The sequence below is a fragment of the Bidens hawaiensis genome, unplaced genomic scaffold (genome assembly GCF_021521415.1).
Source record: "Bidens hawaiensis isolate Kalapana, Puna unplaced genomic scaffold, B.hawaiensis_p1.1 tig00010577_1, whole genome shotgun sequence".
Lineage (NCBI taxonomy): Eukaryota > Viridiplantae > Streptophyta > Magnoliopsida > Asterales > Asteraceae > Bidens > Bidens hawaiensis.
This window is the reverse complement of record NW_027491810.1, coordinates 459512-531600: the sequence shown is the minus strand read 5'-3', so window position 1 is coordinate 531600 and position 72089 is coordinate 459512. Positions and strand designations below refer to the sequence as shown.

Sequence of the window (72089 nt, the reverse complement as noted above, 5' to 3'; positions counted from 1 at the left end):
CCCAAACCAAAAGAAAAGAAGCCAAAGGTTTGCGCGGAGGATCCATGTTTTGGATGTGAGGAGATAGGGCATTGGATGAGAAATTGTCCGACCTATCTAAAAGAGTTGAAAGCTAAGAGGGATGTGGGGCAAACCTCAGGTACAACTTTAATGATTCATGTTGATCTTAATATTATTTCCTCTAACACATGGGTATTGGATACCGGATGTGGAACTCATATTTACAATTTGTTGCAGGGGTTCAAAGGAAATGAAGGATTCAAGAAGGGAGATATTAGTCTCTTCATGGGCAACGGAGCAAAGGTTGTTGTCGAAGCCCGAGGGGACTACATTTTGAAGCTTCCAAATGGTTTGGAAGTTATTTTAAATAATGTTTTGTATGCTCCTAGTTTGACTAGGAATATTATCTCCGTTTCCTTGTTAAGACAATATGGTTATGATTTTAAGTTTATGGATGATTTTATTTATGTTTTCATGAATGATGTATTTTATTTTAAAGCAATGCCATCTAATGGCATTTATGAATTAGTTCATGATAACACATCTTATGATAACATGTTGTACCAATCAAGCACCAAAAGACTCAAATGGATTTGAGTAAGACTTATCTTTGGCATTGTCGTCTTGGTCACATAAACAAAGATCGCATACATACACTTCAAAAGGATGGTCTTTTGGAATCAAGTGATGATTCATTCGATAAATGCGAGTCTTGTATGTTAGGAAAGATGACCGAGGACCCCTTTAGTGGAACAAACCAAAGGGCAAAAGACTTATTAGGTATCATACATTCGGATGTATGTGGTCCTTTTAAGGCAATGACAAGGAATGGTGAAAGATACTTCATTACCTTTATTGACGACTATAGTCGTTATGGGTATGTGTACTTGTTAAGACACAAAGATGAAGCTTTTGAAATGTTCAAAATCTTCCAAAATGAAGTACAAAATCAACTCGATAAAACCATCAAAGTACTTCGTTCGGATAGAGGAGGTGAATACCTAAGTGATGCATTCCAAGATCATCTTAGAAGTTGTGGGATCATCTCACAACTTACTCCACCCAGAACACCACAACACAATGGTGTGTCCGAGAGGAGAAATCGAACTCTATTAGATATGGTTCGATCTATGATGGCTAGAAGCACATTGCCTCTATCATTTTGGGGTTTCGCTTTGCTCTCCGCGGCCCGTATTCTAAATATGGCCCCAACCAAGAAAGTGGACAAGACATCTTTTGAAATATGGAATGGAAGGGCTCCATCATTAACATATTTAAAGGTATGGGGTTGTGAGGCTTATGTCAAGAACAACACCCAAAACAAACTTGAAAGTCGGTCCACTAAGTGTATCTTTGTAGGATATCCCAAGGACTCCATGGGATATTATTTCTACAACCCAACCGAGCAAAAAGTGTTCGTTGCTCGAAAGGCCGAGTTCTTGGAAACTAAGTTCCTTGTGGAAGGTACTAGTAGAACAGTGGAACTCTTGGATGATCGAGAACCACAAGCCGATACACGTTTGGTTGACACTAGCAATCAACAAGAGGTTGTTGAGAATGATGAAATGGTTGATCAAAACACACTAAACGTTCGCAAATCCGGTAGAATTAGACATCCACCCGAAAGATATGGATTTTTCATGGATGGATGCTATGTGGTAGATTGGGATGAACCCACCACATACCGTGATGCAATGTCACAATCCGATTGTGACAAATTGCTTGAAGCCATGAACGTAGAGATGCAATCCATGCATGACAACCAAGTATGGGATTTGGTTGTACCACCTCTTAATTCCAAACCGGTTGGAAGTAAGTGGGTTTTCAAGAAAAAAACCGATATGCATGGAAACTTGGATACTTATAAAGCAAGACTTGTAGCAAAAGGTTTCACTCAAACTCAAGGGGTTGACTATGATGAAACTTTTTCTCTCGTAGCAATACTAAAGTCTATTAGGATATTGTTTGCCACAGCCGCACATTATGACTATGAGATATGGCAAATGGATGTCAAAACCGCTTTTCTAAATGGGCATCTTGAGGAAGATGTCTATATGGTTCAACCCGAAGGTTTTGTCGATCCACAACTTCCTAACAAAGTATGCAAGTTAAAGAAATCAATCTATGGATTGAAACAAGCATCTAGAAGTTGGAATCACCGTTTTGATGAAGAAGTTAAGAAATTTGGATTGATCAAAAATGGTGATGAAGCTTGTGTGTATAAGAAAGCTAGTGAGAGTATCATTACCTTCTTAGTATTGTATGTTGATGACATACTACTATTTGGGAATGACATTCCAACCATGGAAGGTGTAAAAGCATGGCTTGGAAGTTGTTTTTCCATCAAAGATCTTGGTGAAGCCGCCTATATTTTGGGAATAAAGATCTATAGGAATAGATCATGGCGGTTGATAGGTTTAAACCAAAGTGCATACATTGACAAAATCCTGAAAAGGTTCAAGATGGAGAACTCTAAGAGAGGTTTGGTACCTATTCAAAGAGGAACCATATTGCGTGCGTCCCAATGTCCAAGCTCAAAGGAAGAGCAAGATAAAATGAATGGGATCCCATACGCATCGGCTATTGGATCCATCATGTATGCAATGGTATGCACTAGACCGGATGTGTCATGCGCTTTAAGCATGACAAGTAGATTCCAAGTAGAGAAAGGGATTGAATCAGCAGTTAGAAACCGGAACATCCAACCCAAAGCAAGAAATCATGAGTACCTAGTGTCACACCCCAACCTATAGCGGAAATGCCGGGGCGTGATCTGATTGCTCACAGCTCGAAGATACTATTAAACATAAAATGTGACAATATCTATTAATTATTTTATTGAACATAAATACACACAATATCCAAATAAAACAAACAATTTAAATAAATGATTATAAACACGGTTTAGCGATCGTCTTCATTATAACCTATGGTCTTGACTAAATATCCATACTTCAATTTATGCAACCTGCATATGCGTAGAAAATGGAGTTTGTCAACAACACGTGTTGAGTGAGATGATCAACAATTTTGACACAAGAAATAATAAAATATACATATGATAGATAATTGATAAATGGTAAGTGATAAATGCGCAAACCAACCATGTGATAGTAATCAATCAAATCATAATAAAACATGTATATAACCAAATCACAACCACAGACTTGATAGTGTGCCAATGAATCGTTGCCAAGCGAATTAGGCTCCGGTTACTAAGACGGTCGTATGATTATACTAATGAGAATCCAAGACTTGATAGAATATAAACAAACTTAAACAATTAGCAATTAGCAAATAGCATTTAATTGATACATCACACAATGATCATGTTTGCGATTGTTTGACATATATATATGATAGAAAATATGAATAAGTACACATATGTCCCCAAAACATTTGAAAACAGTATATAAAAAAGGGAATGATCAAACTCACCTGATGAGATAAGCCAAACGGGAATGTTTACGACAAGAAAATGTAAATCACACTCTTCGAGAATTATCGACAATAATCCTAATTAAATAATATAATATCATGAACAAATTATAAATGATGTAATACCTATAATGAATTTAAGATTTCGATGTGGATTGGGTTACAATTATGATTAGTACGTTATGGATTGAACGATTGATCTATACGAATTATCATTATCTAATTATAAAAATCATTGTTTGTCATAATATCGGCTTACACACAATTAGTTTAAATAAATTTGAGTTGAGATCTATTATAATAAACGTTTAAATATATAATTATCGTAAGATTTATATCTTGGAATTTTTAATGAAATTTGACGGTAAAATATAGTTAACACTTTTAATACGTTTATTCTATTTTTGTTTTAAAAATAATACATATACATATATATATATATAAGCAAATTTATAAAGACGTTTTACAACGAGAACATCAATTTAGTGTCGTTTTTAATAAAATAATAATGATTTATTATTATTATTATTATTAATATATATATATATATACACACACACGAAAACTTGTAACGAGATTATTTGACACGAAACGTTTAACTTTAGAATATCGGTTTAAAGAAAATATTGTTTAGTTAATATTTAATATTAATTATAATATATTATAAATCATTTAAAACCATTAATATGACTTAAAACAATAAAGAACAAAAATAATCCAAAAATTTCGGCCGGCAAGATTCGAACTTGCGCCAATAGCCGGCACCAGGAAGTTAACACACACACCAGCCATGGGTGCTGGTGTGTCAGTTGTTAACAGAATGAAATCAGACAAATATATACAGAAACCTTTTATAACCAAACTGATTATGAACCCTAGATTCTCAATCAAGAAATCCGTTAATTGTTTGTTAGATTAAGGTTAGGGTTATTGTTAAACATAACAAGATGAATCTAAACATACAATCGATTACCTCTATTTACGATAATTCACGGTTCAATTGAAGATCGCAGAGCCTACGAAGAATGACGATGAACAGGGGGTTACGGCTAGTATTAATGCAATTAGGGTTAGGGGTTTTGATCTTCGGGTTATAGAGGAGGTGCAGTAATGATTAATTGAATTATTATGCATCCTAGAATATATAAACGATTTTTAGGTTAAGTCGGTTCTTAATTATATCAATTCATGTCTGATTTTGATCTTGTTTCTTGATTAACCTAGTCAGTTAGGCCGAGTATGGTAAGAATAATCATAAAGTCGATTCAATTCCAAGTTTATGACGAGAATTGTGCATCAAGTAAGGTAAACGGGTCACGGGTATGGTTAAATGGGTATGGATCATGGGTATGGGTTCAGGGTCTAAATGGTTATAAAGAAAATATGCAGAAGTTTCACTTTAGTCCCTGGAAGTTTGATGTGGATACAACAACAGGTAAAAGTTAGTTTTTGGGCTAGAAATGAATATTTTCCAAAGTTATATATATATATATATATATATATATATATATATTAAATAATTATAACTTTTATAATGATTTCTCGACAAATGTGCTTACTATTCGTTGTTTAAAGTTTCCCGAACATAATACAGGTCGGGTAACAGGTATGAATTAGTACGTTGAAAACCCAAGTTGTTACACCCAGAATAATCAAAACCCACCCATTAATCAAGCCAAAAACCTAGATCAACCTCAGAACCAAGAGTATCCGATCTCACAAAATGATCCGCCATCTAACCAGAATCAGAATGTAAACCGTAACATAAATCAATTAAACCGTGGGGGTAGTAAACGAAACTGAAGGCAATAGGTCTAAACCACAGAACCGTTAGGGACCATTTCAGTTTGCGGAAGAGAAGAATGCATTTAATCATGGTAATGCGAGAGTTGAGGATTGGAACATAGGGAATTGTTTTGGTCAAAAATCGGTCTAAGGATCATGTAACCAAATTCGTATGTGAGGATTGGTGCTTGTATGAACAAAATAATCAAAGTAGTAATTGTAAAGGTTGGACAACAAGATTTATACGTGGAAAAGCCCTTGGTAACTAGTATCCCGCGGCATAAAAACCTCGGGTAGTGAAAACTATCACTACTAATTATATTGAGCTCAAAAGAATTACAAGAGGTGGAATCAAGGCTGATCGTGATTACAAGTGTTTCTGCTAAGAGTTCTAAGTGCTCAGGTGTTGTGTTTGATCAGCCATGGTTCAATGTATATATATACAAAAAATTATAACATCTACTAACTAATTTAGCTATTATCTCGGCCACGTTTTGTTTACTAATTCTTCATGGCCGTTTCAGAGAGTGGACAGAAAGGAGACCTGGTAAAATATCCCATCCGTAAAAATAGGAATTCTAGTAAGCACGTGTTTTACCTGCAAAAATAGATTAGAATATAACTGAAGTCGACTGTTGAGGATCCTTGATCTACCGACAATCCTCAGTCCTGGAAGCAGTTGCCAAAAATAGCTGATCCTCAAGGATCAAGAATCCTGGTCCCAACAGGAATGATGCGAATCTCGAGTCTGAAGATGAAGAAGAATTTGAGGAGGTTCATGGGGATCAATATTATCAGAGAGACCATCCACAGCATCACCAAAATGATCAAGTACCTTATTAGAATTGTCGATAGAATCAGTAACCACAAAGTCGACAAGCACAGCGACGTCAAGCTTTTCGAGAGCCACAGGTTCCATTTTACGAGTTTGATGACGGGTCCCGAGAGCTTTTATCCCACTACCAGTTCAAGAACCCACTATCAATTATAATTCGAATAAGATATGGGAGGACATTTTCGGTAATGCAGAGTAGTTTTACCGGGGTACCTACATTTCATGGAAAGGCCACAGAGGAACCATTCCCCCATCCAAGTGAGTTTAATTAGGTTTGTGTCACTATTTCTAGTCAGTGGTTCACTGCGGATGAGGCAAAGTTGGTGCTTTCAGTTCAGTTTGAAGGATGCAACAAAACAATGGTTTCTATCGTTACCTTTAGCTAGTATCTGCATGTGGCAAGACTTAGCTCAGCATTTTCTTGATCAATATTTTAAGCCACAGAGAACCTTAGAAGCCCGAACTGCCATCAGAAATTATCAGCGACGTACGGGTGAGAGATTTTATGAAACAGTTTTATAAAATACGTTAGCAACACATGCTGGTGAACATGTGGACTCTAAAACATTTAGGGAAACCTTTAGTTCATACGAGAAACACTCAGTGGCCCTCTAGACTGAAGTACCAATTATATCACATTAGTCCAGCTCTCACATCCTTATAGACTGGCTCAATAAGACGGGGACCTGATACCACGCGTGGTGGGGTATGCCTACCCTCTGCCCACATATGTAAGGATCTAAACACAAGTATAACTAGCCTGATTGTTAAGAGATACTAAAGTTTTGGGAATACATTATCCCATTTAAACTTTGGTTTTGGGGTAAATGACTCGATTAAATAGTTTTTATATATATGAGCGTGTTCACCTTTGTTTTGATCAGCGCTTTAACTAATTTATGTTTTGAAGTTACCTCGGAACTATAGTACGAAAGTAACCTTTATAAATATCTAGGTCAAAATATCTAGCTTCAGACCTTTAGTCTGCTTTCATAACCTTTACCTTGATAAATCATTTGTTTATGTAAAATATTTGGGCCTTTAGTCCCTTTTGTTTATTTACCATTTATTTGACATATTCTTCATAATAAAGAAACGCATATGCTAGTTTCTTCTTCAAGAAGAAACATTAGTTTAACTATACCTCTTGCATAATTAACTTTATGTTTCTAAATTATAAAGAAACAATATTTAAACTATTCCCTCAATTTATGAAAAGTTGTATTTAACTTTATGTTTGATCAACGTATGGGATATGCCCCTGACTAGGGTCTAAGCCAATATAATAAATAATTAGGCAAAACCCCTGCCTTATGCGGGCAATTATGTATAGAACACCTAAGATTAAAGCAGACAACACTTCTACTTATGCGGGCAATGCGTGACAATGGATGTAAATATGAAATTCATATCAAAATCAAAAGAAACGTTACGTGAGAGATTATTAAAATCGGAATCCATCTATAAATATGAAAATAAATAAATACGCACAATTCGAATGAAACAAAATTTGAAATCGCATTTCAATAATACTAATCTCATGAGTTTTCGCATTTCAATAATACTAATCTCGTAAATTTTCAAAATATATCAAAAATTGAAATAAAAATACGGAATTAATACAAACCTAATAGGTGTAATGAAATTGAATTCAAAACCGAGTGTTTATATACCACCATAACATTTCGAATTTTCAATTAAAACTATATTAATAAACGAATCATATAAAGAAAACGAATTGAAAATCGACAATTCATACATCACCATGACTTTTCGAATTCTCATTTTTAAAAATACACGAGAAAATGAGTATTGAAAATCGACTATTCATGTATCACCATGACTTTTTGAATTTTCAATTTTGAACCCAAACAATAAATGAATATATAAATAAGGGAAATGAATTGAAATTCGACGATTCATGTATCACCATGACCTTTCGAATTATAATAAGTAAAGGAAACGGGTTAAAACTCGACAATTCGTCTAATAGCACCACTTTTAGAAATTTCAGTGAATATATAACCACAGAAAACAAATTAAAAACTCGACTATTCACATAACCCAATAACTTTTCAAAATCGTAATATGAACAATTGAGTCTTTGGAATCACACGTTGTATGAATCATCATAATTTGTATGTTCCAAAAAAAATAAAAATGTGTAACCAAATTGAACCGAAAGTTCGGTATTCGTGTATCACCACGACTTGACAGACTTTCAGTTAAAACGTATAAATCAAAATGCATAATCAAATCGAACCAAAAGCTGGTTATTCATGTATCACCACGACTTGTCTGACTTTTAGTTAAAACACATTGTAAAGCATTGAGGGTCGGAGTCACACGTCGCATGAACCACCATGACTTGTGTGACATCCTAAATATCCTTATCGCAAAGGGGACATGGTATTTTAAGAAGATGAAATATCGGAACACCGAATTTGAAAATTGCTTTTCAGATAAACTTGTTTTAGGCCTAAGCCTTGGACTTGTGTGTGTGCATGTGTACATGAGGCGTAAACGGATCAACAATAAAGTAATAAACATGTGCATTCGAACAATCACATAGGGCCCGCATAATATCTAATCATGCAACCCTAAACAAATAAGCTATAACTAACTAGGGCACTACGTCTAGTGTCCTATCTTATAGTCACGGCTCTGATACCAATCTGTAACACCCCGGCTAAAGTGGAAACGCCCGAGTGTGACGTACAAATTGCTCAAAACACATGTGACACTATTAAATGACAATATTATCATTAATTGGTTTAATCATCATATACACAAGTTTGTAAACAAGAAATACAAGGAAATATAAATACAACTAAACATTTTTATCCATTTGTTTGAATAACCTAAGTCTAGTGTCTTCTCCAAGTATCATCCTCTAATGTTTGTACATGTAACATATATATAAAATACGGTCAACTAACTTAATAGTTGGTGAGTTCCCACAAGTTTGAATAAATACATAAAAACCTTGCAATTCCATGAAACTTGTGATAATTAAACTACTTCGCATGCAACGTCCTTTCCAGTTGGCCATAGCCAACGTACTCGGATCGGGGGTCCCTTTTCCACTCATAACAAAATGGTCCTGAGTGCAAAGGGGGGCGTATGATCATACTTATTGAAGCAACCACTTGCTGAGCACATAATCAAGTAAGCACATATAACACACAAGTCCACGATATGAATTGCAGTTTAATAGCTGAGTATAAAATCGACTTGCGTTTAATAGGATATATATGCTACCCCCAAAAGTAAAAGCATTAAAAAAGGGGTGTGAGAAACTCACCTCGAAATCGAAGATAACTTGAAATATAAATCGAAGATAACAACAACGAAACCGAAGCAACCAAAAATGTGTCAAAGAGTCCGAACGATTGAACTTCTCAAACTATAAATAGAATAAATACAAATATTTAAGGATAAACTAACGGGATTAAACGAGTTAATTATTTAGTTTTAAAGGTGGCGCGTTTATTATTTTAAGGCGTGGATTATTTTAATATTATTCTAAGCTTAACGGAAGTTTAACGGTTTTTAATATTATAAATATTAATGAGAGAGTTACGGTTTTACATTGGACGGATTTTAAATGGAAAACCTAACTTGTACGATTATAACTAAGTCTTTGAAATAAAGTTAACGAGTTAAAAAAATAAAGATTAGCGAATCAATGTTTACAATTATAAGCCAACGTAATTAAAAGTTAAATAAATGTAACGGAATTTATAAACTTCAAATTTAATGATTTTAAAGTTAATAAAGTAACGGGAAAATAATTTTCGTTTTAATGGTTTAACGAAATATGAAAGTTGGGTTTTAGTTGAAAACGATGAAATAAATTTTATATTTAATTTTATTTGCTTTATAATAAATTTATTTGGTTTTATTAGATTTAATATGATTTTTATTAATTTATCTTGATTTTTTATATAATAATTAAAAGCCTAAAAAAAGACACATCAATCGCTATGAACCGGGTTCGAACACGGGTTTGTAGTTTTTCATCTTAAAGACTTAACCACCAGACCATGGGCTATTGTTGTGATGTAATAAGAAACAAAATTCCTTATATACATAGTTTAAACTTCATCTTCTTCCCCACATGAAACCTAGATTCTAATTTCCTTAACTGGTTCCATATTCGTTAATTTTATGTTAGGGGTTTTGATTCACGGTAAACGACGATCATTATTCATGTAAATATTACCTCGTAAAGTTGCGGCTTGACAGAGAACAAGGGTTGGCCGGAATCCGATTTTTGAAGATCAAATATAAAGTACCGCGAGTATATTAGTATAAAGTGAAGTTGTGAGCGAGTTTAGATGCTAGTTAGGGTCTTATTTATACTAAAAATTGAAACGTATTGCGTTAATCGATGTTAACTGCACTGGCCTTTTTTCCGGCGGGTCTCACGGCTTAATCGATGGTTAAAGGATGTTATAACATAATTATTATGTTGACCAACATATATAATTACGGCTTAAACACATTACAGCGAAAATCATTGGTCAAAGATACGAGATTAGGGGGTGACTGGGCTCGCTGGCGCCGATTCCGGTAGCCGGAGAACTTTGACGGAAAAACGTGGGTGGGGAGGGTGGCTGGGTTGGGATGATTGATTTATTATATTATAATTTAAAATATTTACACTTTTAACCCCTGATCTTTAAATTTATATAAAAACAGAATTTAAATATGAATTACCAAATGAACCCTGGACTTTGAAGTTATTTTAAATCTGCGTTTGGAATATACTTTGCAATTTGGGTCCCGAATTTAAAATGATTTAAAAACGTAACAAGAGTTTATAAAAATCGAATATGCTCATAATATATCCATATATATTGCGAATCGATTAAATTTAATAAAACTCTAAACTTCGGAGGTTCAGTAATCGATTAAAATGGTTAAGAAAATGAACGAATAATAATTTAAATTCGCGCGAGCAATATATCAATTATGAAAATGAAACGACCAAACGGTTCGGTTAAACAAATGCGAATACAACTTATATATAAATGAAAATAACGAAAGACACATAAAATGCGTGCAACGAATCTTGAGATTAATTAACAATAAAATATAATTATGTATATAATAAAGCCGAAAATTCAAAATGGGTTTGGTTTTCAGGTTTGAAAAGTAACGAATGTTACATCTTATTCTGCTTCTCCATATAGTTCTTCATCTGTGAACACAAAACAGAAACATCATTGTTAGCCGTTACCGTTTGGGAGACAGTAGTGGATCATGTAACCAAATTCGTATGTGAGGATCGGTGCTTGTATGAACAAAATAATCAAAGTAGTAATTGTAAAGGTTGGACAACAAGATTTATACGAGGAAAAGCCCTTAGTAACTAGGGTTAGGGGTTTTGATCGCAGAGCCGGCAAAGAATGACGATGAACAGGGGGTTACGGCTAGTATTAATGCAACTAGGGTTAGGGGTTTTGATCTTCGGGTTATAGAGGAGGTGCAGTCATGATTAATTGAATTATTATGCATATTAGAATATATAAATGATTTTTTGGTTAAGTCGGTTCTTAATTATATCAATTCGTGTCCGATTTTGATCTTGTTTCTTGATTAACCTAGTCAGTTAGGCCGAGTATGGTAAGAATAATCATAAACTCGATTTAATTCCAAGTTTATGACGAGAATTGTGCATCAAGTAAGGTAAACGGGTCACGGGTATGGTTAAATGGGTATGGATCATGGGTATGGTTTCAGGGTCTAAATGGTTATAAAGAAAATATGTAGAAGTTTCACTTTAGTCCCTGGAAGTTTGATGTGGATACAATAACGGGTAAAAGTTAGTTTTTGGGCTAAAAATGAATATTTTCCAAAGTTATATATATATTAAATAATTATAACTTTTATAATAGTTTCTCGACAAACGTCCTTACTATTCGTTGTTTAAAATTTCCCGAACATAATACGGGTCGGGTAACAGGTATGAATTAGTACGTGGAAAACCCAAGTTGTTACACCCAGAATAATCAAAACCCACCCATTAATCAAGCCAAAAACCTAGATCAACCTTAGAACCAAGAGTATCCGATCTCACAAAATGATCCGCCGCCCAACCAGAATCCGAATGTAAACCGTAACATAAATCAATTAAACCATGGGGGTAGTAAACGAAACTGAAGGCAATAGGTCTGAACCACAGAACCGTTATGGACCATTTCAGTTTGCGGAAGAGAAGAATGCATTAAATCATGGTAATGTGAGAGTTGAGGATTGGAACATAGGGAATTGTTTTGGTCAAAAATCGGTCTAAGGATCTTGTAACCAAATTCGTATGTGAGGATTGGTGCTTGTATGAACAAAATAATCAAAGTAGTAATTGTAAAGGTTGGACAACAAGATTTATACGAGGAAAAGCCCTTGGTAACTAGTATCCCGCCGGCATAAAAACCTCGGAAAGTGAAAACTATCACTACTAATTATATTGAGCTCAAAAGAATTACAAGAGGTGGAATCAAGGCTGATCGTGATTACAAGTGTTTCTGCTAAGAGTTCTAAGTGCTCAGGTGTTGTGTTTGATCACCCATGGTTCAATGTATATATATACAAAAAATTATAACGTCTACTAACTAATTTAGCTATTATCTCGGCCACGTTTTGTTTACTAATTCTTCATGGCCGTTTCAGAGAGTAGACAGCAAGGAGACCTGGTAAAATATCCCATCCGTAAAAATAGGAATTCTAGTAAGCACGTGTTTTACCTGCAAAAATAGATTAGAATATAACTGAAGTCGACTGTTGAGGATCCTTGATCCACCGACAATCCTCAGTCCCGGAAGCAGTTGCCAAAAATAGCTGATCCTCAATGATCAAGAATCCTTGTCCCAACAATTGCTCCCAAACATGATAGGTGTGAATGGATAACAGCTGTCATGTTTATCCCAAGAAATCTGCATCGCAACCGTCGATTAGCATAAGATGTGACCATAGCCTTTCCAGCCCCTTCAAATCAGCAAAACCACACACAACGACCGGAGTTGGAAGAATTAGTTCTTCTTTCTCCTGAGAGACTCTATCCCAAATGGGAATTCGTTACCAACCCGCTGGATCCTCAAGGGTAGGATAGCGGATCCAGAGGATATGTGATCCTTTTATTACTGATTGACTAATTATAATCTTGTTGCTCTTTGTGTAGTATCCAACTTCGCAAATCTTGCCGCTAATTCGGACGGTGTTAAGAGGGCGAAAGCGTTCATGTCTCTGGGTCTTTTTGATTGGACCTTCAAGATTGTTGGTGAAGATTCGTCGAGCAAGACTGCAAGCTCCTCAGAAACCATGTCAAGTAAGTTAGAATTCTATATTTAATCATAAATATTGTACAAGTAGAGAGATAACAGGCCAAGAAAAACTTATCTTTTTCTTATTTATTTGCGTAGGTGCCTAGAAATTAGCGACCAAGCCTTCCAAGAAACTGCTTAGCTAATTCCAGTTAGAGGATGTGGACAGCCTTATTTCTTTTCGCTCCTCTGAGAAGAAGCGCATGAAGAGCTCTAGCCTTGCACCACCGAAGACCATGATGACGCGCTCCAAAGCCAGTGTGAAGAGAAAGAGGGATCCTGATGTAGAAGTCCATAGTGCCCAGCATGTGTTTGACCAGCTTTTAGAGGTATAGATAGTTTGGCTACTTCATTAATTTATTGCCTTTTTGTAGGCTCTAGCCAACTTCAAAGTCTTGTACGATGAGAACGTGGCCAATACGGAGAAGAAATTTGCTAGCTTTGGTGAAGAGAGCGAGGATGCTGGAGGCGATAAAGGAAATGAGGATGCTGGGACGAGCGGGGCGAAAGAGGATGTTCTAAAGGTCAGGGATGTTGGTGATGGTGATGGGGGTGAGGCGAAGGAGTAGGTGACGACAATGGGTGAAGGATATTATAGACAAGGCCGGAGCCCATTTTTATGATGTTTTAACGGTTTTTCTTGACGGTGGCTTATTCGAACAATAGTAGTTGTAATTCTCAGGATCGATGATCCTTAAGACAATTATGAAAGATGGTTAGGGTGGAGGGATCCTCTGTTTGAGGATGAAGCCTTAACCGCCTTTCTCTCTTTGCTTTGTGTGTGAACTTGTGATAAACTTGACGTAGCTTGATTTGGGTGGATGGTCCACATTTTGCTGTGTCACTAGGATATAGGATCCCTTATTCTTGGAGATTTTCTTCCTGTATTATTTACCAGTTAGAGCAAATAATCAAAAGAAACGTAATAGTTAGAAAAGTTGGATTCAAATCCAACTATCTTGGGGACCAGCCCAATAAAACGTGGGGACAAGCCCAATATAACGTGGGGACAAGCCCAATAAAACATGGGGGTAAGCCCAATAAAACTTGGGGACAAGCCCAATAAATACGAGCGACGAGCCGATCCTTGGCGTTGGCCCAATTGTACGCGGTGACGAGCCTAACCTCGCGTTGACCTTAACTTGTGTATATGGTACGTCTACCATTTAATTCGTAGGATCCAAGATATGATTTTTAGCCAGGAAATTGTCAGCCACGTATAGTGCATTGGTCCCACAGCCTCCAATCATATCCGAATAATCGTGCGCTCCAAGCAAGGGTATAGAAACCCTAATTCGGGAGGTAAGGTGAAAACCTTGTAAACCTGGTGACAAGGCCAATTAAACTTACGAGAGAGTTAGCCAACCCGTTTTTTCCACTAGAGGGCCCTATTGCTCGGCATTTCTGCAACTTGACATATTTGACGAAACAAGAATCTAGCATTATGTATATAAACATAAAGTAAAATTTTACCAAGTAATGGACTGAAGTAATTGACTAGGATCCAGGATCCTGATCAACAAAAATACTTTTTCAGATGAATTGTGTTCCAAGCCCATGGGAGCATGTCACCTTCCATATTCATCAAACGATATGCCCCCTTTCCTGCTTCAGCTTCAATTAAATAAGGACCTTCCCATTTGGGTGCTAACTTCCCGTCAGCGGGATTAGTTGTATTTTGGAACGCCTTTCAGAGAACTAAATCCCCAACTTGAAATCTTCTGATTATGATATTTTTGTTGTGTGCACTGGCTATCTTTTGTTGGTAGGCGGCCATCCTGAATCTTGCTTGATCTCTAAGTTCTTCCGCGGTATCTAGATCTTGGAAAAGATTCTTGTTGTTTGTCTGAGGATCACGGATGCTTGTTCTGGCTGTTGGATACACCATTCCGGTGGGGATCACTGCCTCAGTGGTAAATACAAGTAAACATTCGAGCATTCACTATATATTGAGTGAATACACTATATGAACGTGGGACTTTATTATTACCATAAAATACTTTATATTCACTAGATATAGTGTATTCATTGGTGATAGTATTCACTTATGAGTACATGCATTTATTGGTGCAAACACTTCATATGTATATAGTGTATTATCGTGAATTAAAATGACTTGACATGTTGTTTTGTTAAATGCGAGAATGTGACCGCATAAAAAAAACTACGGCTAAATAGTGATTCTCAATTTTATGAAATTATGGCTCTTAAATTTTAACGGTTATTATTTTAAAATTAAAATATATTTTCATTATGTTGTTGATTTAGAATTAGTTACCAACTTTACTTAAAACAGTTAAATGTTTTGATATTAGGATAGCCACTATCCAATATGAATAAGAAAAGAATCATAGTAGTTATATATGATTTCAGAGCTCAGATAAAAGGTTCACGAACATATCCAAATCCGTTACCAATGCTCCTTCTTTCACCGATATTCGGGGCATCTTGGCTAAGCTCCTTAACCTTAACTCGCTCTCGCAGGTCACCACTTAACGACTCGTCCAACAATCGAGTCAGGAACTATATCGGCTCCACCCTGATGTGTTGTAAAACACACGTATTTTCCGCACCTTTTATCTACATATTATATTATATTATATTTTATGTGTTTTTACTTGTTTTATATAGGTTTCACATAGTTTTGATTATCTTGTAGGCAAAGGGATGAATGGCAAAAAAACCGAGCTTCTTGAGCAGTTTCGGGTCTTTATGCATACAATTTCAAGAAAGAACTCAAGGCCCGGCCCGGTTACATATTGGAAAAGCCCAAGATACATTATATTATAATAAATAAAAAAGAAAAAAAAAACCCTAAGGAGGGCAGCCATTGCCGATCGCAACTGAGCAGGGAAAAAAAAAAGAAAAGCTAGGGTTTGAGGTGGTGGCGGCTAAGGAAGGAAGAAGAGGCAAGAACCAAAGCTCGGGATTGATTCCCCATCGTTTTTTATAGCAAGGAGCAGCCCCATATTCATCCATATCATTTCTTTTCATAACATTGTTCATCATCTTATTTTATTTGTTCAATTGATACATAGTTTTGCAATTGTGTTAGAGATTGACTTGTTTATGATATTTGTTGATCATTGAATGTTTGAATTGATGTTTGAGATGAGTTATAAGACGTTTTTATTGAGTATTTGCTGCTGTCCAAATAATATGCTAGGCTAATCTTGTTGGTTCTACCTAGGAATGATGATTATTGTTAGGTTTTGATGAGTTTATTGGATTGTTTGATTGATAGATGTTAATTGTTATTGTAAAGTTTGATTTAGACATGAAATAGGTTGTGTTTAAGGGCCGGAAATTTTAGTAATTCATTGCATAAACTCCTTACGTTGGTTGATTAGTTTTGTATTGATTGATCGGTGCTTGTTTGATTCTAGACTTTGTGTTTAGGGTTTGTTTGCGGAAGGAACAACCGTAGGGTTTTGTTGCATGATTTATTGGATTAAGTACAGCGGTTAGACACCTTCTTAGAGACCTAGAGGTGATAAGAAGTTAAGGTTGTCTCATTGCCTTTGCATGCTAGAATTAGGATTGTGCGAGAGCGAGTTCGTTTCTTGTCAGGTTTAGGTGTTTTGAGCGACTAGTTGATCTATTTTGGTTTAAGTTGAATAGTTCCTCTATCCTTGGTTGTGTAGTATACATTGCCATTAGGGTCGATTGTTAGTGAGACCGAGAGGTGAGTCAACATTAGAACACGTTAACAATTGTTTCCCGGTTTGGTCGTTTTAGCCGATTTTGAGTAGTTTCGGCTTGTTGAGTGAGACCTAGAGGTGATCCAGTGAGCCCGCGCGATCCTTAGTCATGTCATCTTTAGGGACCGGTGTCTTGATATCATTCAATCCATTAGCTTGTTAGGCCTACAGTTTGATTCAGACCTAGGTAGACGTTTTTCTCCATCCGAAGTTAACATAGTTAGTTTGTCGTTAAGTTTTCTATTTTAAGTAAATTTTGTCAGTCAGTCTAGTTAGTTCAGTTAAGTTAAAAGAAATCAAAAATCAATTAAATATTATTCTTAGGTAGGTCTTGTCTAGGGTTAGTGATCATTAGCGTTCTTACGTGTCCACGTGTTCGATACTTGGACTTCTTAGGTCTATACTACTTGAGATCGATACACTTGCCGGTTGTGTGTGGTTGTAGGATTATCGTTTTAAATTTAAAGCTTAGTTGTGAGGGTCATTGTTATAGTGTTATCTGACACACATCAAGTTTTTGGCTCCGTTGCCGGGGACACGGTTTTAGGCATTTTGAGAGCGACTCGAGTTAGGACTTACGTTGTGTGCTACTTGTAATTATTTTTTGTTTTGTTTATTTGTTAGGATAGTTTGGCTTCTTTTATTGATTTGTATGGTTGTATGCGACAGACTCGATCTCGTAGACCACCTGACACTGAAGCATTTCCCGAGCCTGAGAGAGAGTTTCGTGAGAACCGTCGCACCGTTTCACCATCATCCACTTCATCATCTGTTGGCAGTTTGTCCTCATCTCCTACATCTTCTGATTTCGTCGATAGGGATAGGATCATGGGCGAAAATCCACCACCGAGGAGGACAGTTGCAGACCGGCCAATGCGGCGCGAGATCCAGCATCGCACCACCCGCCATTGGAGTTAACGCGAACTGGCAGATTCCTTCGAATATTCTGAACACCATTTCTCATTCTACTCAGTTCCACGGGTTACTTCACGAAAACCCGCATCATCATCTCACTCGCATCGCACGTATCTGTGGCACTTTCCATCTTGCCGGCGTATCCGAAGACGACGTGAAACTCCGCGTTTTTCCGTTCTCGCTCATCGATATAGCGAGTCTGTGGCTCGAGTCCCTCCTACAAGGCTCCATAGCTACTTGGGGTGCCATGCAGACCCAATTTCTTGAGAAATACAATCCTCCGGCTAAGGCCGCTCGTCTACGTAATCAGATTCATTCTTTTCAGATGGAGGACACCGAGAGTTTCTACGAGGCATGGGAGCGTTTCAAAAACCTTTTATCGTTGTGCCCGAACCACGACTTGCAAGATTGGGCGGTTGTTGAGAAGTTATACAATGGAGTGACGTACGTGACGCAAAACATGCTTGACACGGCGGCGGGAGGAAATTTGCTGACGACGAAGGACCCGGATGAGTGCATCGCTTTGTTTAACGGGTTAGCTATGAGTGGATACCAGTGACCACCCGCCAAGGGTGGTAAGACCGTCGACTCCATATCACGCGGCATGCATTCGGTGGACACGACCACCGCACTCACGACACAGGTAGAGGCGTTAGCGCGGATTGTGAAGGACTTGCAGACGAAGAGCAAGCTGTGCGAGATATGCAGAGGAGGGCATGATACCGTTTAGTGCCCAGTCAGTTCGCATGAGGAGGCTGTAGACTTTATAGGAAATCCAAATTCTTTCAATTCTTATAATTCGGGATGGAGAGGCAATCAGCATTCCAACTGGAGGGGCGGTAATCAGTTCGGTTTTCAACAGCGTCAGAGTCTGTTTCAGGATGCCGGTAAGGGAGCAAGCAGTGGGGAGAAGAAGCCCACTTTGGATGACATGATAGCACAGCAGACGCAGAGGTTGTCACAGCTTATGACGCGAGAGGATTCCCGACATAAGGAGACCCAGGAGAAGTTTCATGAGCACGAGCAGTTCATGAGGAATCAGGGAGCGTCGATTCAGAGTCTCGAGCGGCAGATGGGAGAGATAGCCAGTCTATTGAATGAGAGGCCGCAGGGTACGCTACCGAGTAACACCGAGCAAAACCCGACGGGATTCGAAAAAGCTGTGACGACGAGGAGCAGTGTAGGGGCACGAGATGAGCCCGTGATTCAGCAGAGGTCTAGAGGAGGAGGAGTCGAGGAGCCTGCAGTAGTTGTAGAGGAGCAGGTGGATGAGGAGATTCAGAAGGAGTCTCCACCAGCCCAGGTGCATCAGAGGAGCAGCCTAGGGAGTTTAGCACAGGCCGAGAGACAGCAGCTACCGAGCGATCCACCGAGAGTCTACAAACCTAGAGTGCCATACCCTAGGAGACTTCGCAGAGATAGAGATGAGAAGCAGAATTCTAAATTTCTTGATCTTTTGAAGCAACTTCACCTTAATATTCCATTCCTTGAGGCACTGACTCAGATGCCTAAACACGTGAAGTTCCTTAAGGATATTCTATCAAATAAGGAGAAGTTGGCTCAGGTAGCTTCCATCCCTTTGAGTGCTAGCTGTTCTGCTGTCTTACAAGGAAGTTACCAGAGAAGATGGCCGATCCAGGGAGTTTCATGATTCCCTGCATCTTGAGTAATGATACGGTTATTCATGCACTGGCTGATCTTGGTGCCAGCATTAATCTCATGCCGTATTCCATGTATCGCAAGCTGGATTTAGGTGAACCGAGGGCTACCAGGATTAGTATCCAGCTTGCTGATCGTTCTGTGAAATACCCTCGAGGGGTGGTCGAGAACATGCTTGTTCGTGTCAACAAGTTCATCTTCCCGGGGGACTTTGTCATTCTGGTAAGAAGATATTGAGAGTTGGGGATGAGAACGTCACCTTCGACAGTCACTTAAACACCCCAAGTCTGCTGATGACTCCCTGTACTTTATCGATACTATCATGGAGCATGTTGAGGAGTTTTTCAGTGAGATCTGTAGAGGATCTGCCTCTGCCACTCAGATTCTCGATAGGGACATTCCGGAGATTGAGATGGTTGCCATGACCGATCAGTCAACGGATGATGACATAGAGTCACATCACCCTGAGTCTGAAGTGTCTGCTGGGATCGTATGTGACGATCCGATGGACCGACCTTCTGTCGAAAGCCCCCCTCCTTCCTTAGAGCTTAAGGAGTTGCCAGCCCGTTTGGAGTACACGTTTTTGGACGAGGAGAAGAAGTTGCCGGTTATTATTGCATCTGTTTTGACGGAGGTCGAGAGAGAGAGATTGTTGAGGGTGCTACAAGAGCACAAGGAGGCCATTGCATGGAAGATTATCGACATTAAGGGTATCAACCCTTCGTTTTGCACGCATAAAATCCTCGTGGAGGATAATTTCAGGACTGTCGTTTAGCCGTAGCGGCGGCTTAATCCGAAGATGCAGGAGGTCGTGAAGAAGGAGATCATCAAACTCCTCGATGCGGGGATCATTTCCCCATTTCTGATAGTTGATGGGTTAGTCCAGTCCAGGTGGTTCCTAAAAAGGGTGGCATGACTGTCGTCACCAATGAGAGGAACGAGCTCATTCCCACTAGGACTGTGACTGATTGGAGAGTCTGCATTGATTACCGCAGACTGAATGACGCCACGAGGAAAGACCACTTTCCTTTACCTTTCATCAATCAGATGTTGGAGCGTTTGGCAGGTCAGCAGTACTACTGCTTCTTGGATGGTTTCTCTAGGTACTTTCAGATTCCCATTGCTCCCGATGACCAAGAGAAAACCACGTTTACCTGCCCATATGGTACGTTTGCCTATCGACGTATGCCGTTCGGACTGTGTAACGCTCCAGCCACATTTCAGAGGTGCATGGTGGCTATATTTCACGACATGATCGAGGACTCCATGGAGGTGTTCATGGACGATTTTTCTGTGTTTGGGAGCTCATTTGATCATTGTCTCTCCAACCTTGAGAGGATGTTGGCCCGATGCGTTGACTCCAACCTAATCCTTAACTGGGAGAAGTGTCACTTCATGGTACGCGAGGGCATTGTTTTGGGGCATCGTATTTCGAGTGCGGGGATAGAGGTCGACCATGCGAAGGTCGAGACCATTTCTAATCTTCCCCCGCCCACTTCTGTGAGATCCATCCGGAGTTTCTTGGGTCACGCTGGGTTCTACCGTCAGTTCATCAAAGATTTTTCTAAGATCACGAGACCCATGACCAAGCTTCTGGAGAAGGATGCCCCATTTGTGTTTTCTGAGCAGTGTATCGAGGCGTTTGATCTTTTAAAAGACAAACTCGTTAACGCCCCAATCATGATTGCTTCCCACCGGTCGCTTCGCTTTGAGTTGATGTGTGATGCGAGCGACTTCGCAGTCGGAGCGGTTCTTGGACAGCGGAAGGATAAACACTTCCATCCGATTTACTATGCTAGCCGGACCTTGAATGGTGCACAGGAGAGTTACTCCACCACCGGGAAAGAGCTTTTAGCTGAGGTGTTTGCATTCGATAAATTCAAGTCCTATCTTGTACTGTCCAAGACGATTGTGTACACGGATCATTCTGCCATTCGTTATCTCTTTAGCAAACAAGATGCTAAGCCACGCCTTATCCGATGGATCCTGTTGCTTCAAGAGTTTGATATTGAAATCCGTGATAAAAAGGTGGCCGAGAATGTGGCGGCCGATCATCTTTCACGTCTTGAGGGAGCTGAGTTAGGAGAGCCAGGGGTCAAGATTAATGACCAATTTCCGACAAAGAGTCTCATGTTTGTTTCAGCTCAGGATGAGAGTTTTCCATGGTTCGCTGACTTCGAGAACTATCTTGCGGACGGATACTACCCGAAGATGTCTTACCAGTAAAAGAAGAAATTCTTTGCAGATGTTAAGTTTTACCTGTGGGACGACCCGTATCTCTTTCGTATAGGTGCTGACCAGTTGATAAGGAGGTGTGTTGACATTAAGGAGGGATGGCAGATTCTAAGCCATTGCCATGTCGGACCAACAGAAGGTCACCACGGTGCGAGTTTGACGGCGAAGAAGGTTTTTGATTGTGGTTTTTATTGGCCTTCGATTTTTAAAGATGCGCATGCGTTTGTGAGGAGTTGTGATCGTTGCCAGCGGGTCGGCAACATTTCTTCGTGAAATGAAATGCCCCAGAATGCTATTCAGGTTTGTGAGGTTTTCGATGTGTAGGGCGTTGATTTCATGGGACCGTTTTCATCTTCGTGTGGGAACAAGTACATACTTGTGGCTGTTGATTATGTCTCAAAGTGGGTTGCGGCCAAGGCCTTACCCACAAATGATGCACGAGTTGTACTCCGTTTTCTCAAGAGCCTTTTTGCTCGTTTTGGTGTCCCTAAAGCGTTGATCAGTGACAGAGGTACTCACTTCTGCAATGTGCAGATGGAGAAGGCGTTGCGACGCTATGAGGTCACCCATCGGCTTGCAACCGCCTACCACCCACAGACTAGTGGGCAGGTGGAAGTGAGTAACCAGGGGATCAAACGTATTCATGATAAAACGGTTGGTACGAATCGTCGGGATTGGTCCGACAAGTTGGATGATGCGTTGTGGGCCTTCCGTACAGCCTACAAAACTCTGACCGGTTCCACACCGTTTCGGATGATTTATGGGAAGGCCTGCCACCTGCCTGTCGAGTTGGAGCACTGTGCTTCTTGGGCCCTACAGAGGGTCAATCTTGATATGTCCGCCGCGGAGGCCACTCGGTTCCACCAGTTGCACGAGTTAGAGGAGCTGAGAGATCACGCCTATGCCCAGTCGTTCAGGTATAAGGAGCGGACGAAGGAACTGCATGATAGAAAGTTGAAGGGTAACAAGCAGTTTAAGTGTGGGGATTTTGTCTTATTGTACAATTCCCGGTTGAGTTTATTCCCGGGAAAGTTGAGATCCCGATGGTCGGGACCGTTCACGGTCACTGAGGTTTTCCCATATGGCATGATTGAGATAGAAGATAAAGACTGAAGCACTACATTGGCGAGCCGGTGACAGATCAGACAGTAGAGGTATTCTACCTTGACTCGCTCTCCGAGACGTAGACGTGATGGATGCACCACTCGGGAGACTGCCCGAGTTGTAGAGTTCGTATTTTTGTGCTATCTGTTTTATTTTGTTTTGTCTATTTCAGGATGTTCCAAGATTAGACCGCTCGTACTCAATCTCCATTCGAGTTGGTCGATTTAAGGGGTGTTCTATTATTGAAAAAAAAAATTAAAAACCAAAAACACAAAAATATGTTTATTTGTTTATGTTTTTGTTTTCCGTTTTGTACGCCGCTACATGCGAGCGATTTTAAGCTTTTGCAGGTTATATTATGCCCATGATAGCTACGAGGGCGTCTTTGAACAGGTTCTCCCGAGGTTGCGGCCGCGAATGAAATGCTATACGGTTGCTTGTTTACTACTCAGCTATTGAAGATTCTGCACACAAACTAGGGGAGTAACCCGTTCTTTGTTTTAGTCTTGTATACTATATTTTTACTTTCTGTTTTATCTTTATTTTATTTTATCTCGTTTCCTTGTTCTCATCGAGGACGATTTCGTTCTAAGTGTGAGGATGGGATTTATTTTACAAAAAAAAATTGAAAAATTAAAAAAAGAAATATAGTCCCTTGAAATATGTTTTCTCTACGTTAAACAGGAAATGATATTATTACCGGGTAGTGGTTATTTTATAAATTCTTGGTGTTTTCATATATATATATATATATATATATATATATATATATATAAAATAAATAAGAACAGTGCCTATTAGACCCGCACGTAATGTATGGTAACCGAACGGTTTAGACCCAGTAATCGATGTGTCGGTAGGTTCAGCCTTTGAGAATGAAAGGGCGGTTTGATTGTTGACCTAGTTGAACCTTTTAAATGGCCTGACTTTAGTGGGAAACATCTTAGGGGTTTGGTTTGTTTAACTAAACTCGTGACAGGACTGGAATGAAAAGCCGGGTCATACTCAAGCCTCGAGTCACATGATCGTCTGTATATTAGTTGTTTTATCTTTTGTATTTGTTTCTATTCATGCAAAGCTATGTACTATGAGTATCCAAAAAAAAAATGCAAAAAGCCAAAAGGCAGAAAAAAAAAAGAATGCATTTGTAATTGCGTGCACTCGAAAAAGAGCTAGAGTTTATAGTTTGTATATTAGTCGAAATGTTTTAATCATGTGGCAATAGATTTAAGTCAAGTTGGGGTGACTCAGCCCGGTAAAACCATAATGGAATTAGTGAAGTGGCAGCAGGGCCTTTAGGTATGGGTTCCACTTAGTCATACAAACTAATAAAATTGTCACGCCTTATTTGCCTCGGTAAGTATTAGGGGCATGGGTTTAAGTGGACAACAATACCTGATCTAGCTTATTAGGTGAAAGATGGAAGAAATATTTGGGTAACGGGTCACTTGTTCTAATACTTATAAAAAAAATATATTAATAATAATAATAAATAAATAAAACCAAGAGTGGACGAAAAAGTCTTAAGTGTGAGGATATTTGATGTGTTGTAAAACACACGTATTTTCCGCACCTTTTATCTACATATTATATTATATTTTATGTGTTTTTACTGGTTTTATATAGATTTCACATAGTTTTGATTATCTTGTAGGCAAAGGGTTGAATGGAAGAAAAACCGAGCTTCTTGAGCAGTTTACGGGTCTTTACGCATACAATTTCAAGAAACAACTCAAGGCCCGGCCCGGTTACATATTGGAAAAGCCCAAGATACATTATATTATAATATATAAAAAAGAAAAAAAAACCCTAAGGAGGGCAGCCATTGCCGATCGCAACTGAGCAGGGAAAAAAAAAAAGAAAAGCTAGGGTTTGAGGTGGTGGCGGCTAAGGAAGGAAGAAGAGGCAAGAACCAAAGCTCGGGATTGATTCCCCATCGTTTTTTATAGCAAGGAGCAGCCCCATATTCATCCATATCATTTCTTTTCATAACATTGTTCATCATCTTATTTTATTTGTTCAATTGATACATAGTTTTGCAATTGTGTTAGAGATTGACTTGTTTATGATATTTGTTGATCATTGAATGTTTGAATTGATGTTTGAGATGAGTTATAAGACGTTTTTATTGAGTATTTGCTGCTGTCCAAATAATATGCTAGGCTAATCTTGTTGGTTCTACCTAGGAATGATGATTATTGTTAGGTTTTGATGAGTTTATTGGATTGTTTGATTGATAGATGTTAATTGTTATTGTAAAGTTTGATTTAGACATGAAATAGGTTGTGTTTAAGGGCTGAAAATTTTAGTAATTCATTGCATAAACTCCTTGCGTTGGTTGATTAGTTTTGTATTGATTGATCGGTGCTTGTTTGATTATAGACTTGTGTTTAGGGTTTGTTTGCGGTAAGAACAACCATAGGATTTTGTTGCATGATTTATTGGATTAACTACAGCGGTTAGACACCTTCTTAGAGACCGAGAGGTGATAAGTTAAGGTTGTCTCATTTCCTTTGCATGCTAGAATTAGGATTGTGCGAGAGCGAGTTCGTTTCTTGTCAGGTTTAGGTGTTTTGAGCGACTAGTTGATCTATTTTGGTTTAAGTTGAATTGTTCCTCTATCCTTGGTTGTGTAGTATTCATTGCTATTAGGGTCGAATGTTGGTGAGACCGAGAGGTGAGTCAACATTAGAACACGTTAATAATTGTTTCCCGGTTTGGTCGTTTTAGCCGATTTTGAGTAGTTTCGGCTTATTAAGTGAGACCGATAGGTGATCCAATGAGCCCGAGCGATCCTTAGTCGTGTCATCTTTAGGGACCGGTGTCTAGATATCATTCAATCCATTAGCTTATTAGGCCTACAGTTTGATTCAGACCTAGGTAGACGTTTTTCTCCATACGAAGTTAACACAGTTAGTTTGTCGTTAAGTTTTCCATTTTAGATAACTTTTGTCAATCAGTCTAGTTAGTTCAGTTAAGTTAAAAGAAATCAAAAATCAATTAAATATTATTCTTAGTGTCCACGTGTTCGATACTCGGACTTCCTAGGTCTATACTACTTGCAATCGGTACACTTGCTGGTTGTGTGTGGTTGTAGGATTTTCGTTTTAAATTTAAAGCTTAGTTGTGAGGGTCATTGTTATATGGTTATCCGACACACATCACACCCTCACAAACTCGTCCCAACACCCAACTGGTCAACCAGAAGCGTAGCATTTGCAAATTGGTCTGCACCCATAGGCCATGCCAACATCATCACACCTGCTTCAATTCCTTCCAAGATAGAGTTCCACCCACAATAAATCAGATACGAGCCTACAGCCCGATGTTTAAGTACAACTAGTTGTGGAGACCAACCTTTGACTATGAACCCTCGATCCGAACCGCTCACCACATCTTCTTCGAGCCCACTAAAGATCATCGTGCGTGAATCACTTGCATTCAAACTAAATATAAAGTCGATGCTACTATATTTTAGTGCACGTGCTAACGTGCACGTTTGCATCTCACTTAATATGGCTCAACTGCCAAAACATATATATACTACTGAGTCAACGGGTTTTTTATCCAACCAGATGAGCAGGTCATGAGGTGGGACCACCCTCGACTTGTTTCTTGCACTAGCCATCGGGCCATGTTCATCAAGAAGTAATGGGCCAATGGCACAAACTAGATCATGACCCATTTGTTTTTTTCATGTAGTCGTCAATGTAAACCCCTTCTAGTCCATTAAATGTGTTGTACACAATTCCCCAACTTTTCATATTGGGCAACATTGCCCTCCTGAAAGATTCAAAATCATGGTCTCCTTTTTTATAATTACGTGACGCTGGTGGCAAGTGCCACCAAGGAAATTTGGGCGAGTTTGGGATATCCGGAAAGGAAATAAAAAAATTTTCATCTTTGTTTGCATTATTATCATTAATATTCAGTATGTCTCGCTATAACGCATGAAAAATGGACGAACCAAGAGCACCGGCCTGAAGTTGAAAACATTATTTGTTTAATGCCTAGGTGGGATGCGAGCTCGGTAGTCCACCCGAGAAAGAAGTCAGAGATGACGATCATTGGCAGTGAAGGCTGGGATTTGAACCATTTAACAATGGGATTAAACAATTGTTGTGTGGAAAGTATTTTTAATATAATGGGTTATGAGGATGATGGGCTAATTTCTGGATCAGGCAAGAGAAGCTTGTGTAGAGAAGGATATGAGGAGAGGAGAGGGTCAATTAGTGGGAGGTCAGCTGCGGAGATGATGACAGCGATGGTGAGGCCACGACAGAGGAGGTGGTGGGTGAGTTCGGGTGAGGGAATAACATGGCCATATCCAAGACAAGGGTAGAATAGTACGTGTGTGTTGTTGGTTGATTGATGTATGTAAGTAAGATTGTTGTTGTTGAGAAGGTATAATGTTTACACTTTTATAAGGCTAACGATTATTGCTTGTTCTCGGATAGATTACCATGAAACTATATGATCTCTCATATGAAATAATGCTATGCTATGTTATAAATATTATATGAAATGATATTGTAATATTTTATGCTATGCTTATGCTATTATTCATTATGCAATATTATAATGTGTATGTTATGTTATGACATGTTAATATTATGTTAATATGTTATAGTATATTATATATGCTATTTTATGCTGTTTATATATATGAGGGAATCCATTCCAAACACTAAATACTAAATATTATCAGAATAGATTAAATAAATTGAATTTGCTCATTTTTTTAATCTAAAGAAAATAATATAAAGGGATAATACGGCCAGAGCTGAGGAACGAGTAGTGAGTAAATGTGTGTTGCATGTAGTAGGAGACATGTTCATTGTTTTGATAGATACAACGCTATTGGAAGTCCTGATAGTATTATGTATAGTGGGATAAGTAGGTTATTACCAAGGAATGAAGCCATGTTATTCAAATATCGTGTTTATAGTGTAACATTGAGATCATACTAACGTGTTTTTGATCATTTCTCTTCTTAATACCATTTATTTATAGATTTTTTTTATATAATAAATGAAATTAGTATTTAATTTTAGTCAGTAATATTAGGTTTCAAAAAGTTTTTTTTTAAATATATTTATTTTTAACAGCAAATTATTATATCAATTTTGTTCACTATGAAACCAATGACTAGTAAAACAAAAAAAAACATAAACGAATATCGTATTAATTATGACAGTACCGATACCGGTGGTGCAGAATGCCGAAATACCAAAAGTGACATGCATCAAAACCAAAAAACATATAATTGAATACAGGTTGTTTGGTGCCGGCACTTATGTATTTTGATGAATACCGGTACCCAGTAAAAAAAATTGTGAAGCTATATTTTACAATACTAAAAGATACTTTATTGTAAATAGGTTTTGTCTCTACAAACTTAGTTTTTTTTTAAAGTTAATGTGTACAAGTTATTAAGACAATTATATTTACTAAAAACATAAAATAAAATTAAGGTGTATTATTTTAATAATATAAAAGGTGAAATTAAAAACGAAAAAAATAAAATAATTAGACATGATATTATTCACTTCATTGCCTATGGTTATCTACCTATTCTAATAACGTAAAGTAACTGTTTACACATGTCATTTGGAGATTCATTCTTAACCAAAATTTTCCGCTCAAACTAATTTCTTATTTTTAATGAAAACTTAATTATGTTAGCGTAATCAAAACATATCAATCCATCATTTAATCAAGTAACTAATTACATAGATTAAAGAGATAAAAAATATGCGGGTATTTATGTCAGTACAATAAAACTATTTATATCTTCAATTAAATCATATATACTTTTTTTTATTTATTAAATCAATTCATAAACACTTTTCTGTGTATGAAATGAGTGAGAAAATTATTGAACGGTATTTATAAGTCTAAGAAGATAAAAACAAGAAGAAATTATGAGCTAATAGCAATTTTGTTTTCACGTATTCATTCAACTTCCATAGATTCGTGGAGTTCTCATCTATCTCTTTTAAATCTGTAATACAAAAGCGTGTTTTTAGTCATTCTAATTTAATATATGATGTTCTTTTTTTATGTCATTTATAATGAAACATATTATCATCTTTTGTTAGAATTCGCTATTCCAATAAAAAATATAATTATAACTTATCAAATCACTATGTGTGTCTTTTTCGTAATTATGAATAAATTGCGTAAGAATGCACCATGTATTCGTATGAATATTCCATTAGAAAATATAATCTGAACTTATTAAACTATTTAATTTAATAGAATATAGTTTTTTAATTTAATTTTTTTTAATATTTATAATTTAACTGTATTTCTTTTGAGCTATCGTGTATTTATTTAAAGCTAGTTAATATAATAGTTGACAGATATTGTAATATGATCATTCAGGTTAAATTACATAGTTTAACTATTTTATTAGGCCACATTATCTTTTCACTATTTTATTTTCCCATCTTTCAAGAATGGCATGGATTTCTATCATAACACCCATTATTTAAATAAATAGTTCAAATAAATAAAACCTAAATAATAATTTATGAATGTTGATAATATAATAATAAAATAACTATTAACTTAGATAAAATAATTGCAAATTATTTGAGTGTCTAAATTTGATCATTTCATATTAATAAACATAAGCTTAAATTACATAGTTTAAAATTTAGATATCTAGTGTTTAGTGGGCAATCGACTTGTGTAAATATGCTCTAATAAATTCAAGTAAAAACTGTTAATAAAAGTAATAGTATAATGTTAATTTAATCATATTATAATAATGGTTGCTTAATAATAATGATAATAATGGTATCATAATATTATATAATAAAAATAGTATAGTGTTAATAGTATAATGAATATAATTGTATAAGTATATATCATTAATAATATAATGATAATAATTGTAAAATAATTATATACACAAATAAAAATATAATAATAAAAAGTACATTTGTGGATGCTGGCTTCATCACGTGGTCCGGGTTCAAAATGAAATTAAGGTGTGTCATATCCTATCATTATCTTATCATAAATAATGAAGCTTAGGTGTCAAACCAATATTTAATTTTAACATAAATTTTCCCTCATAATCTTCTAATCTCTCATCTTATTTATCTTATCTATTCATTGGTCATTTCCTTCATAATATTCTAATCTCTCTTCTCGTTCACCCTAGATACCCAAAGATCATGAGTCAAAACCATTTTGGTAACTGGGTTATAAAATAGTTAGTAAATTAAAAATAAAATATTGATTAAAGATCAAACAAGTAGTAATAGAAAGTTAAACAAGTAAAATATTGGTTTGTTCATTTGTTGTCATTTTCCCCATGGACACTATATGCTGCATTATCCAGTGTAACTAGTAGATGTGGTCTAAAATTGTTAATATTGGATTACGATGGGAATACTTGTAATAAAACAAAAAATGTTGTAAATAAAGAGATTTTCTGAAGTTTATAAATTTAAGATCTAGATTTCTTATTGTTTGTATTATATATTTTATTATTTTTTTCATCATTGTTATGTGAGCCTTCTTAGCTCAGAGGTTAGAGCATCACATTTGTAATGCGATGGTCATCGGTTTGATTCCGATAGTCGACTTTTCTCTATTTGTTTTATTCGATGTTTTACATGATTGATAATGCATCTTTGCAATCAAAGAATATTGAAAAAATAAATAAAATAAAGGGTCTTTATCTTTTCGCAAACCATTGATTTGTTATATTATTATGTTATAGGAATATCCAACTATCTCACGAAAAAAGTCATTTTCTTTTGCCATATATAGAATAGAAAGATCTTTATATTTATCTAACTCATCTCAATATTCTTAATACTTTAGTAAATTTGGCTTTTTCTTTATTTAGAATTTAGTTCATTTTTAGTTTAGGTTTTCAAATAACGGGCCTTATTTATTTTCTATCACTTGACAAATTTTGTATAATATACGGGTTGAAAAGCTAGTTATTTTAATAATATAAAAAGGTGAAATTAATAGTAAAATGATAATAAAAATAGTATAGCATTAATATTATATATAATGATAATAATGGTATAATAATATTATAAGAAATAAAAATATAATAATAAAAATTACACTTGTGGATGCCGCCTCATCACGCGATTTGGGTTTAAAAGACACCGGTATTAAGACATCCGGAATTGTGTTCCCGGTTTACTAGTTGGTGCCAAACACCAAGCCACTTCATTACTTCCACCCTCTCACACTTAAATTTTCTTTAAAATAAATACACACATTTAATACCTATTGAATTGCTAAATAAATCCAGCTTTAATTAAAGGTTCATCAATTTGGATTACCACTCCTATATAAGTTATTTCATCATCCTTCAAAATCAACAAAACAAAGATCAACATGGCAAGGTCTTTGATTTTCGTCATCACTCTTTTGTGGCTTATGACCATAGGTAACTTTTAGCTCTTTTGGTATTGATTATATGTAATTAACTCTAATCAATTCAAAAGGAAAAATGATACATATTTTTTACATTTGTAGGGACGAAGTTGCTAAAAGCAACAGAAATTTGTACCGACACCCACTTTATTCTCATATGTGACAAATTTGAATGCAGTCATCTCTGCCTCCAGATAAATGGATATCGTTCCTATGGAGAATGCAAGAATATATTTCGATGTCGTTGTTACTACGAATGTCCAGATAAAACACACTATGATTCGTCAAATTTCTCCCCCCAATTCCCGTCTTAACTCCTCATACCATTCTCATGATGTTTAAGACTGCAAACTATAAAGTGTTATTTTTGATTTGATAATAGAATATGCGAGGTGAACTTTGCTTGGATTGATTGCTCATGTAGTTTTTTCCCCATCTCGGCTAGGATTTTAGCAAGTCAGATTTCGTATTTAATATATACAACCTCAGTCTTTTCAAAAAATAAATAATAAATAGTTGATGTGATTCTAAAAAGTCCTGACGGAAAGTTATTACTTTATATTATCTACTAGTTGGATTCTCCTGCGTGTTACAACGGAAATTTGCTACATGATATTGGATTTTAATAATCCCAACTAAATGTATTGATTGATAATAATCTCAACTAAGTTTATTGCTACTGGTGATCCCAAATTTTTAAAAGTCTGCCCTTAGTGGTACCTTGTTAAAAGGATTTAACGGTGCTATATTTTTTCTAATTTCAAAATAATGTAATAGTGATTTTGACCAGGAGGATATGAACCGATTATTATAAAACTTAGTTCGAAACGGTGCTCCAAAATGATGAAACAATGCTTCAATTTGGGTCTTTGAACTACCAATTAACAAAAATCAAGTCGTTTGGATCATCGTTTCAAGCTAAGTTTAACATCAATCAACATATCCTCCGTCGATCGAAAGCCTAATACATTAGCTTGAAATTTGGAAAAAAAATATAATGCCATTAAGTCATTTTTAATCGGGGACCACTGAGGGCAACTTTTTTTTGAATTTGTGACCACCAGTGGGAATAAACCTAGTTGGAATTATTATCGGCCAGATAAAGATAAACAATTCATATTAAAAGTCTTTAACGTTTAAATTATCTTACTCTTGTTGAATCCATGCTAATTGCTTCTTCGAAAAAATCTGTCACCATGATCATCGATGTCCTCCTTCTAAGAATTGCCACCATGATCGTCCATATCTTCCTCCTTGGTATCCATTGACAATAAAAAATATAATTTTATGGCAATCTAGATATTGAAATACCTTCTCATAATAAAAGTGACCCAAAACATAATTTGTAATAATACATGACAAAGCAAATAACACTTCACCTTGTTCAACTATACATGTCAACAGATAATCAAAATCACTAAGTAAACAAACTAACTGTCAAGAGAAGCCATAATTAATAAGGGCAATTACAATGCCCATTAAAACAACAAACACGCAAGGAATTAGAAAGCGCCCTAAATGAAAAGAAAAGAAAAATCCAAAAGACTAAAAGAACACACTCTACAATTTAGAAACAATACCTGGCAAAAACAAAACCAAATACACCTGAACTCCATTATACCAAAACATTAACAAACCACAGTAAACAAACTTTTAATACCATCCTATCCATTTGCATAACCACAAACTTATTCATCCGGTCCAAAAATAATCTCAAATAAAAAAAATCTGTTATAAACTAGAGAGAATAGAGAGGAAATATATGTCATTAGTGTGTAAAATATCACTATTACAATGATGAATATATATAGTAGAATACATCTCAAAACCAACAATATAATAAGTATATAATAAGTATTCTGTTCAATCCTCATAATGAGATATAATGGGGAATAATGTCTTTCTTTAAACCATAAGTTTCATAACACTATCCCTCAGACATATCACCGTTTATTATACATATTAACAACATACTTCAAGATGATGTTAAGTTGGTACTTCGGGACCAAGAAAGTAAACCAATAACTTTGGATTAGTTATATGCCTCATTAAAAACCTTACTAAGAAAACCCAATGGGACAAATTAGTTAAAGAAAAAAGAGTTCAACGTGTATAATGCTCCTCCTCAGATAATTCACGTATTTCAATATGTAGAACTTGATCTTTGATAATGAGTGCCTAACTTGATCTTTGTGTAGTCTTTTCATATCCGCATTAAGTAAGTTGCATTGTCTTCATAATAATTGTCCGGTTCTTCTTCATTAATTATGAATTGATACTTCTTAATACATATATGCTCGAACTTCGTGTCCTATGCATTTCCCATTATGACTTCACTTATGCTATGTTCTACTTTTAAACAATTAGACAATCAATCAAGCCTTTCATATATTCACATGTAATCACATATTCATGTCTCTAGCAATTAAGCTAACTTTCTTATTGAATCTTACATTATGCATGAATTAATCATGCACTTTACCATTACTGGACTTGCTTGAGCGACACATGGCTTTCTTGAACTGGCTTCTTCTTCCTTTTTCTCTTTTAATCTTATTCCCTGTTCGAGTCTAAGCATGTAGAATGCTTATTTCTCTTGAACTTATGCTCTGATACCAACTTGTAAGGCCCCAGACCTGGGTGCCCTACTTTGTTGTTGAATTTACTCATAAACACAGTTCTAAATATCAGAGTGAATTAAAACTTTTGTGTAATAATTAAAACTTGAACCATCATTACATAATCTTAACTTAAACAAACATTCCAAACATGTCTTAATTTCAAAACATAAATAAAACAAGATATAACGCTTCCTTCTTCCGATGCCAGTCTTCATTCTTTAGTGCCATGTGTGCTCCTCAAGCTATCTGCCTCATTCTATTTGTCTGTGTGCATACTAAAAGTCAGCTATGCTGAGTGGTTCTAGTTTTACAAGTCACAGGCTAGTCTTACACATTTTAAAATATATTTTCGTATCCAAAGACACTATTCTTTCTTTTAACTTGCACTTACTTTCTCACTTCATTCATACATCTATTCTTCCATAATCATACATTTACTCTTACTTCTTACATATTCATAAATTTATTCTTACATATTCATTCATTTATGTAACATTCGTTATTTTTTAAACCCGAAAACCCGACCCATTTTGAATTTTTGGTTTTGTTTATATATATACCTCAAGTGTCGCTTAATGTAGGTTATAGTCGTTGATTTTTATTTCGCGTATTCTTGTTCATTATTCATCAATAACATTATATTCACGATGATTTACGTTTATCGTTCGCTCGTTTTCATTTCGTTTTATTTAATAAACAAGACTTCGGGATTTAACGTTTTAAGTGTTAAAGTTTTACTAAAGTTAAACACGTTGCAAACTATTCGTGTATAAATCGAAAGATATCCAAATATTAAACTTTATTAATTTTTTATAACAAATCCAAAGTACAAGGTTCAAATCATAAATACAATTTAAATTCTGTTTTAATACAAACTGAAACTTGAGGGGGCAAACTGAAACATTTAACTTAAATATATATTAAATTAATAAAATCATCCCCAACCCCACCCCACCCCACCCCACCTGCCCGTTTTCCCGACCAACATCTTCAGCCGCCGGATTCCGGCACCGGATATCTTGCAAACCACCTCAAACTCCGTCCTTGACCCGTAATGTTCGCATAACGTATTCTTACTGCTATAATCAACCTTAGTTAACGATTTAATTATTTTATAAACGGCCATAACTGACATTATAATCCCGTTAGACTCGCCGGAAAAACGGTAATCACATTAATGATCATTTAACGAACCTACGCTCCACTAACCAGTATAAATATGAGCCTAACCTCGAACCAAACTCATTCACAAACTCCATTATCACTAAAATACTCTAAGCAATCCGTATTTAATCTTCAAAGCTTCGGATTCCGGCTACCTTGTTCAACCCCTTCCAGACACCATATAAGGTAATTGTTATATGGTTTTGAATCGTGTTAACCGTAAATCATAACCCCTAACACAATTTAAACAAACATGGAACGATTTAATAAATTGATTTTGTTAGGGTTTATGAAGAAGATGAAGTTAAGTTGTATTTATTTAAATCTCGTTTCTGTTTATACTACCAACTGATCACCTTGGTTTGGTTGTTGAACCAGTAAGATGTTAAACCACAGACCCGGGTCAAAGCAGTTTGTTGTTTCTTTTTTTTTTAAACCCTTATTTATTATATATAAATCAAATAAATTATTTAATAATCAAAATAAATCAATTAAAATTATTTTTTAACTAAATAAATTTTTTATAAATTATAATTTATCGTTTTCAACTAAAACCAAACTATCACGTTCGTTAAACCATCAAAAATAATTTATGATTCCGTTACTTTAATTTATTAACTCGTTAACTTTAATCCGTTAAACCCGTTAATATTAGTTCGTTAATTTTAAACCGTGAATCTTAATTCCATTAACTTAAATTCGTTAGCTTTTAAATCACTAAACTTTAGTACGTTAACTACGAATCCCACCTTGTTAAATCTTTATAATACACTAACGACATTGATTTCGGACAAAGTTTAACCGTTACAACCGACGCTCCATAAACGTTAAAATTCTCATATTTGTTGAAACAATATTTAATATAAACGTCAATATTATAACTCTTCTTCGTTAACATAATCTAAGATAAACTTTTACCATTTAAAATCTATGTCTTGTATTTATCATAACTTTCATATTAATATTAAGTTGTTATATTAAATAATAAACATCGTTAAAATTTCGTGAAACTTAAATTTATTATTATAATATAATATTATAACACAATAAAATACTATAAAATATTTTAACTAATGCTTTATCCCGCAAACCATATATATATAACCTTTTCAATCCCGATAGTTAGATTTTGTTTTTGTTTTAATTATAGTTGAAAAGTTCAATCATTTCGGCTTCATTAACGCACTTTCGGTTGCTTCGGTTTCGTATCGTGCTATCGGCTTTTATTGCATGTTTAGCTTCGATTTCAAGGTGAGTTTCTCACAACCCTTTTTTCAACGTTTTCATATTTTGGGGTAGCATATGTATTTATTACAAATTCAAGTATTATGATTTCGATTACAAACTACAATTCACTATATAGACTTGTGTGTTTACTTGATTACTTGCTCAGAATTACTTGCTCAGTGGTTTCCTCAATAAGTATGATCATACGCCTTCCTTTGCACTCTAGTCCATTTGTATCGAGTGGAAAGGGGCCTCATTATCCAAGTACGTTGGTTGCTACCAACTGGAAAGGACCTTACTTGCGCGATTACCTAAGTACGTTGGTTGATACCAACTGGAAAGGACTTTACTTGCTCCTTTATCACTTCTCCATGAATTGTATGATTTTTATGTATTTATATAAAACTGTGGGAACTCACCAACAATGTAAATAGTTGACATTATTTTATACACATGTTACAGGTACCGTGATTAGAGAATGATACTTGGGGAAGACACTAGACTTAGGTTATTTAAACAAATGGATAAAATGTTTAGTTGTATTTATATTTCCTTGTATTCTTTGTTTGCAAACGTGTTTATATGATCTTTAAATCAATTAATGATAATACTGTCACTTAATAGTGTCACATGTGTTTTGAACAATATGTACGTCACACTCGGGCGTTTCCGCTTTAGCCAAGGTGTTACAATTTACTGTTATATTCTTGCACAGATATTATAAGGGTCTGTCATCCTAACTCTTGCACCGATTATAGAGTTGGCCACTCTAACTCTTGCAATGATATTATTAATGTATGCTGCCTTAACTCTAACACATATATTATAAGGGTCTACCGCCCTAACTCTTGCACGGATATTATAAAGTCGGACACTCTAACTCTTGCACAGATGTTATAAGGGTCTGCAACCCTGAATCTAACCCTCTTACATAACTCTTACAATCATATAGCAATAAGCACAATGGGCATCATATGAAAAATTCTTACGTTAGTTATTTTCACACAACCGTTTATATATAAATATATTCTTCTTTTTTCACAAGTATGCACACAGCCCAAAAAACCTTTCAAGGAAAGGGTCTAGAACTTACATGGGTCCTGTTTCTTTCGGAATTGATGGTAACACATCTTTTCAGCTGGGCACGGCTAACGGTTTAGCACGTATAGATGTTAATTACTACTTTTCTATCTAAGTCTTACTACCTAAGTTAGAAACTAATCTAACATAGCTAATGATGTTACTAATCCAATCGCATCGCATATATGAACCAATCGCGTCGCATATACGAACCAACCGCATCACATATGCAAAACCAATCGCATCTCTTATGTGAGACCAATCGCATCGTATATACAGAATCAATCGCATCTCATATGCAAAACCAATCACATCGTATATGCGAAACCAATCGCATTTCTTATATAGAACCAATCGCATCGCATATGCTAACAAACCACATTTCATGCGATCGCATTTCATTTCCATGCGATGCGATTCTGCCCTTTTAGTGATCCTAAGTGTAGTTTGTTACAATTGTTTTTCAACCATTTTATTGTCATCTAACCCCTCTTAATGACTTGTTTTACTGTTATAACAAGTTCTGGGTCATAGCAAGCTCGTCTACTTGCTTTTACATGGTTTGGACGTTACCCGTTTGTTCCGAATCTCCCCCATTAACTTGTTTTTCACCAAGTTTATGTTTTCCTTACATGCTAAGGTTCGATTTACTATCCTACCATGTTTAATGACAAGCCGACCTCAAACACTCAACCTTTTATTAAAAAATGTACATTTTGGATCTGGTTTGTTTCGGGTCGGACTTAACAAGAGAATCTTGGTATGTTTCTTGCTATATGATAAAGATCAAACACGAGATCTACCCTTCTTTCAGCTCGGATATTGTCACAGCCCCGACCCCTATACCCCAGGAGGGGAGCCGTGAACGTTGAGTGGTGGTATCGATGTTTATTAAAATAATTTTCAGCGGAATATTTCATCAGAACCGTAGTTAAGAAAATTAATTAAAGTTGTAAAAACACCATAATTCTTATTTCATAAACTGGGATAAAAACCCATTTTTATATAAACAAAAGTTTTATAGGGATAAACCCTAATTTACAAAACACATTTCTTTATTCTGGTGACAAGCCACTTATTTAAGCTGGAAGCCCGCAGAAATCATTCCTTTGTCTCTAACAAGTCACCTGAAACATGTTTAAAAATATTTTATCAGCAGGAAATACTGATCAAATATTCTGGTGACAAGCCACTTTTTGTGAGTACATTCATTTATAAATAACACATTTTACAGTTACAGCAATAAGATATTTTTACATCTGCCTGCTTACAAATTACCGAAAGGTACTTGTCACTCGACCGTATCTGTGACTGTGGTCATATTACTTATTGGCTAACACTTGTCCAACAAGTAACGTGTAATAGCCCAGTAGGCAAGCCTTGTATACAAAACCCCACAATACCAGTAGTAACCATCACGTAAGTCTACAGAGACTTAATCACTGTAATGTAGTTTAAATCTTTTGAAAATATTTAAACTATCCGTCATGAGTTTGATGGTTTTGGAAAAGCATCATGACAGTGTTGGAAAATCAAATGTCTCACGCAAATGTGAGTTATGCAAAAATTTCAAATGTCTCACCTTGCAAGTTTATATTTAACAAGCCTTCTGGTGTAGCACCTAGATTAAACACAATGTAGTATATTTCTATTAATATAAACCCATAATCATAACAATAATCACGAGACATGAAACTTTACACGATATCACAATGTCATACCTTAGTTAGGTAGAGCGTTTGGATTCGTGTTATAAAAGTTCCTTTCAATCGGAGAGGTACCGTTACAATTACTTGGTATAATACTAGCCATATATATAAGAAATACGAGAGAAAGGATGATTTTTGGGACAATTTTGTGAATTCCAGATTGCTGACCTATTTATGCTTGAATTTGAGCATCTTCGCGTATCGCGAAGGAAATCTTCACGTATCGCGAAGATGCAAAAACACTAAGGCGGCCCCTTAAGAAGCTCGCGGCGATGCGAGCGTGTGAAGTGCAAAGTGCGCCATCAAAGCGCCACATTGCGCCTATCGCACTTCGCCCGTGCCCGTGCGCGTCGGGTGCTTCGCACCCTCCGCTAGGACTACTGGGTGTGATTTGGCACATAAGAATATTATCATGTGAACTCTCTTCCTTATAAAGAGCTTACAAGTTTTGTAATCTAGCGATGTGGGACAAGAGTTAGAAATCCTATTTATACCATGGTGGAAGCCTTCCATTTTCTTCCCTCCACCAATGTGGGATGGAATTTTCTTTTACATTTTCCATTCTTCCTTTTACTTCTTCTCTTTTCTTTCTCATTTCTTCATTTCTTTCTTTGATTAGTTTATTCTTTATTATGGTTTGTTATAGTCTCCCCTCATTATTTTAAATCTCGTCCTCGAGATCTATTGAAATAGTTGTGGGTACTTCCGCTTCATTTCTGATTCTAATTCCCAAGTATATTCTGGTCCATGTTTTGAATCTCATTTTACTTTGACTAGAACTATTCTTTTATGCTTGAGACTCTTGATCTTCCTATCTTCAATTTGTAATGGTTTTTCAACGAATTTCAATTTTTCGTTTACCTTTATATCTTGATGGGGTACTTTTAATGATTCTTCAGCTAGATATTTCCTTAGGTTTCTTACATGAAATACATCATGTATACCGTCCATTTGTTCCGGTAACTCCAGCTGATAGACTACTGGTCCAATTCTTTTAATAATTTGGAATAGTCCAACAAACCTTGGACTTAACTTTCCTTTCTTACCAAATCGAACTACTCCTTTCCATGGAGATACCTTTAGTAGCACTTTATCTCCAACTTGAAATTCTAATGGTTTGCGTCGATGATCTGCATAACTCTTCTGACGATCTCGTGCGGTCTTTAATATTTCCTTGACTTGAATTATCTTGTCAGTAGTTTCTTGTATGATTTTAGGACCTGATAATTGTTTTCCTCCTATTTCTGCCCAACACACTGGTGTTCTGCACTTTCGTCCATAAAGTGCTTCAAATGGGGCAGCATTAATACTTGTATGATAACTGTTGTTGTAAGAATTCTATCAGTGGTAAATGGTCATCCCAATTTCCACCAAAATCTATCACACAAGCTCTTAGCATGTCTTCCAACGTTTGTGTGGTCCTTTCACTTTGACCATTAGTCTGTGGATGGTATGCTGTGCTCAAGTTTAACCTTGTTCCCATGGCTATTTGGAAACTCTTCCAAAAATGAGAAGTAAAACGGCTATCCCGATCAGATACGATGGATAATGGAACTCCATGTAATGAGACAACTTTGTCTACATACAATTTAGCTAATTGTTCCATTTTAAAAGTTTCCTTCATTGGTATGAAATGAGCTGACTTTGTTAATCTATCCACAATCACCCAGATTGTGTCATTACCTCTTCTCGTTGTAGGTAATTTAGTAACAAAATCCATTGTTATTAATTCCCATTTCCATTCTGGCATTTCTAATTGTTGAAGTAATCCTGATGGATTTTGATGTTCAGCTTTAACTTGCGAACAAGTTATACATTTCGAAACATAATTAGCTACGTCCTTTTTCATTCCTATCCACCAATAGGTTTTCTTTAAATCTTGATACATTTTATCTTTTTCGGGATGCATCGTATACTTGGTTTTATGAGCTTCTTCGAGAATCCTTTCTCCTAAATTTCCAATGATTGGTATCCAAATTCTATTCCCCATTCGGAGGATCTCATCATTTCCTTTTGTCAGTTGGTCAATTGTACCATTTCTTTTTTCATTAGCAATGATATTTCCTTCCATTGCTTGTTTTTGAGCATTTTTCACTTCATCAATTAAATTGATTTGAAGTTATATTCTTAGAGCTCGTACTCTTTTAGGTTTCTCGTGCTCTTTTCTGCTTAATGCATCTGTTACTACATTCTCCTTTCCTTCACGATATTGGATTTCACAATCATAGTCGCTAAGAATTTCCGTCCAGCATCTTTGCCTCATGTTAAGCTCCTTTTGCCTAAATATATACTTTAAACTTTTATGATCTGTGAATACAGTAAACTTACTGCCATACAAATAATGTCTCCAGATTTTTAGGGCAAAAATTATTGCTCCCAATTCTAAATCATGTGTTGTGTAATTCTCTTCATGCTTCTTCAATTGTCTGGATGCATAAGCAATAACTTTTTCACGTTGCATTAACACACATCCTAATCCTGACTTGGAAGCATCACAACAAACTGTGAAATCTTCAGTTCCTTCTGGTAATGCAAGTGTTGGGGCATTTGTTAATTTTTGTTTTAAAGTTACAAAAGCTTCTTCTTGCTTATATCCCCATTCAAACTTAACATTTTTACATGTTAACTTTGTTAATGGAACTGCTATTCAGGAAAAGTTTTGAATAAAGCGTCTATAATATCCTGCTAATCCTAAGAAACTTCGAATTTCTGTAGGAGTTTTAGGAATTTCCCATTTAATGATTGCTTCTATTTTGGCATGGTCAACATGAATACCTTCCTGATTAATCAAGTGACCTAGAAATTACACTTCTTGTAACCAAAACTCACACTTTGGGAATTTAGCATAAAGCTTCTCTTTTCTCAATAGTGTTAAAAGTGTATGAAGATGTTTGACATGATCATCACTAGTTTTGGAATAAATAAGTATATCTTCTATAAAGACGATCACAAATTTATCCAAATACGGTTTACATATCCGATTCATCATATCCATGAATGCAGCCGGTGCATTGGTTAAACCAAATGGCATAACTGTAAACTCGTAGTGACCATATCTGGTTCTAAAAGCAGTTTTAGGAATGTCTTCTTCTTGTACCTTTAACTGATGGTATCCTGAGCGTAAATCGATCTTTGAAAAATATCGAGCTCTTTGAAGTTGATCAAATAGATCATCGATTCTCGGTAAGGGATACCGATTCTTAATTGTGACCTTGTTTAATCTATAATTGATACACATACGCATCGATCCATCTTTCTTTTTAACAAACAACACTGGTGCTTCCCAGGGTGATGAGCTTGGTTATATAAAACCTTTTTCTAGTAAATCGTCTAATTGCTTTTTCAATTCTAACATTTCTGTTGGCGCTAAGCGATACGGCGCTTTAGCAATTGGTGATATTCCTGGGATTACATGAATTTTGAATTCTACTTCACAATCAGGCGGTTCTCCCGGTAAATCTTCTGGAAAGACATCAGAATATTCTGATACTACCGGAATTTCTTTTAGCTCCCTTCCTTTGGCGCTAATGATGACAGAAATCATATATACTATACCCTGCTTTCTTAAGAAATTTGCCGCTTTCATTATCGATATAAACTTCGTAGGTCTAAGAACTTTGTCTCTTTGAATTGTAATAATCTCTCCTGTTGGCGTACGAATCTCAACAGAATTCTTATTACATAGGATTCGAGCATGATTGGCTGCTAACCAGTCCATTCCTAATATAACATCGAATCCGACCAAATTCATTGGAAGCAAATTTGCTTTAAACTTATGACCTAATAAGTCAATATTTTCTCCTTGAAGTACTTCATGAATATAAGTGGAATTTCCATCGGCTGTTTCTACTATGCAAACTTGTTTATGTTTGGTTAATGGTTGGTTTAGGACTTGGTAAAAATTCTTGTTTATGAAACTTTGATTTGCTCTGGAATCAAATAGTACTTTAGCGTAAACGTCATTAATAAGAAACGTACCCGCAATGACGTCCGGAATCATTGCTGCCTCTTGTGTAGTAAGCTGAAAAGCTCGTGCGTTCCTCTTAGGTCCATCTGTATTCTTAGCTTTACTGTCAAGAACCTTTATCAACTTGGGACATTCTGGACGGATGTGGCCAGGTTCTCCACAATTATAGCAAACACGAGTTTCTCTTCTTTTACACTCTTCATCTGTATGACCAGCCATCTTGCAGTAGTTGCAGAATTTGGTCTTTTTAAAAGCACATCTTCCTGAATGCCTCTTTCTACAGACCTTACAGAAAGGCTGAGCATAGGATTGCCCTGCCCCTTTCTTTCGAAATTCTTCAAAAATCTTCTGGGCTAATTCATTCTTTTTGTTTTCTTCCTGTGTTCGGATTAATCTGTCTGTCATGGTATTGGCTAGTTCAACTGCTTCCTCAATAGTCTGAGGTCTAGCCGATTTTACCAGATCACGGATTTCACTTACTAATCCTTAAATATAGTATTGTTTCTGGCGAAGCCAGAGCCGGTACCATTCTAACATTCTTGGATATTCAAAGAATTTTGTCGTATACTCACGACATTTCACACCTTCCATCTTGTGGTTCAAGAATATAGTAGCAATCTTTTCTCTTTCATGTGGAGGACAAAATTTTCTTTCTACTATTTCTTTGAATTCACCTCAGGTCATAATGTAAACTATGTTGCTTCCTTTTGCCTGGAGGATTGTATTCCACCATTCTAATGCTTCATTAATAAAGAGATTAGAAGCATATAATATCTTATCTTCTTCAGCACATTTACTAATTCTTATAACAGCTTCTGTCTTTTCTAACCAGCGTAGTGCAGAAATAGCTCCTTCATTTCCAGAAATTTCGGTTGGCTTACAGGCCAAGAAATCTTTGTAAGTACAACCATTAGTTTTTAACTTTTTAGGTTGTTTATTTTTATTTCCTCCATTCACACTATTACTAGCTTCAGTGTCAGATTTTCGTTTATTGCTCTCGGTTTTATCTCTAATAATAGTTACTGGTTGTCTAATAGCTGCAGCAATTTGTGGGATTGCTTCAACAATTCTTTGGGCTATCATATCGTCAATAGCATTCATATTCAGAGCATTTTCTTGATTGGAATTTTCGTGATTATTTTCACGGTTGTTAACAGAAACTTGATTTGACATCTGAATTTCAAACAAGAAGGAATATTAATATCATAATTAAATAATAAAATAAGCAAGGTATTATCCACACATAAGCACAAAACACGTTAACACATAGGCACAGAATATGTCAAAATCGTCGAGCTTTGCGACATTTACTCTTTTATATATATGTGTGTGTGTATATATATATATATTTATACATATGCGTCACTATATTCTATATCTAATCTATATACATGCATCACTATAATTTTTACTTACACACCATTTTTTTTATACAAAGAGGAAATTACGGTAATAAACATATATATATATATATATATTATATTAGTTATATTATATATAGAGTTCTCTATCGTAAAATCGCCAGATCAGGCTATCCCCGATGTTTCTCAATCGGTTGGCGGTTTCATTAAGTTCTTCCCCGTAATGACGGAGTTGTGTGGTTAGCTCCGGTGTCATCGTGGGGTAGTTGGCAGTTTCCGGCTGGAATGGTGTGTACGGGTTTGTGGTCATTGTATGGAATTGCCAATCGTTTGTCCACCATTCCTCAAACTGAGATTGGTTTATGAGGTCATCAGGGGGAAGCGGGTTTTCTTGGTTTTGGTTTGGGTTGGTCGAGGTTCCTGCTCCCATGTTGTTAACTGTTGGTTGGAAGAACTCTCACTGATCTAGGCATCGGCCTAGCCTTTCTTCCATGGGAAGTTCAGCGATGGGTTGTGTTGGAGGGAGTTGTGGTTCAGTTGGTGGTTGAATTTGTGGTTGTGGTTGTGATTTTGGTACTGGAGTCATAACCTTTCTTTTTTGTTTTCTCATTCCTTTTCTCCAGTCCATATATCGTTTTCTTCTTTTTGGTTGATTTGGGGTTGAAGTCGAGGACTGGGCAGTGAATATCATTGGTTTATTTGGTTTTTCTTCAATTGTTGGGTTCACTGTCTCAATCTCTTCCGTACTGACCGATATGTTCTCAAAAGACTCTATAAGCTCACTCATGTTGTTTAATCAAAAACAATAAAACAACGACTTCTAAAAGAAAATCATATTATTTATATTTATGTGTAGTTAAAATTTCATCAATAAAGTTAACACATAAGTTAACACATAGGTTAATACATTTATTTCCAAACACTTAATTAGGTATTGTTAAAATACCTATATTGCTTAAACTAGTGGCTCTGATACCACTTCAGCTGTCACATCCCTGACCCATATACCCCGGGAGGGGAGCCGTGAACGTTGATTGGTGGTATCGATGTTTATTAAAATAATTTGCAGCGAATATTTCATCAGAACCGTAGTTAGAAAAATTAATCAGAGTTGTAAAAATACCATAATTCTTATTTCATAAACTGGGATAAAAACCCATTTTTATACAAACAAAAGTTTTATAGGGATAAACCCTAATTTACAAAACACGTTTCTTTATTCTGGTGACAAGCCACTTATTTAAGCTGGAAGCCCGCAAGCATCATTCCTTTGTCTCTAACAAGTCACCTGAAACATGTTTAAAAACATTTGATCAGCAGGAAATACTTGTGAGTACATTCATTTATAAATGACACATTTTACAGTTACAGCATTAAGATGTTTTTACATCTGCCTGCTTACAAATTACCGAAAGGTAATTGTCACTCGACCGCATCTGTGACTGTGGTCATATTACTTATTGGCTAACACTTGTCAAATAAGTAACGTGTAATAGCCCAGTAGGCAAGCCTTGTATACCAAACCCCACAATACTAGTAGTAACCATCCCGTAAGTCTACAGAGACTTAATCACTGTAATGTAGTTTAAATCTTTTGAAAATATTTAAACTATCCTTCATGAGTTTGATGGTTTTGGAAAAGCATCATGGCAGTGTTGGAAAATCAAATGTCTCACGCAAATGTGAGTTATGCAAAAATTTCAAATGTCTCACCTTGCAAGTTTATATTTAACAAGCCTTCTGGTGTTAAGCACCTGGATTAAACACAATGTAGTATATTTCTATTAGTATAAACCCATAATCATAACGATAATCACGAGATATGAAACTTTACACGATAGCACAATGTCATACCTTTGTTAGGTAGAGCTTTTGGATTCGTGTTATAAAAGTTCCTTCCAATCAGAGAGGTGCCGTTACAATTACTTGGTATAATACTAGCCTTATATATAAGAAATACGAGAGAAAGTATGATTTTTGGGACGAGTTTGTGAATTCCAGATTGCTGCCCTATTTATGCTTGAATTTGAGCATCTTCACGTATCGCAAAGGAAATCTTCGCATATCGCGAAGTTGCAGTAGGGTTGCCGAGTCAACCCTAGCTATGCCACGTGGCGTGATACGTGTCAATGTTGCCTAGCTTTCACGTCACATCTTCGCGTATCGCGAAGAAGCTTAAGCATACTTCTTAAGCACACGTCACATCTACGTGTCAATGTTGCTTGAATTTGAGCATCTTCGCGTATTGCGAAGGAAATCTTCGCGTATCGCGAAGATGCAAAAACACTAAGGCGGCCCCTTAAGCAGCTCGCGGCGATGCGAGCGTGCGAAGTGCGTCATCAAAGCGCCACATTGCGCCTATCGCACTTTGCCCTTGCCCGTGCGCGTCGGGTGCTTCGCACCCTCCGCTAGGACTACTGGGTGTGATTTGGCACATAAGAATATTATCATGTGAACTCTCTTCCTTATAAAGAGCTTACAAGTTTTGTAATATAGCGATGTGGGACAAGAGTTAGAAATCCTATTTATACCATGGTGGAAGCCTTCCATTTTCTTCCCTTCACCAATGTGGGATGGAATTTTCCTTTACATTTTCCATTCTTCCTTTTACTTCTTCTCTTTTCTTTCTCATTTCTTCATTTCTTTCTTTGATTAGTTTATTCTTTATTATGGTTTGTTATAGATATGAATCCGAAATAAGGAGAGCACTTGTGTGTGTTTTGAGTGTGTATAGGCAGGCAAAGGTGATGAATGAGGGTTTTAAGGTTTATGGGAGGTTTAGGGTGTGTATATACCCCAAAGCTCATGAACCTCAAGCCCATTACAGTTCTTATGTCTATCTTTTATCTTTTAAACCTACCACCCAACTTATTATTATTTAACATAATTAAATAATAACACATCATTAAATAAATAAAATTCTTTTATTCATTATATTAATAAATCAGATGTTACAGGAACAAAGCGCGGGAACATAATCCTGGCCAGAGTATGTGGAGATAAATTAAATGAAAGTAAAGAAGAGAAGCATGATGTATCACACTTGAAGCCCACCGACTCCTGAAATTGTTATTATTATTATAATTATTATTATATAAATTATGAGATAAATTTTTGAATTGAGAAATAGTGACCTCGTATTATAATGGGAATGTTTTTGATCGAATATAATATTAGGATTGCTTCTGAATTTGGCTACTAAATTCAAATATGAATTAACAAAATTATTAGAAGGAAATTATTATAAAGAAGACATTCACCGAGCCAATGAATCCAACGCTTTGTAATTGCCACTAGTTTTGGTTCAAATTTGGATCGGAATCATTCAAGATTCCAATTCTTAGCATTTGACTAATGATCTTTTTGTATTTCACTTTGACCCCCAACATGTTCTAATCAATTAATTCGATTTTGGTCATTAGGCTTTTGGGTTACAATTTGGTCAATGTCTTTATAATTGGTAAGTTGGAATATTATTCAAATGATGGATTACATTTTGTTATTCTTTACATATTACCTATTATTATGGTTGAAAAATCAATTGGATATATATAAAAAGGAAAATTGGATTCTATCAGTCCAAACTATTGACTATTGGCCAATAATAATCTCAATTAATAATTTAACCTCTGACAATCCTAACTTTTAGTTTTGTAACGCACAACAATCCCAATGTAACAAATAGTTAACCTCGTTAAGTTTTGTTGATGTGATGTATGACGTGGCGATTACATGACAATTGTTTATTTTTTAAAAACATCTATATTTAATGAAATATTAAAAATAATAAAATGGGACACACCCACCACTAACTTCATTAAAACCTCCATCATCTTCAACCTCCCCCCTCTCCATCAACCATTATCACAACCACTGATCATCTTCTCCGATGAAAATCGCATATACTTGCAACTGTGGAGCAAAACCCTTCTTCTCCGTTAAACCAATGGTGTTCTCCCAAACACTCGCCGGAAAATCAAATATACCGTCACCAATAGAATCCTATTTTCCATGAAAAGTTTTGCTCTTCGGTTTTTCATTGGAAAATAATAATAGAAGGTGGGTGTTTTGGGTATGTATTTCATTTGGCCCTCAATTATGTTTAATATTTTTAATTTGAGAGGTGTGTTCTATTGTTTTTAAACGTGTTTTCACAACCAAAAAATCTCATGTGGATTTGAATAAATCACATGTCATGTGGGTTTGATCTTTCATGAAATTTGATTTTCAATATCTTACGAAGAAAATATATTTGGTTTCACGGAAATAAAAGATAACGACTTAACACTGTAATGATTAATCAATCATTAGTTGGTGGTTGGTGGCTACAACTATCTTCTTCAAAATGTAGAGAGCTGGTATATTTTTCCGAAAATACTAGAAAGAAAAGTTTTGGAGTAATTATTTAGTTTATTCTTTATGAATTGCCAAGTTGTCTTGTTGGAGATGTGGTAACCAAGTCCAAATGGGTTGAAAAAACTGAATGATTCACAAGGTACGTTACTAACTATATTTTAAATTTTGACAAAATCTATGAGTTTTGTAGTTGATTCAATGTTTAATTTAGGACATGTTACATTTCTTTTTTATAAAAGCAAAATTGGATTTGTTTCAAATGTTTATTTTATAGTTTGGATGAAATGAAAATAATATTAAAATATTTGTTTAGGTGGTACATGGGGTTGATGGGTTATGACCCAAGTAACAATAATCCCATTAGAAGTATGCAAGTTGGGAAAAACCCTTTGTTATGATGAAAAATGTAAAAGTTATGATGAGAAATGAGTCAAGTATGCAAGGATCCAAAATGGTTTGTAAAGGATAACATGCTTGCATGGTTTGTAGACTCGTGTGATACGAGTCAAGTATGCAAGGATCTAGAATGATTCGGAGAATTTGAACCAACTGAAGATGGATCTGTACTTATGATGAGAAATGTAAAAGTTAGACTTGCATTTACTTCTGAAAAAAAAACGTTTGTTTTGGATTATATGTTGTATGCTTTAGGATTAGAAAGTATCTTTTGTCTAGTTGTTTTAAATATTTTTGGTTTAAAACAGCTATTGAGTAAGATAAGTTTATCCTATCTCAATATAGAACCTTTTGTGGTTTTATATATTTGTGTAATTAAATGTTTAAACTTAATATAAATGTCTCTTTTGCTATTGAATCTGTTTGTATGGCATCATCTTCTCAAAGTAGGGTAAATTACGTTTATATATTGTGACATGTCGAGTTAGGACGTGTGAATTAATTTATAATGAAAGGAAGGTCTAAGATTTTAAATATCGGCTTTTAATATGCATTAAAAGAAATAACATACTTATGTATTAAATAAATTACAAGAAAACATTCAATGTTTCTTATACACCATAGGCAAGTTGCTGTGGCAGAAATGCAAAATTGAATTATGAAGGAAATGGTCAGTTTCTTGTTATCTTACTTTGGTTTGAGTGATTGATAAGAAAAGAAATAATTGTCTTCTAACTATGATATAAAGGATTTGGGGAAGTAGATGCTATCCTAGGTATGATCATAAAAAGGAGTGACAATGGTATAGCCAGAGGCGCGGGCCGCGGCCCCACCATCTTTTTCGTTTAATAGTGTATTTTTACCGAAAATATCCCAAAAAAATTACATTTATTAAGTCCGGCCCAACCATGTTATTTGAGTCCGGCCCATCCACATTATTTGAGTCCAGGCCAGGCATGAAAGATTAAAAAATAAAGCCCATTTACAAAAGAATTATTTTTTTTAACAACCTACTAGCCAAGCCTAACTGAAACCTAACATTTGATCTTAATAAAACAGATTAGACTGGGAGCTGTTTTAGAGTCTTGAATGATTAGCAATTGAGGTTCAGCATTAAGGAGGCACTCGGCAGTCAGCAGGGACGATTCACAATTGGAGAATTTAACAGACCAGGTTCGCAATTGCATTTCACCATTTGTTTTTTTTTTTCAATTTCGTAGGTTAGGGTTTGGATTTGTCGGCTAATTTGAGGGATACGTTGATATGTCATAACTCCTAAATGTTACTATGTTAAGTTAATTTGTTAAAAATTTGTTGTGGTGATATGTGTTAGTTTAAATCTTGGTAAAGTCGAAAACGATAGACTCTTTTTTCAAAAGAAAGGTTGATGAAAATCTAGAGGAGGAGAATAAATGTCACCAAGTTTCATCACAAAGTTAGCCACAATCGCAAGAACTAGAAATTAATCCACCAGGACCACAACCACAACAACCAAATAAGGATGAAGTGGATCTTAACCAAATAGAAAGAGATCCGGCTACACGAAAAGCAATATAGGGGTACCTGGTTAATTTGATGGAACAAGTAAGATGAGCTTATCTGAATTTAGGACCTTTCTAATTAAAACTTGCAAAATATAAGAATAAAGGTATAAGTAAGCATAACCGTAAGTTCCAATATTCCTGGTTCAGTATTTTCCCTGGTTGGTTAGAGTATTCTCCAACAGCACATTCTGCTTATTGTTTCCTTGTTATCTATTTAATGATAAACAAAGTGTTCGCAATGGGAAAGATGCATTTACTATTAAAGGGTTTGACAGTTGGAACGAGTTAACAGGAAAGATTGTACATTTCTTAAGCATGTTGATAGTGCACAATACAGAAATGTTATGGTGTTAAGTGAAAACTTGTTGAACCAGGATGCACACATTGAAAACATCATATCCAAGCGGGATAAAGAGGAATTAGTAAAGAATCGCTTACGATTAACAACAATTGATGCAATTCGTTGGTTGACATATCAAGCTTGTTCTTTACGAGGTCATGATGAAAGTTCTAAGTCTAAAAATCACGGTTATCTACTTAAACTACTAAAAGTTCTAGCCTCTAATAATGATAAAGTTGCAAGTGTTATTTTAGAAAATGCTCTGTATAATTCAAAGTATAATTCTCATGATATTCAAAAACAAATTCTTAGTATTGTTGCAAATAAAGTGCACAAGCATATTTGTAGTGAAGTGGGAGATTCATTCTTTCGTGTCAAGGTTGATGAGTCATGGGATGAGTCAAAAAAAGAGCAAATGGCTATAGTTTTGAGATTTGTTGATGCACAAGGGATCATACGAGAAAGTTTCTTGGATTTGGTTCATGTTAGGGATACTTTTTCATTAAAACACATCTATGGAACCAACTTTTTCAATATCAAATTGATGTTAGTAAAATCCGTGGCCAAGGTTATGATGGTGCTAGCAACATAAGAGGGGAATGGAATGGATTACAAGCACTAGTTCGTAAGGATTGTCCATATGCTTATTTTGTTCACTGCTTTGCTCATAGATTACAACTTACCTTGGCAGCTTCTTCAAGAGAGGTTGTTCTAGTGAGTCAATATTTTGATAAATTAGTTTCTACAATAATACAGTTTGTGGTCGTCATGATGAGTTACAAAAGGCAAAGGAAAAGGAGATCAAAGAGTTTATTGAATGTCACATGGATCCACTCTCAGCGCGCTAAAAGTTCGGTTTCTCATTATTATTTCTTTTTATCTCTAAACTCGCCTAGGTAATAAAGTGAGACATCATTCCCTTTGATTTTTATTGTTTTAAAATGATTTTCGGGACTTATGCGTATTTATTCATATTTTATATATCATATATACACAACTAGCAACTATAATCATATTATAGTATGATAATACGACTGTTATAGTAGCTAAAGCCCGATTCTCTATGCAATGGTCAACTGACACCACCTATTTGCTCATAGTTTGATTGATTTATACTCACAATATCAGGTTTGCTCATTTATTCACATATTATTATAATATCAAAACTGGTGATTTTCTCACTTAACCTCATGTTGACAAGCTATATTATTTTGTACGCATATGCAGGTTATCATGTAAGACCCCGGACCTCGGGAATCCTACAGTTGGTAATAATATCCAAAAATTCTCAAAAATTTAAAACCAAACATGTCCATCTTATTAAAATTAGTTTAGAGTAATTAAACAGCAAAATAATAAACATCAAAATTCCAAAAACCAAGAAAGTGACTAAAACCAAAATTTAAATACTTATAGTAATAAATTAAAAGAAACAGTTTGCGTTATTAATACTTCGACTAGATGTGCCTTCAACCGTCCGAGTAGTCTCTAGCACGTCCAAGCGGTAATCTCCAATCCTCAACCTGAAAGTCAATCTAACATACACACAAAGTCAGCTTGAGCTGAGTGAGTTCAAGTTTGCAATAAGTAACATTCATTAAACAATTTAATTCCATAGGTATAAAAATGTTGGAGAAAATCATAGGTAAATAGATATATAACTTTTCTTGGTCAAATCATAAGTCAATAAAATCATAAATAACTCTTCTTAATCAAATCATAAGTCAATAAAATCATAAATAACTCTTCTTAATCAAATCATAAATAAATAAAATAATAAGTCTTTTCTTGATCAAACACGCAACACGAGCCTCCTCACCCCGGGTCTTCCCCGAGTAATATATTTGACCCAGCCGCGGTTTAACAAAAACTAACAAAATCATGCAACACGAGCCTCCTCACCCCGGGTCATCCCCAAGTAATATATTTGACTCGGTCACAGTTTAATAAAACAAAAATCATGCAACACGAGCCTCCTCAACCCGGGTCATCCCCAAGTAATATATTTGACTCAGTCACGGTTTAACATACCCGAACACGTGATACGGGCCTCCTCACCCCGGGTCTTCCCCAAGTAATATATTTGACCCGACCACGGTTTAACAGAACGGCGGGCCTCCTCACCCCGGGTCTTCCCCAAGTAATATATTTGACTCGATCACAGTTTACTAACACATACACATTCAAATACACACTTACAAACATATAATTCAAACATTCAACCAAACCATATCATCACATTCAATCCATAAATAATGGATAATCTAGGAATTAATACTAGGCCTAATAGTATCCTCGAGCCTAGACCATAAATAATATATATAACCTTAAGGAATATAAGACCATAAACGAGTCTAAAATATCCTAAGGCATAGAATATAATCCACACATAGTTTCATAAATGCACAAATACGAATAAGGCTATGTAATACCATCCAAATAGTTGTAACAAGCAAAATCGGATAAAATTGTAATACGGTGTGTATGCTAGCCCAAAACGTAAAAAGATTAAAAGGGGCATCATGAACTCACCTGACACAAGGCACGAATCCACCACAAGCTAGAGGGCCCCTAAGTATCCCCATAACTCAAACGCCTGTCGGTTAACATACAATCAATACTAACGACACTGAAAGGACTTGTTTGTCCTACGAGGCGTTCTAACATGGTTTGAGTTACCTAAAGCCTCGACCTCATCAAACCAAATCATAACAGCCCCCGGGGCCTTACATTTACCAACACGACCCATAGATACTCCCGGGAATAAAGAATTCCCAAATTACCCCCGGAAGCACTAGGTGATACTAACACGCGCGTTTAAGAGTTGTTTAGGAGATTAACATCCAACTCAGCCCCGTGTGGACCCATTATGATAAATTCATAGCCAAAGAGTCCACACGAGGCTACACGAGTCGAATGGGTCGGTAATTCGCAAGTACAACGCACTAACTATTCAATAAACGCGAATACGCGTTGAACCGACCCATTTGAGTAACCGACAACCAATTCAGCCCCATTACTTATAAAAACAACTTTCCAACATCCCGTACATCAAACCGAGGTCACCCGAACTGAATTGGTCGTAAATTACCTCAACCCTCGCATTAAACGCAACAATCTACCATTCTAGCCAACCGAAAACTATCTTTCAAACTACAACTAGTTGACCAATCAAACGAACACCAATGTGCATAATTTTAAAGTATGTTATACTAGACATACCTAGGAAGATGTTGGTGCAAAAACTCACTTCAAACAGCCCCGACAAGAACACAATTGAACATCCACCGGTTAAGCCTAAAACGAACTTATCGATCAATAACAAGTAAAACGTGCAGATTTTAACATGCTAAGATGCATTTAATTACATAGGATAACCTTTGAAATAAATTATTAAATTTTTGCTAGACTTTATTAAATGTCTTAGATTTATAAAAATAATTTTATTATATTTTTCTAGTGGACACAAAAATCATAAAAATTCCTCCAACACAGAAAGGTATGTGCAGCTATTTCAGTGCGCAATAAAATGGTTTTATTTTCATAAAAATCATTATCCAACCAAATTAAACGATTCCAATTGGGCCTGGTTCTAAACTCAAAATATTAACTTCCAGAATTGGAACCAACCAATTTTGACTTGTTGAAAAAGAGTTATGATGTCGGGAAGACAGACCAGAATCCGTCATCCTGCATCAGCTTTGACACTCGATCTTATAAAATCATAAAAAGCATTCAAATCTCATCCAAAAATTACATATTATACCTTTCTGGAAACTAGACTCAAAGTAGAAAATCATAGAAACAAGAATCGATTAAAACCAATAAATTTTCATCGAGTTATAAACCGAGCAATAAACGATTACGAATATGTCAGCAACTGTTTTAATCCAAATTCAAACCCTAACATGCTCAACAAAGTGTTTAATGGTAAAAAAGAGTTATATTATGATAAAACCGACCTTGAATTAGACTCGGGAGGCTGGAATGTGGCTGTAACTTGCATGAAGAATGAGGAGAACCCCCACCTAGCAGCTGCCGATTGCAATAGGGGGTGGGGTTTGGGTTTTCATGTTATAAAATCAAATTTACACTCTAGCCCCTCGAATTTGGAAATGGGGATAACTTAGATGAAAAGGTTAAATGGTTAGGTTTAAGAAAATGACAAGGAAGTCCCCGAAGGATGTCGGATCAACTCTCTAATATACTACAAACTTTACAAATATCTCATGCCGATAGACGAAAATGCCGGGCGCTACATATTAATCTAACACATAAGTTATAAGAGGCGATGTTTTGAGTAAAAGGATGGATAAAAGGATTTTTAAAACGTATTACAATACTCTAAATTAGAAAGATGAAACCCCGACTTTTAAACGAACCCTTATAAACGATCGAGCCGATTAACGAAATTTACAGGTGTTACATATCATTTATCTGGTTTGAAGCTAATCTGAAGAATCATTTAGAGATACCTTAAATTAATTTAATAATTGTGTTTGATTTTATTATTTTGAGATATTTGTTGTATTTTGTATTTGTTTTATAATTGTTTGAACATGGTGTACTTGGTTGAATTTTAAAATAAATAAATTAGATGTTGTCATATTAAATTGCATGATAATGTATTATGAGCTATGAACCAACGATTCGCACCCCGACATTCCACCGTAGGTAGGGGTACGACAACATCCGTAATTGATGAGTTCAAAGAGTTTAAAGGTCACCGGACTGAGTTGTGATTCTTTTTCATGTACTCATCCTTCTCCTTGCATCTTGTTTTTGTTTGTTTAAAATATTGATTTCTTTTGTGTAAGAACAGTAATTTGAAGGATTGAATTTAAATTTAAATTATTGAACTGGTATTTTAGTTTGATGTTTGAATATAGAGTTTTTATTGTTTGACCCGACCCGAACCGGATTGCTGACCCGAAACATAAATGTAAGGGAAAAATGTTTTTGGCTATCGTGAATTTTGGGCATCCATGCTAGATGTTCAAGATCTGCCACTGGGTATAGTTGTGACTCGATCTCATTAAATTGAGAGACTGATGAAAAAATTCAATACGTTTGATTGTCCTCCGGTTAGTACTCCAATGGATCCTAATATCAAGCTTATGTCTACTCAAGGTGATTCTATTTTTTTGCTAGAGTATTCAACTACACATCTTATGCTGTGTAAGTTGAGAAGATCGATATACTTGTAATCCTATTGCTCAACACTAACAACCAGTAAACAGACTGCTTAAGTAAATGAAAGAAACCATGAACTATGATTTATGTTATTCAGGTTTTCATTTAGTTCTAGAAGGGTATTCTGATTCAAGTTGTATAACTAAGTGGACGTTTATTCTCTCTTAAAGGGATGTTTCATTTCTTAGGTAATCAAGGAATGAATTTACATCGCTTGACAATGTAATGCAAGTATCTAGAATTTGCAACAACCGATAAAAGCGGTTGAATGGATAAAAAACTGACTTACAAAATTCTATTATGGTCAAACCGATATCACCAAAATCTATCAAGTGTGATAGTGCTGACTAAGAGTTATAGTCAGGTTCATAATGGAAAGTCTAGACAGTTATATATTATACATAGCATGATTCATGAGCTCATCATGCAAGGCGTGATATCAGTTGAATGTGTAATATATGAGTATAATTTTGCTGATAATCTAACTAAAATGTTAGGAATATATCTTGTGATATATCAATCATGGGGATGGGTTATAGCCCATTTGAATATCTTATGTCAAGACACCGAATTCCCATCTAATACAACGTTAGATGTTGAATTCAATGTGGCAAGCTTGTCATAAAGATATTAGAACACATTAATATAATCATCCCAAGGTATGTGTTAGAACCGCAAAATAAAGGAGGTTGAAGTATTGCTTCTTAATATTTCATTGATAAATTGCAGTGCGGGTGCGAAGATAATGAACTACCTATAAGAATATGAAGTTTAGCCACGCCAAGAAGCTTTGGATTTGAGCTTTGATTTATTCTTTAAAGATTGGGACACAAGCTAGTAAAATATAGTGTCAAGTGGAATTTGGATTTTAAACGCATGCGTGTTAACCTACAAGTATTAGAAGTGGATAACTTGGGTTCAATCCATAGTGACACCCAAGATATTCTAATATTTCTAACGCGTAAATACTAAAATGAAATTTTAATTCACAAGACATTTTCAGTTATGCATAGTGTTTGTGTTTATGTGGGGGATGGTTAAGTTAATCATGGATATCACTAAAATCGGAATAGATTGTTGGTTATTTTAGTTATTGGATTAACTTGTCGATTGAGTAAATAACATCTAGAGATTAAAAGAGTTAGGTGACGTGGGAGTGCGGGCTCGATTTAATTCTAATGTTATTTGGGCTTTATTATTGGTTTTATACTTGGGTTTAAGTAATTATCTATTTGGGCTTAAGTGTTATGTTAATTGGGCTTAATTGGAGGCCTTATTATTTTAATAAAAAAAAAGTTTGGAATCGGTTTATATTGGCCGGCGGTTTTTGCCCTATCTAAAAAAATTGATGATAAAAGCTATACAGAAGAGAACAGACAATTACAAGGGTTCTCTCTGGTTCATCAACTCACTGAATAATAAAGATTTACTTTCATGTGCAGAATTCCTTGTCTTATCCGATAAATCATTGTGTGTAACCCCCAAATAAGTTTATTTAATAGTGATTACACAGTTCAGAGAAAAATAAATCGAGGTTGCAATTTCATCATCTACATTCACATGCAAGATTACCAGGTTTGTTTATTTTTTCAATTGATTAATTTTTTGGTTATAAACCACAATATATACAACACGTCTTACTTGTAATCACAATTGTGTATTTTTTTAATCTATGTATACAAGTTTTTTTTTAAAAAGAAAAATCAAACTAAATGTTTAAATGAAATATTATCTTAGCTTTTCCCAAAATATGCTTATGCTTATGTGTCATATTATCATAGAAATTTAAAAGAATCATATGGTTATGTGTTATTTTTTAATCGGCATGCTTGAATTTAGGATGGCAATATTATCTTAGCTTTTCCCAAAATATGTGGATAGGGAATGAGATGGAGTCGACATTTTTAGTTGATTTCTGATATTTTGTTTTGCATGGAAATAAGTATTGAGGAATGACTTAAGAATGCTCTAAGTAACTAAATATATTTGACACTCTCATCTTTCACATATGCCCTTTATTCCTGATGCTTTTAAAGCATCTTCAAAGGGTGACATGACATCGGCTGAAAATGGAGAAGAGGGAGAGAGAGAGAGAGAGATGGTTTTCCTCACCCCGTCCGTCACAATCTAACTAATCTATTAAAGCAAAACCATTTTGTTTATATGGCATCATTCTAGGGTGTCCACCTAGATGTTATATCACCACCTTCCAATTACTAATTGCTAACTCACTTGATTCCTCTTATTTTAACCCTATTGTTAAGAAACCTAATCCACATTCAGCTCTTTCATATATCTCTCTCCAACTTGTCATCAATCAATTTCTCTCACGGAATTAGTAACTATTATCAAATTATAAAGATGATCTCCTGTTTCTCAGGTATCAAAACGTTTCTCACTATTTTGAGATTTTCATATTTTGATTTTTTTTTATTTTCATTATCTGTTTCTTTATAATTTAGGGTTTGTTCATTAAGTCCCATTTCTTTAATCGATGTGTTGTTTATACAGTATTTGTGGTTTATACAATAATTTTTTGTTCATTCAATATGGTTTCTCTAATAATTTTTTTTATTTTTATCATCTTCATCTATATTTTGTATATACATTATTAATTAATTTTTTATGTTTTGTCATAGAGGTTGTTTGAAACTGTTTGAATATAATCCTAAACTCTCAATTCTGGTAAGTATTATAATAATTATGTGAATTATAATATTTTAGGTAGGTTTTATATATTTTATTTTATAATAACTTTTGCAGGAACTTCTAAATGAATTTGCGGAAAGTAATAGTGACAAGTTTAAAAATATGCCTCATATACTTCAAATTCAATATCATAAAGTGTCGTCTTTAAATGTTTTGTTAACAAAATATGATAAAAATGTATGTTTTGCAAACGGATTGGTTGAACTGTAACACAGTGAAAATACCCTATCTAAATTTTGGGCTAAAAATGTCAATTCTGAAAGATAGAGGGTCAAAAATGAAAAATCTAATTTTAATGTTTTTTCGCACGACGCGAAGCCGACATTGAAACTACTTCGCGATACGCGAAGTAGCTGGAACAGAAAACGAGGTAAAGGAGTTTCGCACTGCGCGATGGAGTTCTTCGCGCTACGCGAAACCACGTTAAGTAATCTGATACACGTGTCCAACCACATGTCACACGTGGCATGATTATACAAGCCGTGTCCTGACATGTTAGAAGACTACTTTGCGCGACGCGAACGGCTATAACTTGTCCTTCGCGCGACGCGAAGGAGGCTGAAATCGACTATAAATAGGACAGCTACGGGTTTGAACTAACTCATCCCAAAACACCTTCTTCTACACAAACTTAGCCTAGAAGTTCATGCCAGAAGTTTCCCGGCGTTCCGACGGCTTGTTTTCACAAGGTTTTACGCAAGAAACGAGGTTCTGAAGCCCTGTTAACGACCAACCGCCTTATCTAGTGAAGTCCTACTGACGAGTTGCTGATCCTTTCTTGTTCTCATTCTCGAGTAATCGATTAAGGTAGGATTATAAGTTACTTTATTACATGGTTATTTTAGACCTAGTTAAGAGTATAGTCGTTAAACTGTAAATGATTTCCAATAATGTTTTACTAAAGTAATGACGTTACTTTTATAAGAAGTAATGTATCAAAACTAAATATTTTGACGGGCATGTAGTAACTGGAAGGGGGATATTATTAGTAGATGCTTCTTGCCTAAGGTAAGTAATTCATACAAATCCCAATCAACCACGGGACCCGTTTACTTATTTGAAGATGTTTGCCAACGTGATAGAACCTATTAAGCTAAAGCATGATATCCCAAACGTTATATGTAAATATAAATATATTTTCATAAAAGACTATAACTCTATCGAGGTTAAATCAGACTTAAAGTCTATTGATTATCAAGAAACACCATCGAGGTATTTATGCAAACCTATTACAAATATAGGTTAACGGCATACTGACAGGAAAGGTTTCAAAACAACACTGAACTGACAATCATAGGTGAATACGTTAAACCTTTTACAGACTGAACTGCTTTTACTCTTGTAATGAGCAGGCTGTTTATTACAAAGAGTCTGATAAATGTTTGCATGAGATTATTTGTACCTAAAATCGTTATAATACAAAATAGATAATAAAAAGCAACTCAGACCGATTACACATGTTTCTGGATCCATACATAACTGATCAATTGGCATACAAAACCAAGTCAGTCATAATCGGTTCTCCAATTAAGGTAACATAGCTCGGGAAGCTGTCTCCAAACAAGGGCTACGTAACTCGGGGAACTCTTATATTGTGTGTGTAGGGCAGTGGTACAAATCCCGGGAATGACATGCGTTTATACTGAGATTGTGAAACAGAAAACTATGTTTGTATTTAACGACTGTTATAAATTATTTTATAGAGTCGGTTAACGTTTCACCAGTTCATCGCTGACGTATTTTTCCCAACCCTTGGAGGTAATTAAGTGAATGTAACAATAGACAAGGAATAGGAGTCATGTAGATAGAAGGTCGCTACACAAGATGACTCAATTTTCAATATAATCCTTGTAACATTATAAAAGCAATATTTTGTAACCAAGAACTCGGGTGTTTAATTCCCGAGAAAATTTCAATGTAAATTTATATTTTATAAAAGTCTTCCGCTAAAATAAACCCCCAACTTTGATATATTTACAAAACAGATACCAACTTATAGTTATGCTCCTAGGCCCTAAATCGGAGTGTGACATGAACTACCGGCTGAATTGCATGTTCGTAGAAAACAACTGATTATATTTATTTTAAGTGAACCTGATAACAAATGGTCAGTTAGAACTTCATCCAAGAGTGCTACTACAAATGGTTTTCTCGATGCCCTTGTGTTATACAATCATTAGAAAATGAACTACAAATTGGTATATGTCAATAATTGTTTTTTTTTTCCTAATTCTAGTCATAGTTATTCATTACAATTAATTGGTGTTAAATTTAAGCATAAATCATGCATATAATAGCGAAGGGGAAATATATAAAAATCCCTTTATTGGGGCATTTATATATTTCCCCTTCCTAAACTTTGAAATTACATACTTTCCCAAACCATGCTTAAAGAGCATTGTACAAAGGTTAGGAAGGGGAAATATGTAAAAATCTCTTTATTATTTAACACAAAAATCGTAACAAATTGAAGTTAAAAATCTCACATTAAAAGTTTTCCAATCTCAAAATACTTTCCAGATTTTAATAAAACTAGGTGGTTTACCCGCGCTCCGCGGTGGGGAGCGTGAAATTGGCAATTCCGTTGGGTGTTGGGGCGAGAGCAAGATTTGTTAAAGCATACGTAAAGTGTTTGTGTCTGCGGCCAAGTTCGCCTCACCACAACCCAAATTAGTTGCTAAATGAATTAAAGTGTGGCACCACTTGTACATTCTATACATCGCCTCATTATGTACACACAATTGCCAGCATTTGAGCAAGTGAGTTCGTAATAAAACTAATATGCTTTTGTAAAATCAGCTCTTGGAAGCTTCATTTCGTTGTCACAGTTTCATACAATTTTTGGTAAACTACACTTAAAATTTCCATATATGAAATGTTGCTAAAAACATATTTAACGATATTTAAAATTACCTCTGGCCATAGCAATGTCCTCATATGTTTCCCATGTTAAACACCAAACAAAATTATGTTACATCTTTGATCTAATACTTGTTAAACATATGCTATATTTATTTTTCAGTTACCTCCATAGCTCCACTTTGATCATCACTGACATTCTCTTTTTCCGGTTGCTGCTTTCACCTTCAATTAAGAAAAGAAAGTTTTGCAATAGTTATTAGACATTTAGAACAATAAAGCATCATCAAACGAAAACTCGAACTGTTTAATGTGTAAACATTATTATATTTTGCAAACCTTGCTTCTTTCTTATTTTGGCGTGAATACTTTACTTTCTCGCATCCGTCTCTATTACTATTGTATGAAAACCCAAAAAATAGGCCTAAACTTAGGGATGGCAAAAAAACCCAAACCCGATGGGGAAAACCGAAACCCGCCCCGAACGGGGCGGGTTCGGGGACACTTAATCGGGGACGGGTCCGGGTTCGGGTTTTCCCCGTTTAAGTTAATCGGGTTCGGGGCGGGTATGGTATAGCCTGTACCCGCCCCGTATACCCGCCCCGTATACCCGTTTAAAACCCGTTTAATTAAATATAATTTTTATATTTATATATAATATATTATTTATTATTTATTTTCCCAATATACCCGTTTAAAAATTAAAACCTTTTTCCTACTTTCCCAATCCATTGTAGCCGTAGCCGTCTTCATCCAAAAACATTGGAAGCGTTAATGTGCGCCCAAAGTTGGTTGTTGAATGAAATCAAAGGTAAACAAACATTTTATTTTTTATTTTTAACTTAGCTACTATATAAACTTTTGACTTTTGTGATATGAATATAGCAACTTGTTCAGAAGAATCCGAGGCATATTGCCAAACTATTGAATATGATTGTGACGATGGTATTGAGGTAATACATATATATATGGTTTATCGTTTACATTTTAATATGGTTTAACATTGATTCTTATATAGTTTCCAATTAATATGTTAATGTTTGATTATCATAGCAATCCGGCGTGACAAGTGTTTGAATGGTTGAATGGGTGCGGTATGGACGTGTAAGAAGGATCAATCATGAAGTTAATTTCCGTTGTGATGGGAGAAATAAACATTTTTATGTATTAATAATGTCTTTTGTATGTGTAATGTGTTTGGATATTGAACTTTTTTTGTATTAATATTGTATTGTAATTTTGTATCATTTTCTTACAATCGGGTTTTAAACGGTGAACCCGACGGTTAAATGGGGATCCCCACGGGGAATTTAGCCCGTTTAAAAACCATTTATGCTAGACGGGTTCCCCGAATACCCGCGGTTTTCCCCGAATCCCCGATGGGGATTCCCCGTTTAGTCCCCGCGGGTTTTTAGACGGTTTTGGTAATGAGTTTTATAAACCGGGGCGGGTATGGGATTGGCATTCCCCGCCCCGAAACCGCCCCGTTGCCATCCCTACCTAAACTTGAGATTGAGTTATAATACAAACAGGTTTAAAGCTAGAAACAGTGAAAAGAAGCGCCGCACAATGAAATTCTGTCGCTACCAACAACAACAGAGCAACACCCCGTCAGAATCTCGCCATCATCGAGTCAAAGAAAAAGGTACGAAGCGAGAAACATACAAGAACAGAAGGCGCTATGCAATTAATTAATTCCACCGCCTCAATAGACAACCGGAGCCGTCGGCATCGGCGGGGCAACACCCTCTCTCTCTCTACAAATTCCTGTGTTAGATAGTCGTAGATTCGCCGGCGCCAGGGAAATGGCCAGCCATCGACAGGGTGATTCTAGAGAGAGAGGGAAAGAAGCTTCGAATTCTGCACAGAATACCAAAAGCATTTGCAATAAAACTAAACAATGTCAGAATCTCTTGGAGCGAAGGACACGTGCATTGCAAAGTTGAAACGCTTTAATCACTTGTAACTAACGTACAAAATGTGGTAGCGATGGGACAGTGCCTATCCGTGAGATACCAATCTTCACAATTAATATATATTATAACTAGGTTAGAACCAATGCGTCAAAAAAAAGGAAATATAAAGCAAACAAATCTTTTGATAATTTTAAAACAAAAAATAACAAAGTTTATTATTGCAAACCATAAATCGATAATCATAAACATAAATATAACTTGTCAAATGTCAAACCAACCAATCAAACATATATAACAATATTTATAAACCATTAAAACTTCTCTAATGTCAAAATAACCAAACAACAAATGGTCAAACATAATAATAAAAACAAACCACAAACGTAAATGTATTTACCGGTAAAATATGACCGGAAACCTCAAAAATAAAATAAAGACAAATATAGTTTTTAAAGTGATGACAACACATCTATTTTTCCTTTTTTGGGAATTAACAGATTGTTGTTATCTCCAGAAACGTCACACAAAATATGTTTTTTCTTGGATTTATTACTTGAATTTGCAGCAGCAGCAGCATCATCATCAAAGTCATAGATATCTCCAAGTTTCCTCTTTAAGTTAGAAGGTGGAGAAACGGTTTGTTTCACAATTTGAAATTGGAGTTAAGCGATTCTTACCGATGAATGATATAATTTCCTTCGAAAAAAAATTATAATAAAGATGCTGATTGTTGCATATCATATATATTAAAAATAGTGTTAAAAGGTTTCAAATATTATACAAATAAGATAGTTGCAAAAGCGGAATAAAATCGATGATAAATTGATAATACAACGCATTGATTGACTTTCATGCTTGACCCGTATCTTGACTTTCATGTTAATTGACTTTCACATGTATCCCTGCAGATTGTACTTTGACTTTCAAACATCTTTGCACTTTGGCTTTTATTTGCAAAATAAATTGCAGCTCCAAACAATAGCATAAACGAAACTCCTCTTTGAAAATCCAAAACTACTGCAGTTTTTACCAGTATAAAAATGTTCTTGCCTGACCAAACAGTTGATTTACAAAAAAAAATCAAAAAAATCAAAAACGAAAATGTTTCGTGTCAAAAAGTTCATGTTCTAACCAGAACCCATTCTGGTTCTTTAACTAACCTGTCTGACCCGTCCGTTTGCAACAACATAAATCCTAAAAAAACACGAACCTCTTGGGAAGAATGAGAAGCGTGTGGAGATAAGACATGAATATGCAAACATATCACGATTGCTGAACCTGAAATTGTGAAAAGAATATGCCTAAAAATGTATAGTAATGGATTTTAATCTATTTATTCAAAAACTTAGTACAAAGTTTGGGACTTCAGAACCATCATGACTATGAGACTCATTGGGTTAAAAAAAAAAGGATTAACATATCAACCCAGTAGTTAAAAAAAAATACAACTCTATACACCACCGTTAAAGATTATATGATAGACTAACAAAAAAGGAACTTAATCACTTACTCCTTATGACACTAAACTTCTATAACTTCTCTTGGCATTTTAAAATCCATCAAAACCTCCAGAGAACCAAACATTTTTAAGAAAAACATCATATTGAAAACCATATAATATTAAACTTATTTTGCATAAAGATCAGATGAGCAACATTTAAGATTTATGTTTTGAGATGCATATCAAATTCTACAAGCATCAATTAAAGGGCCATGATGTAGGACCTTTAATGTAACTTATACTCAAATTCCAATAACAAAAGACATCAATTAAAGGGCCATGATGTAGGACCTTTAATGTAACTTATACTCAAATTCCAATAACAAAAGAGAGAAACCCACACACATTATATATACCTCAAATTGAGCAGTCAAAGTATGTGATTCTACACTGCCAAATTCAGCAATCAGAGTATATATACCTCATCTTCTCTTAAATAAGGAACACCTAAAAGACCATAATCATAATTAATGAACCCGGACACAATTTATATATGCTTGTTTAGAAACACAACACGTAGTAGCCTAGTAGAAACACAACTGTAAGAAAATAATGAACAAACTTAATTCATTCATCTTACTTTTACAAACCAGGAATGCACAATGCTTTCTTGCATACTCCTGGACGGACCAACTATGTAATTATCTCCACTACGGCTTCTTTTAAGTTATGTTAGATCAGCATATGAAGTTGTTAAAGTAAACCAAATAGAATTCAAAGATCAGGTCAGTTTAAACCAAATAGAATTCAAAGATCAGGTCAGTTTTCAAATGTTCATTACCATGAGACTTGAAATTTTAATCTAGCGGAAAAACACACCCGTTTGGCAACTGAGTAGCAGGATCACTCAGCTTATAAAACAATGGATCGTTGCCTGTAACTATAATACAATTACTTATTATGCAAATAAACAAAAATACAAATTTCATATCTTATTGAAACCTAAAACCATAAACATAACTTCAAATACTATATATCTCATTGAAACCTTGAGAATTTTAACTTTTAACTTACCTTAATTGCCCATCATGGCGGTGCTTGCCTTGAGATCCACTACAACATCATCGAAATCTATGCTGCATTTTAACACCTAAAACATTCATATCGAATCATAATTATTAAAGTTAATCGATATTGAACAGCCAACAACCTTATTTGAATTGAATCTATGAATCGCATTACAAAAATTGATAGGTTGGATTGTAAATTAAATCCGCTTACAAATAATTGATTGTTTAAATCGGATTATAAAGATTAGATGAATCAGACTGTGTAATGATCTACATCAGATGTTGAAGATTGACAATTGTTTAGTAATTGACGTAAGCTTTGATACATACCTGTTGATTATTGATTGATTTTAAAGAAATTATGAGCAGAATGGGTAGACGGTGATTGTCTTCATTGCTAGGGTTTAGAATATCTGAATTTTACGTAGAGGGGGGTGACTTTTGTTTTGAAGAGATTCCAAAAAATTTTAGAAAAAGCCATGTGTCAATTTGAAGAATTATGGTTAATTATAAAAATGAAAGTTGTTTGAAAATCCACTCTTTTATTAGATAGGTAGATAGATAGCTAGATTTTAGTTAAATAAATGTTAATGGTTACATAATGTGATTTGAATTTGAATTTAATATTATATTAAAAACTTTTAATTATGTCAAAATTCATGCTTAAAATAAAACCCCGATACTTTTTACTGGTCCTTAAAAATACTTTTCATTAAAATACTTTCCTTATTTTTATTAAAATTCCATTTCATCATTAGATAATAGTTATTTGAATTTGAATTCAAGATTATATTAAAATCTTTTCATTATGTTAAAATTGTCACTATAAATTAAAACCGATCGACTTCCATAATTTATGTATAAATAGAACCACGATATATTTAACTAGTTCTTAATTTAAAATAATTATGCATATAATAGCATAAATATGATTTAATATTATTTAATACAAAAAATCGATTCAAATTGAAGTTAAAAATCGCGCATTAAAGTTTTCCAATCTCAAAATACCTTCCATATTTTTAATAAAATTTTAGTCAAATAATAATTAATGGTTACATAGTGTGATTTGAATTTGAATTCAACATTGTATTAAATTCTTTGAATTTTGTCAAAATTAATATTTTTATTTTTAATAATTCAAAAATTAATACATATTTTAATTAAGATTGATTTTCACAAATTATCGGAGAGCATGCGGTTCATTGCAAGGAGATGCCTGGGTTCAAATACCGACATGATTGGGTGCGGGACGTTCTTTGGGACATCTTAAGGCGAGCTGGGATATCAGCTAAAAAGGAAGCCCCCGTAAACTTCCTTACAGACCCCACGGAAGGGAGATCCACTCTACGACCGGCAGATTTGCTCGTCTTTGGTTGGGCCGGGGGAAAACACGCTTGTGTTGACCTCACAGGGGTATCTCCCTTAGCTGGTTTGAGGGATAATGGGTTTGTAGCTGGGCAAGCAATGAAAAGGGCTGAAACGAAGAAGGTGGAGAAACATGCTAAAGCCTGCGAAGAGAACCAACATGTTTTTGTCCCTCTGGCTTTTGATACATTTGGCTCCTTGGCACCGGAAGCTATCCGTTTTCTAACCAGGGTCCAACAGGTTGTGCATAGCAATGTGTCGACTCCAAAGGGGCAGGGGTATGTCTTTAGCAGGTTAGGGTTTGCAATTCAGAAAGGGGTGGCGGCGCAGCTTGTTGCCCGCCTACCTGCTATATTGATGTAATATCTATGTTTCTACATATTGGAACCCAATTTTTGACCCAAAAAAAAAAATAAATAACATACTACATACACATTTTTAAAAATTTTACTTCTATTTCATTGTGAATATTTACATTTGAAATCAAGATTATATTAAAATGTTATAATTATGTCAAAACTAACACTTAAAATAAAACTCGTATCTTTTTAACCTTCTCCTTAGTTTATGTATATAACACTGAATATATAAAAAAGTTGTATTTATTCTCATTTCTATTTTTACAAACTTTGATTTACCATATATAGCTTGGTCAATACTTTTATAAACATTTACAAGCGCAATAATATTATTTGTCAATTATTTGGAGAGAATTCAATTCTATTTAATTTTATAATTATTTAGTTGTAGTAAATATAATTTTTTATAATTTAGTTCCAAAGATAATTCAACATGATTTCAACAATACAAACATCAATAGTTCTTTCATTTTTCACATCGGTTTTCTGGATGTTCTGGTGTTATGTTTAGTTATAGGAGTTAAAGATGATTTTTTAAAGCTACAACGATGATAAAGTTTTTATTAATATGTCTTTTTGGATGTTGCAACTTTATAATCCCTCAAATTGCCATGTGTCATTGAACTCCAAATTAAAAAATTAAACCTTTGGGTTCTCCAAATTTAATTAAGATTAACATTAAAATTAACATCTACATATAAACTCTCATTTAAAGCCTTATTAAGTGTGCTTCTAAATCCAAAATCTTATATGAGATTGAAAACATTGATCAAAATGAAATTGAACAAGCGATGAACAATAGTAAATTTGAAATTATTAAATAATCACGTTTACTTCGTTTACCTCTTAATACTGATTGAAACTTATTTCTTAACAGATTCTCATGGGAATTTTTGGCTTATTCAATCTGCAGATGACTTAAACAAAATGTTAGATCATTTTATTAAATTAATAAGTTAAGCAATGAATTACAAATTTATATATGACAAGAATCTCTAAATATTATAAAATATCTTATTATTATATGCCTTTGTAATCTAAATTTTGAATAATATAAAGAATTAAACTTATACTGTACATTTTGCATAACATAAAAAACTAAGTCTTTTTTTACATGTGCATTCTACTAAAAACGAGTCACTCACATAATAGCCTTACTTATATATGTTATGCACTGATTTAATACTGCAAAATCTAAAGCTATTTTAGAAGAATACTAACATCTATCTTTCTACAAATTGATAATATGGGAAGTGGCATTTTTTGATGTTCACTCACATGATAACCTTACTTGTATATGTCAAGCACCGGTTTAGTAAAAACAAAATCTAAAGCTACTTTAGGAGAATGCTAACATCCATGTTTCTATAAATTGATAATATGGGAAGTGGCATATTTTATCGTAATTTTGCACCTTGAATTGAAACATGACCAAAAATATGTTATTTGTAATTTTATGTATGAATTATAAATATTTATAATTATTTATGATATATTTTGTATTTATTTTTTTATAAATTTTGTTTTATTATCACCCTGTGTAATACACGGGATCTAACCTAGTTAAAATATATAGCATATACATGTATATGATATTTTTTTGTATTTTCTACCCGTGTGTAACACGGATAACTAAACTAGTCTCCATTAGTGTTCAACATGAAGGCGAGTAATGCTGTTTGGTGGTTGAAACCATTAAACAGGAGTCATTTTTATGGTTAAAGTTTAGATCTAAGAGGGTATATTAAAGTATTAGTTCACAAAATTAATGACCTCATTGCAAGATTAGTGACGCCAAAACGATAGAAACGTGAAAAACTTAGCAATTGTTATAATTTCTTTTTAAGCAAGCCTTTATCCCTGACTGCAAAATGTTTTATGCTTATCAAAACAAAACAACCTTAAAGACACTAATGATTAACGACTTTGATTGCTTAATCTACAATTGACGATCTCAGATCTCAGATACGAGCTTGATGAATGCATCCAAATCCCTTGCTGATGTTCGTTGTTCGACCGTCTTGGTAGTTATTTGATTTAGCTCTTTGATTCTAACTCTTTCGGGTCTATCAGCACCCAAAGACTCGTCCAACAACTGAGCCAACTCAACTGAGTCAGGAACACTCTCGGGTCTGCCCTCATAAAACCGTTTTGCAATACCCAATTGGTCAACAAGTAGCATAGCATTGACGAACTGGCAGTGGTCCGCGAACATTGGCCATGTCAACATCACGATACTAGACATAATTGCTTCGAGAGTTGAGTTCCACCCGCAATGAGTCATAAACGAGCCCACAGCCCGATGCCCCAGTATTGCCAGTTGGGGGACCCAACCTTTTACTACGAACCAAGGGTTACCAACCCGGTCTTCAAACCCACTATGAACGGAATCGCTTCCCTTCACACACAAAATAAAATAAACTTTACTGAGCTCAAGTGCACCTGTTAATGCACTCATTTGCTTCTCACTTAACTCCACTTGACTACCGAAACATATATAAACAACAGACTCATCCGGCTTTTGGTCCAACCATGCGAACAGGAGGTCGGGTGCCACTACGCTCGACCCACCACGTTCAGTTACAGATATTGGGCCATCGGTTTCTGGAAGTAATGGGCCGACAGCCCAAACACGATCATGGCCGGTATGTCTCTTCATGTGATCAATGTAAACCTCTTCCAACTTATCAAATGTATTGTACATGATTCCCCAGCTTGTCATATTATTCAACATTCCTTTCCTGAAACATTCTAAATCTTCATCTCCGATTTTATAATCACGCATTACTTCCGGTACTTGCCACCAACTAAACTCCGGCGAGTTGGGGATATCTTGGAATGCTAGCAAGAAGTTTTCATCACCAGAGCTATTATTAGCATTAGCTTGTTCTATGTCTCGCCACAACGTGTGAATGATTGAGGAACTTAAAGCACCTTGAAAGTTTAAAAAAATAGAATAACTTATAAAGATCAGAATAAAAATGATATTCATAGAAGTAATCAACTAGTGATAATATTGAAAACTTAATAAATATAAAAAAACGGTAGCAGCGCAGCTTGTTGCCCGCTTACCTTCTATTTCGATGTAATAAAAAATTTAATTGTAATTGATATTAATAATAATTTTCTTTTTAAATTAAAAAAAATAAATATCATAAGCATAATAAACTTAATTTATCTTTCTAAATTATAAAGAGAAAATACTTTAAACTATTCCTTCAATTTATGAAAAGCTATATTTAACTTAATATTTGATCAAGGTATGGGCTATACCCTGACTAGGATCTAAGCCAATATAATAAAATAATTAGGCAGAATCCCTACCATATGCGGGTAATTTTGTATAGAATGCCTAAGCTTAAAGCAGGCAGCACTTCTACTTATCGTCGGGTTTGGGGTAAAATAACACCAGAATTTGCATGTACTTCAAGAAACAAACACATCGGACCATCAGAATCATGGCACGCACTTCAAAGTTGTGTTTGTGTAATATAAGGTGTGTTTGGGATGCTTAGAAGCAAAGCCCGATAACCCTATTTATAGGCAAAATTTTTGCCTCGTCGCGTGTCGCAATGGAGTACAAAACACTCCATCGCATAGCGCAATTGACTATTAAGCCGCCTTTGAGCATTTTAACTCATCGCATAGGGCGACGCCGCCTACTATGCTTGATTCATCAACTTATAGACCTGCCACGTGTTGTTACATGGTGACACATTGCTTGTCCTATGTTGACACGTGGTTGGACATGTGTCACGATTACTTAGCCTGGTCATCGCGATGACCTGAGATTTAGGGAGGTCGAGTAGCGTGACACCGCCCATCCTAGGTTTTTGTGAAATACCCAACACGTATCATGATGGGTTGGTTCTGGATCCATTGCGTAGCGCGACGGGTCTTGAATTTTAGAATTTTCATTTCAAGTCCCTTAGCTTCTGTATTGGCCAAATTTGGCCCAAAAGTTTATGCATGTTACAATTTAGGGCTTGAAGTTGCA

General features: G+C 35.2%; 2 pseudogenes; both read right to left on the bottom strand.

Annotated features, from left to right (window-relative positions):
- Positions 1-26144: 26144 nt before the first annotated feature.
- LOC143535736 (UDP-glycosyltransferase 89B2-like) lies at positions 26145-43585 on the bottom strand (annotated as a pseudogene).
- A 26375-nt stretch (positions 43586-69960) lies between these two features.
- Positions 69961-72089, bottom strand: part of LOC143535735 (flavonol 3-O-glucosyltransferase UGT89B1 pseudogene) — a 3298-nt pseudogene continuing 1169 nt past the window's right edge.